Source organism: Capra hircus, chromosome 2 (assembly GCF_001704415.2).
Source record: "Capra hircus breed San Clemente chromosome 2, ASM170441v1, whole genome shotgun sequence".
NCBI lineage: Eukaryota > Metazoa > Chordata > Mammalia > Artiodactyla > Bovidae > Capra > Capra hircus.
In genome coordinates this window covers 39,035,665-39,107,753 of record NC_030809.1, presented here as the reverse complement: position 1 = coordinate 39,107,753, position 72,089 = coordinate 39,035,665, and positions in this window count along the sequence as shown.

Genomic DNA, 72,089 nt, shown 5'->3' with positions numbered 1-72,089 from the left:
GATCGGCTTTCACTTTGACTTTACTTTTCTTTTGGGAACAGATGCCATGACCCTTTTCATTTACCTCCTTTCTTTTTTTCCTTGAATTTCCTTATTTGCCTCAAAATTGCCAGTCTGTGCTTGTGAATGGCTTCCCTGGTGGCTCAGATGGTAAATAATCTGCCTGCAATGCGGGTAGAGCCAGGTTTAATCCCTGGGTTGGGAAGATCCCCTGGAGAAGGAAATGGCAACCCACTACACTATTCTTACTTGGAGAATTCCATGGACAGAGGAGCCTGGCAAGCTATAGTACATGGAGTTGCAAAGAGTCAGACATGACTGAGCGACTAACACAACCACAACAATACTTGTGAAATGTTTAGTGTGTTTCTAAGTCTTCTCTGTCATCTGAGATTCAATTGCTATCTCCTTAGCAACAGAAAAATTTCATTCTTCCTCATGAGAATCATTGCTTGTCAAATTCATCAAATGAGTTTGTCAAAGAAAAGTATAAGCAGTTGAATCAATGCTGTTATCACCAAAAAATAAACTTCTAACTCTACACTAATTTTAAAAAAGATTTTATCCCCTTATGTAAGAAGCAGAGGGACATTTTCAAGTATGTTAACTGATTTCCTGCTTTTGATAAAAAACACTCTGGACTGCTTATTTTTCCAGAGCAAATGTTTAAACTGCATTAAAAATTTCTGGATTACTAAAGATCAGATTAAAAAATATGTTCTTAGAAATTTGTCTGGACTTCTATGACTTCAGTGAACAATTTCTCATGATTGTATGGCAGTACATCCCCACGAGTAGTTTCTTATAACATGGGCACATAGTGTAGTCTAATTCTTTATGTTTACTTATTTTTATGTTTTTCTACTAGCACAGAAAAACGCTTTTGAAGATAAGGATGTAATTTAATTCAAACCCACTGACTAAATTCCATAGGATGTGGTTTTCCAGAAAAAGAATTTGGAAGAAGATGAATTTTGAATTTTGTATAGAAAGTGGAACCAACAGAAAGATCTCAGTAGAAAACTGCTGACTCCACCTCTACTGGGAGATGAAATTGAGAACCACTCTCACTCCCTCCCTCACTCTCACTCTTTATTTCTTTGGGCAGCAAGGTTATTTAAGGATTTGATATGTGTCATTGCATGAGCGAAAGTGGTTTAATTTCCTCATAAAGTTGTCTTCCATAGGATGAGAGGATAAATGGCAAAACTGATCTCAAAGGGCAATTAAAAACAACATGTGGACCATCTCAGAATTTCAAACTCTAAACTTACCATGGAGATGAAACATCCCAGAAACAATGCTCAGGGGAACTGAGTTCCAGATATTAGAACTAGGGGGCAGTAACACTGAAGGAAGTAGTACTGAAGCATTCTCCTTGGTGGGAGACAAGAGGTAACTCAGGACATCCATAGTTTGGTTGGTATAAGAGGTGCCTTCGCTCAACCATTAGACGTGCCATCTTTAGAGAAATACATGAAACTCAGTTCTGTCTGGTATAGAGGAATCAGTTAAACCTGGCAGAGTTCAGGAGATAATGAGTTTTGTTGCCTTGCACCTACAGTCAATTTTAAATATTTTCAGATGTACTTTAAAGCTGTTAATATTATGAAAAATATAAATCATATATATATTATCTCATGTACATATAATTTTGCTTTTGATGATTTTTGAATGACCCAAATTAACATTATTCAATAATGCCCCTAAATTACCTTTCTTTTTTTGCCCAAGGGACATTTCATCTTTCATGAACAAGCATTTCAAATTATAATACTGGTAGCACGTCTTCCAGGGAACAATTCAGTTGTGGCAGCATTGCCATATTGATAGAATACTGTCCAAGCAATTTTTTTGAATATTTTACCTCATTTTCCCCTTACTGTTTAGTGAATGATTAGAAAATGGAAAAATATGATTATTATTTTAAATAATTTGTTGCTTAGATCTCCTAATCAACATTCTTGAGGCAAAGATGGAGGGGGCATTAAAGATTTGAAATTTTAGGATGAGTAATTGTGCATTTAACTATGAAAAAAAGAATAAAAATTTAAAGCTCTGAGTCTGGATAATACTAAGAAGATAGGATTCTTACATTATATGGGTTACTATCTCATGTTATTGTTTCATCATAGGGCTTCCCTGGTGGCTCAGCTGGTAAAGAATGTGCTTGCAGTGCAGGAGACCTGGGTTCGATCCCTGAGTTGGGAAGATCCCCTGGAGAAGGGCACGGCTACCCACTCCAGTATTCTGGCCTGGAGAATTTCATAGACTGTTATAGTCCACAGGGTTGCAGAAAGTCAGACATTTCAGTTTCACCTCATATGTTACACTGGGATAAATTCAAAATTGATAAAATACTTTAAAAAATTAAAACATAAGAGAAGAAATTATGAGAAAAATTCTTCTATTACACCAGAGTGAGAAAGGTCTTTCTGACACAAAAGCCAGACACTTCAAAGAAAAGATTGATTATTATAGAAACTGCAATGCAAAATCAACCATAAACAAATGAAACAAATATTTTAATTCATATCAAAGCAAAAGAACTATGATATCTAATTAGTTTTATGTCCCTAATATGTGTAAAAAATCCAACAATTGACAAGAAAAAGATAAAAGTATCATAGAAAAATAGGCAAAGAATAAGAGGAATGCTCTCTACTACATTTTTTTAAAAAGATTTTTTTTGATGTGGATTATTCCTAAAGTCTTTATTGAATTTGTTACAATATTGCTTCTGTTTTAAGTTAGAGATTTTGGCCACGAGGTATGTGGGGTCTTAGCTCCCCAACCAGGGATGGAACATATAACCCCTGAACTGGAAGATGAAGTCTTAACCACTGGACCACCAGGGAAGTCCCTCCACTACTTAAGAGTGAGGAAATATTTTTCAGAAGCCTCCTGCAGACTTTCCTTCACTTTAGCCCTGATTGGATTATGTATCTATATTATCAGTAGAAACGGAAAAGTGTGTGTCATTATGGGTTTAATTAAATCATCTAATGGATTTTGGACAGTTAGCCATAGTGAGCCCTGCATTGGCTCACACTTAAAGTTAGAGATGTAAAACAAACAATAATGTATATTCTGCCTCCCCATTTGTTTGAAGAAAAAGAACCTATTTTGATAGAAAAGAACTTAAGATGGCTATGATTAAAAGCTCATTCTCAGTGTGGCTGGCCTTGAAGCTCAGGATCCTAAAACTCCTTCATCAAGAAGGGAAACTAAAATCCCTGCATCTCTTGATTAACAATCTAGGGATTCTTTAGTATTACCCTCAATCTTTTTCGAAGCAAAGTATATTTTGAAGAACTAAGATGCTGCTGCTTTTCACTAAAGTAAGTTATCAGTAATGAAAGTACCAAAAAGCTGGATCTTCTTAGCATTTCATTATTAGATGTCCTATGTTTTCAGTTTTCTCCAAGATTTTGAAATCAAAATATTTTTACCATTGCTGTCATTGACCTCTCTTGCTAATAAAGCACTTCACTATTTCAGATGTTGTGTGCATTAGATAGCATTGCAGTTATACACTGACATTAATTACTTGCTCTCTAGCTGCAATAATTTAAAAACCTGTTATTTTAATTTTGTGTTGATCATTATGTCAGCCCACTTGCAAATATGACATTGTAGAATGTTTTCCCTTGATTTTTGTTACTAATTACTTTCATGATATATAAAGTCCAAATTATATGAAATTGGAAAGATAAATTTTTCATTGGCTACATCCCCGAAAGAGATAGGAGAGGTATAGCCATTTCCTGGTGAATTTTAAGAGAATCTAAATAATTATATGTTTATATGATACCTTGAATAGTATTGAAACTTATATTTAACTATTTTGTATTTCTTAAATTGTTTTCTTGTATTAGCATAATATATTGAATAGTCAAAGCAGATTCATATGAAACTTGAAACTAGCCAACGTGAAACTTTACAAATGGTTAACTAGATGCAGGCAAGAATAGGGCACAGATGAAATTTATTTTCCCTAGAGGCATTTGAAACCATCATATTCAGTTCCCCAAAATATCCCTTTTCTCTACATTAATATGGATTTGTTTCAAAAATTTTGAGCAATGTATATAGAACCATTGTGTGTCAGAGGAGTCATTATAAAAGTCTCCATTTTAAACTTCATTAATCACACAGCTTATGTGACTACTGCATTTTCCAATCAGACATGCTCCCTGAATCCATAAATTCAAGGTTTATTTATGTGAAGAAATTTAGGAATATCTTGTTTAAAAGAAATTTTATAGGTAGAACCTTTCCCCTAGGAATATCATTAATGGTTTATAAAGGGTCCAGGTCATTCATTCACAATGGGGTATAGATAGGGAAGTTCAGTAATGGCTAGTTAATGAGCCAGTTTTGAAATAAAAGTAAGGCTATCATTCCCATCAATCTTTAGAAATGACTTTTCTGGTACATTTGCTTTCCTTTTTTAAAAAAAATTTACTAACAAAGCAGAGATGCTGCTATTACTTATCATTCTCTAGGAAGGGAAGCCAGGCTATACATCTCAAGACATCAATATCTGCTTTAACTCTTGAGAATTTTATACCCACAAGATCAGTGAGTTTTTATGTCAAAGAGATGATTTTTCACTAACTGATCCCACTTTCATTTGAAATTTGATTCAAAGTTCTCTATACTTTTTTTTCCTTCAGAGAAAAAAGAGAAGTGGGTCATTCAGAGTCTAGAGAAAGGAAATATTATATTTTACTATGTACAATACAATAGATTATTAAAGTCAAGAGTTTTAGAATCTTTGTGTTTTTGATTAACAGTCCAACAATAATTTATTGACTCAATATTTAGTTATGAGTATAGTCAAATATGAGTAGACAAAATCACTTTCTTAAATTATGTCATCAACATCTTTTCCATTACCTAGAGAATAAAGTCCCTCTTACATTCTTTTGGTCTTAAAAAGTCACAAGGGCAAACTAAATGCACATAGTGGGGAATACAGCCTAAAAGGAACTGCAAAATCATATGGCAAAAGGAGCAGATATAAATTGGGGCCATCTTTGTGATACATGAGTCCCTATGAATGTTTGTCCTTATTTGGTTGTTATCCTTTATAATGCTTTATCATTATAATACATAATTTATAATGAAAAATTCCTTCTCATCAGATTTAACTTACTTTTTTTCTGTTCACCTCCCATTATTCTGTCCCCTATTTATAAACTAATTTCGATCCTTCATTTAGGTAATGGAGTGCTTTCATATAAACTATCTCAATACAAGTATCCTTGCCATTTTGCAAATGAGAAGAGTCCAGTAAAGTTCTGGGAGCTGTCCGTGGTGACACAGTGAGTAAGTTGTAGACCTGAGAATGGGCTGGGCTCAGGTCATCTCACCATGCTGTCCGTCCAAAGGACCTGTAACATTTTAATTCAAGTATTTGGTGTCTAGGTTCCAGGAAAGAAGAGCTGCAGCATTTTAGGTCTCATGGTAGACAAACTTGACTTCTTGTTTCTGAAAGACGATGATTTTAGACCCCAGTTAGATTTCCTATGCTATTAGTTGGTTTTGCTTAGATCAAGTATTTTCTCTATTTGTGTCTAAATAGGGAATTAGAGTCTAGGCTAGCAGAGAGTTATATATCAGCATCTTTTCTTTCCTCTTTTCTTGTCATTATCATCCAGTATACTCTAATCACTAGCCTAATGCTGTTTCAAATATCTCAAAACAAGATTAATCAAAGTGAGTTGCAAGTGATGGCTTATTTTGTTTATAAGCATTTCTGAACCAAATGTTATGACAGTGTGGTGAGGTTAACATGTTAGAGGGAAAGTCTGAAAAATTCAAAAGGACATTTTCTCTATTGCACATAATTATAATACCAAACTAGTTTTTCTGGAGAGGTATTACAACTACCTGTTTTTTTCCCTACTCTAATAAATTATCTTCACAATGGGTAAAGTGGTTCAGGTTATGATTTTTTCCCCTTTCTTTTTCCAGTGAAAAATAATAGGATTCTTATTAACCATAATTGTGTAGTCTCATGTAATTGAACTGTATATATACTACTTTAGCATCTTGGAAGTTAATATGTTTTGTGGCATATTTCCTCTTCTCATGGTAGGGTTAAATCACTATGCCCCTTCCTAAGATTACTGTGTCCAGTGCAGCTCACCTTCTGCTCATCAAGGCGCTTCAAATCATGCAAGAAGAGGCTGTAGTGGTAGGAGCTTAGACTCATTCGACTCATCCTGAGCAAACTCTGCAGAAATTCTTCCTCTCCTGGCCATGTTGTCTTTTGCTTTGTTAAACAGTCATTTCTAATTCTCTATCCATTGACAATATGAGATGTAACTAAATACCCAGATGTGTAGTAATAAAATAACCCTAGTTTTCTGACAGCTGGATTGAGAAGTAGTCAGCCTTTGTCCAGCAGGCATGCCCCAGGTAAGTAACTGATGAGTGAATTGAGCTGAAAGCTGTATAAATCAAGCTGCCCTTCAGACACAGATTTGAGAAGGGATATGTTTAAGCCTGTAGTTTGATGACAGAGGGAATTGAATAGAGCAAGGTACTCAGCTTTTCTAGTCTCAGACGCTGACCCTGGATAGGGCTCTCCTCAGTCAAGAAAGTATGAATAGAATTATTTAGAAAATCTCTATCTTTGAGAGGACTTTCATATGATAAATAAAAGAATTTTAGAAAACGTTTTTAGGTCCTTACAAATGTACGGAATAGATGGCTTAAATGGGATAGGAGTGGGAACCTCAAGATATAAGATATGGAAAGTGACTTTCCACATATAGGAAAAGAATATAATGACTTCTTTTTATGGCAATGATGTCAATTAAATAAGCTATCAGGCATCCAGAAATGCTGGAAATTATAGTTAAGATCAGGGGCTTCCCAAGTGGCACAGTGGTAAAGAAACCACTTGTTAATGCAGGAGGCACAAGAGACACAGATTTGATCCTGGGGTTGGGAAGATCCCCTGGAGTAGGAAATGGCAACCTGTTCCAGTATTCCTGCCTGGAAAATTTCATGGGCAGAAGAACCTGGCAGGCTATAGTCCATGGGGTTGTGAAGAGTCAGACATGACTGACCAACTGAGCACACAGACACAACTAAGATCCTTAAACACTAAGCTGATTTATGAGAGAGTAAAGAAAATACCAGATGACAAATGCAGTTAATGAATTCATACTATGTCATCTGCTTTATTCTCCCCACTTAGCATTTGACACTATGACTTATTTTTAAGTTATAATTAATTTAGGATATAATTTAGGAAATGGAAGACTGACAAGAGAAGAACAAAAGAAATTGGAAACAATTTGTGGTTAATCACACTAATGTTTTAATTTTTAGTTGGTTTGTTGATTCTGCATTAAATAAAATTATATCTTTAAGCATTTTTCAAATTATTATATGCTGTCATAAATTAATAGTCTAATTGTCAGGATGACTGGATTTTCTTTATAAAATGTTTCTTGCTAGAAAATATATAGTCTTTTGTGCTTTCTAAAATCCGCTTTAGATCTGTTTCTTTAAAGTTCTTCAAGGAAATGTTTACTTTCAAGCTAATATAACAGTTAGCCCTGTTGTAGGATATTTCACTAGTGTGGTAGACTTTGTCAACTTTGGCCATTGAACAACTAATTTCAATAAAAAAGGAGAGGGTTGAATAGATAAAACATGGAATTTGTTAAGATGGTGAATTTATTCTGTATGGTATTCTTATAGGGTACATGACATTCAGTTCAGTTCAGTTCAGTTCAGTTCAGTCGCTCAGTCGTGTCCAACTCTTTGCAACCCTATGTGTCACAGCACGCCTCCCTGTCCATCACCATCTCCCGGAGTTCACTCAAACTCATGTCCATTGAGTCGGTGATGTCATCCAGCCATCTCATCCTCTGTCATCCCCTTCTCCTCCTGCCCTCAATCCCTCCCAGCATCAGGGTCTTTTCCAATGAGTCAACTCTTCGCATGAGGTGGCCAAAGTATTGGAGTTTCAGCTTTAGCATCAGTCCTTCCAATGAACACCCAGTACATGACATTATGAGTTTATTAGAACATATAGAATTTTATGGGCTTTTATGGTGGCTCAGGGGTAAAGAATCCATCTACAATGCAGGAGATGCTGGAGATGGTTTCAATCCCTAGATCAGGAAGATCCCCTAAAGGGGAAGTGACAACCCACTTCAGTAGCCTTGCCTGGAAAATCCCACGGACAGAGGAGCCTGATGGCTACAGTCTGTGGGCTCACAAAGAGTCGGACACAAGTGAGTAACTGAGCACACGCACATGCACAGAATATTATAACAGGAAGAATGACCTGCACATATACATTTTAAAGAGGTCTCTAGCTTTCAAGCGACAAGAAGCCAAATCAGAAATTACAGAGCTGAAAATATGGATCATTTCTTATGAAAAAGAACATGCAACTCAGAGTTCAGCGCCAAAAGCCCAGCAGGCCAAGCAAAAAGCCATGGCAACATTCTCTTAGGAAACAGAACTTAGGCTATATTCTAGGGACTGGTGATATGCCCATCTAGATTTCAGAACTGCTATGAAACAGTGATTGTTATATGTCTTCTGTTCCATATTTTGAAAAACAACTCTCCATTGACTCCTGTTAATTAAGCCCTGTATAACCCCCTCCCCTCAAATCTAAGTTAGTTCTATGATTCCCTTTTGACCAATAGAATACAAGAGCAGTTACAACCAGTGAATTCTTGTAGCTTCAACCTGTCCCGCAGCACAAGCTTCCCATCAGTTGACAGTGAATAGAGCTCTGATTAGCTCCATTCAATTGCTGTAAGGACTTTTGATGAAAGAGTATGTGTCACTCCTTTAGAGAATAATACTTTTCAGGTGAACCACTGATATTTAAATTGTTCCACTTATTTTTGTTTTTAACAGCATCATAAAATCATTTTCAAAATGTATATTTTACCGAGTCAAAAGAAATATTATCTATATCAAACTACAATTCAAGGTAATTTTTGATTGGGAGACATTTGGCAATAAGACAATTATTTCCTAAAATTGTCAGACTCTGGGTCTGAATTAAAGAAAGGACAGCTTGAGGGAAGTGAATGGCAATGAGTTTGTTTTAGAGATGTAATTCACTACTTTAATTTAATCTAACTTGGGGTGATGTTTATTTTTTGCTTCTGGCTTTTCTCACCCTTTTGTTAAAATAGAAGGACTAGTTTCTTCAGTAAATAAGGACATGACCTAGAATGTTAGGCCTGTGACTCCAGGATTTCAGCATGACAGTTTTGCAATAGAAATTCCATTATAAATGGCATCAGTGTTTGATTCTTACTTATGGTTCTTTTCAATCAGGCAGAGAATAAAAAGCAGCCTCATGAAATGCAGCAAAACTGCATGTTAAAGGTCAAGATGATAAAGAGGATTTCTATCCCCTCTCCATCCAAGAAAACTCATCAGAACAACAAAAATACCATAAACTTTCTAATGCTTAAGAAATGACCAAGGAACAAGAATTTAGAGCAGCCGGATACCTCTACTATGAAGTAAAGTCTCAGAGATTGTGTTGGCACCATTAATTATTATGGACCAAATACTATTTCCTAAGGCTGTCTGCAATATTTAAATAGCCTGCTAAACTATTCCTTTTCCTTCTGAGTGTTACTAAAGGTAGGGCTTCCCTGGTGGCTCAATGATAAAGAAACTGCCTGCCAATGGAGGACACATGGGTTCAATTTCCACGCTGGGAAGATCCTCTGAAGAAGGAAATGGCAACCCACCCCAATGTTCTTGCCTGGGAAATCCCATGGAGAGAGGAGCCTGGAGGCCTACTGTCCATGGGGTCACAAAATAGTCAGACACAACTTAACAGCTGAGTGCCCAGAATCATGCATCCTATTCATAATATAATTATTTTTAAATGTCATCCTGGGGTTCCAGAAAATAGAACCTGTTAGTATAGAACCCCAGCACAGGCTTACTACTGTGAAACTCTTAAATATGACTGTTGAGCAATCTTTTCGTCTTTCTGTGACAGTAGCCAGATTTTCCTTTGCAGACTCAGCTCTCTCATACTTAGTCCATGTGACCGCTTTGAATAATACCACCCAGCTTAAGGAATAGTCATACTAGCCTAGAACATCAGAATTATAGTAATTGGTTCAAGAATTGGCAGGTGCTCCAATTAGAACCAATGAAAATGATAACATCTGGACTTCTTGACACTATTTTGTAAGAGATGTTTCTTTCTCCTAGCAAGGTGCAGCTGGTAGAATGCAAGCTTGGAGCTGCTGGTGACCATATTTACTGTCACTTGTAGGGACTCTCCCTGGGAAAGAAGCCAACACAGAGGGTGCAGAGAGACAAATTGCTGTCAGTACCATTTAAATACTTGAATTCTGTCATTTCTGAAACTGTCTTGGTGTCTGTCCTATTCATTTTGTAAGTCAGAAAATTCTTTTAAGTGTTTGGGTTATCTTTTAGTTAGGTGTAAGCATAAGGATTTTGACTACAGTAGTCATCAAATCAAAAGTTGTATGTGTCGATTAAGTCAGTTATCCACTACTACATTACAAACAAACACAAAATCACAAAGAGTAGTTTTCTCCCATATCTGTAGCTTGACAAGGAATTTGACTGATCGAGGGTGAGAATGGCTGGCAGTTCTGCAAATCATGGCTGGGCTTTCTCACTTTTGGGGAAGTCAGTTGACCTAGGCTGGGCTTGGTTGGCTTAACTTGGCTCTGCTCCATGTGTCTTTCATCCTCCTTCTGAGACCAGCTGGCTAGGTCAGGCATAGTTTTCTTTTTTCATGGCAATGATAGAAGTGCTAGTGTGCAGGCCTGATCATACAGGTACTTTTCAAGGCTCTGCTAATGTCATGTCTAGTGACATTCTAATGGCCAAAGCAAGTCATATGGTTTAGCAGAAATCAAGGAGTGGGGAAGTATGCCCGGTCCACAATAGGAAGGCACTGTGTATGTGGGTGGCAAAGGTAGAGAAGAAGAGGAATTGAGACAATTGTCTGACATATCACATTGAGACTGAGAGATATAACTTTTTAACAACCCCCTGCCCCCAGATGATTCTATGCACACTAAAATTTGGGAACTACAGGCTCTGTGCTGTGATTCTCAGTACTAAATGAAATATCTGGGGGCTTAAAAATTCTGATGTTTAAACCCCAAACCCCAGGGATTTTAATTTTATGGGACCTGGGTATTGGTTTTTAGAGAAAAGTGATTTCTGCTTGAAAACTGCTTTCCTAGAAGAATTTGAGTTTCAGACAAAATCAGTTATGTTTATCTCAATAACTGAAACTTTCTATAGAGATGAAATCAGGGGAAAGTATGAATAGAAAACTAAATCATAGAAAAGCAGTTCTTAAAGACCAGCCCTTGGGCTTCACTAGTGGTTCAGATGGTAAAGAATCTGCCTGCAATGCAGGAGACATGGGTTTGATCCCTGGGTTGGGAAGATCCCCTAAAGGAAGGCATGGCAACCCACTCCAGTATTCTGGTCTGGAGAATCCCCATGGACAGAGAAGACTGATGAGCTACAGCCCATGGGGTTGCAGAGTCAGATGTGGCTGAGCAACTAACCACAGCAACACATATTCCATAAACAAGTCTTTCCTAAATATCCCTCTATGTTGGGTGCTTATCTGGGCCCTGGAGAAATCGTGGTAAATATAGAGGTATGGATTTACCTACATGAAGCTGAAAGAGTCCTTCGGAAGATGGATGATTGGTAAATATTTACAAAATATATATATATTTGAAATGGGCTTCCCTGGTGGCTCAGATAGTAAAGAATCTGCCTACAATGTGGGAGACCCAGGTTTCATCCCTAGGTTGGGAAGATCCCCTGGAGAAGGGAGTTAAACAATAGCAAGTATACCAAGTGCTGCAAAAGAAAAGCGCAGGCTGCTAGGAGGACAAATAACAGACCTGTTTTACTGTACAAATCCATCTACCACCAGTAGGAAGATAAGAAAGTGGCAAAGGTAAAAAAAGAAACTTTATATTAAAAAGTCAGTCATAGCTTTATTTTACAACTAACCTCTCCTCCCATTTTTTGGGGGTATATATGCCATTACTACTTAGTCAGCCTGCCTTAAATGGAATGGATTCAGTAAGAGTCATTCCTTAGAAATATTTTAAGAAATGCAAGAGCTGGACCATTAGTAATGCCTTCAATTAAGTCATGAGCTAGAATCTGTCAAATTTTAACTTCCTCATTGATAGTAATTGATTCCAAACTTCTAGAGAGTAAAGGCTTTTATAGAGTGTAAAGTTGGTCACATGACCTCCATTGTGCATTATTTATGTAATTCTAAACCTGACTCTGTTTAATGAGTGAGACTTGTTAAAAGTTATAATCTTTAAATTAGAGGTAGAATTATAATTCATTCAATCTGGCAAGCCTGCCATTTTGGGTTGAGTTTCCACTCAACCCAAATGATTATGACAGTCCTAACATAAATTCTGCCAAAAGAGAATTACTACTAGCAAATACAGCTGTTTTTTTTTTTTTTTTTCCGAGTCCTGAAATAATGCATCTCTTCTGCTGCCTGGTTTCACAGAGTTATAAGGCTTTGTGAAAAACTTTTATAAAACTTTTATTTAGTTACTAAATATTCAATGAAATCCATAGTATTTTTTAATTCTTTAGAAATGAGTTTATTGCTATATTAATTTATTAAAGGCAGTAAGTGTGATCTTCTAATTTTTTTTGATGTTTTTTTCCTGTCATGTTGTGAGCATTTAAAAAATTATTTAAACATTTTAAATCAAAAGATGCCAATGTTTTCCATTTTGCCTAATCAATGTTCAGAAAATATATAGACTTCCATAGAACAGCTGATCTAAATGTTAAATTGGTCTTGCCACAAATATTCATTTTTCATTCATGGAACCATGACCTTTTAAAGATTTCAACTCCATTTTTAGGCTGCTGCATTTATCAAATTTAACATTTAAATTTGACATATTAGCTGAGTAACAACTTACCACAAATTTAGGGCCTAAAACAATACACATCAGTTATATCAGAGTTTCAGTGGATCAGGGATTCAGTTATAGCTTCATTGGGCCCTCTGCTTCATCCCCTATCAGAAGACTACAGTCAATGTGTTGCCTGGGGCTTGGGTTCTTCCCTGGAGGCTAGGTCTTCTTCATATTCAGGTGAAAAATGTGTTTCTTGTAGTAGAAATCAGAGAGGTTTACTTCTTTTCCTGGCCAGCAGGGGGGCATCTTTCTGACACCTGACCTTTGAAAGTCTCCTCTAGTTGGATCAGAGCTACTGAGGAAGATCTATTTGCTGAACTGAAAGTCAACGGACTAGTAACCTAGTCAATGGAGTGAAATAACATTATCTTCACAAGTTCTGCACACACTTCAGAGGAGGTTATACAGGGGAAGATAAAGCTGGGTGGAAATTTGGGGGGCTTCAATGGTCTGAATGTGTCCCCCTAAACTCAGATGTTTAAATCCTAGCCCCCTAACATAGGATGATGTGCTTGGATGGCATTGCGGATACACTGGATGTGAGTTTGAGCAAACTCTAGGAGATAGTGAAGGACAGGGAAGCCTGGTGTGCTGCAGTCCATGAGGTCACAAAGAGTCAGACACAACTTAGCAACTGAACAGCAACAACGATGATAGGAGGTGGGACCCTTGAAAAGTACTTAGGTCATGAGGGTAGATCTTACATACATGGGATTGTGTATGCATTGGTTGCTCAGTTGTGTCTGACTTTTTGCAACTTCATGGACTCTTTGTGACCCCAGAGGAGCCCAGCAGGTTCCTCTGTCCATGGAATTCTCCATGGGATTAGCACTTTTATAAATGAAGGTCTCAGGAGACCCTTTGTCCCTTCTATCAAGTGAGAACACAGAGAGAAATCTTTGTAACCTAGAAGGGGGCCTTCATGCAACCACGCTTGCACCCTGATCTCAAACGTCTAGCCTCCAAACTCAGCAATAAATTCCTGTTCATGGTTTTAGTGATAGGATCCTGAATAGACTAAGACAGAGGTCATCTTCAAGTTCTGCCAAGGATGAGAAAAACTTCATCCTTGGATCCTTATAAGGAGACATCTTATATAATGAAGACAACTTCTTCATTCCAAAATATTTCAAAGTGACTACTATATGTCAGGCACTGTTTTAGATGTTGGGGATATGACAAAGAATAAAAAAAGGAAGTTACTACTCTCGAGTTTTCCATGCTATTGCAAGGCAGCAGATAATTAATACATTAAGAAAGTATATATCAAATGTGCCAAGTGCTATGAAGAATAAAACAAAGGCAGATAAATGGCAGACAGGAAGAGGGGTAGGTGAGGAAGGGGTGATCAGTGAAGGCTTCTATGATGATATAGCAGGTTTTGAATTCATTCTTGATATCATGCAGGATTGAACTAAGCCATCATTAGGATAAAACTTTTCAGACCTATGTGAGAGCAAGTACAAAGGATGTGAAGTAGAAGCTTGCTCTTGATGTGCTCTCTGAATAACAAAAAGTCTAGTGCAGGCAGGAAGCAAAGAGAGTGAGTTTATCTGAGTGATATGGGAAGCCATTTACAAGGTTTAGGTGAGTAAATAACATGATCTAGTTTATATTCTAAAATCATCACCTTGGCCGCTGTGTTGAGATTAGACTGCTGTGGGGCTGCTGCTGCTAAGTTGATTCAGTCATGTCCAACTCTGTGACCCTATGGACCTGCCAGGCTCCTCTGTCCATGGGGATTTTCCAGGCAAGAATACTGGAGTGGGTTGCCATGCCCTCCTCCAGGGAATCTTCCCAGTCCAGGCATTGAACCCGTATCTCTTATGTCTCCTGCATTAGCAGACTGGCTCTTTACCACTAGAGCCACTGGGGAAGGCTTTCCTATGGGGCTGCCTCTCCCCCAAATCCCTTCCTCTTCATTCTTCACTCAGCAGCACAGGTGTGACATTTTACACTTTTCTCCCCCACTTCTGTTCTCTGCTCTCCCCAGTCCTGACACTTATTTCCTTTTTTAATCTTTTTATATTCTGCATTATAAAACCCTATGACAGGGGAGAATGTAGGACTTTCCTGGCAGGGTAAGGCATGTAAGAAACAGTGACAAAATTCCTGTAATGTTGGACCCTTTGCAAAAATAATTGCCAGCATCTCTGTCAAGCTTAATGCAGAGCCTTACCCTGGAATAAGGATATCAGTATCAGAGATGAAACCACAAATTCAGAAGGTGGCTCTATGAAAACAAAAATCTGAGATGTCCTTTTCCCTGATATCTCACAAAGAGACTCCAGACCTTGAAGTACCGTTAGTCTGGTAGGAAGAGCTCTTGACACCTCCTAAATAAATAGGAATAAAGAGCACTGCCCAAATATGTCTTCAGGAAGAAAACACGGAAATGCATGTGGGTCTTGCTTACTAGGTTCTGAGCCTTTCTTTTTTCCTCTCTTGACAGTGCCCTGGTGTCTGCAAAATCTGTGGTATGTAGCAGAGAGCTCCAGACATGTAGACAACTGTCCTCAGGTACATTATGATTCACACTTTAATTGAATCCCACTTGCTAGTAAATGCTATAATCAAAAGTTAAATGGAATAAAAAACCTATTAACTCTTTTAAAAACAATTCTTACAATTTTAAATTGGAGGGTAATTACAATATTGTGTTGGTTTCTGCCATACATCAACATGGATTGGCCATATGTATATATGTTCCCTCCCTCGTGAGCCTCCCTTCTGCCTACCACCCCATACCACCCCTCCCAGATTGTCACAGAGCCCCAGTTTGAATTCCCTGAGTCATACAGCAAATTCCCACTGGCTATCTATTTTATATATGTTAGTGTATATGTTTCCATGCTGCTCTCTCCATTCGTCCCAATCCCACCCTTTCCTTCTTGCCCCCTCGCTGTGACCCTAAGTCTGTCTCTATGTCTGCATCTCCATTGCTGCCCTGAAAATAGATTCCATCAGTATCATCTTTCTAGATTCCATATGTATGAGTTAATATACAATATTTGAAAAAACCTATTAACTCTTGATGTTTTCTAACTCTTGTGTCAACTCCCATAACCTTGAGCCCAGGGAATTTTGTGTTTATCCCAAGGTACTAATTTTCACACTTATGATTTCAGATTGTAAATATCTGATTGAGTCACGACTTCTCCCATTTCCCATCAATTCTTTTCTTTTTAGCAACACAACTCTTTTCAGTAGTGATTACTAGCGACCCTGAAATATAAAACAGGTAAACGCAAGTGAATGTGACCTCATAGTTTAGTTAATCCTAATTTGGATAAAAATGTGTCACTGCTTAAAGGAACTTAGAAAAGAAGAATCACACCCAGAAACCTCTATTCTCCTCATATGCATGTATGTTGATAAGTATTTTCCTGATTTGAAATCTGTTTTCTACATCTTTTTGCACAGTTCTTAAATTTATGTAGCAAGTTATAAGAAAGGTATAAAAGGATCTTCATTTTTGGTTAAAGTAGATATATAGTCAAACCTGACATCCAAGTTCCAAGTCTGCCAGTTACTGCTTGTGTTGGTTGTGTTGTGTTGTGATCAGTTGTGTCTGACTCTTTGAGACCCCATAGACTATAGCTTCTAGGCTCCTCTTTCCATGGGATTTTTCCAGGCAAGAATACTGGAGTGGGTTCCCATTTCCTAATTCTAGGGGATATTCCTGACCCAGTGATCAAACCTGGGTCTCCTGCATTGCAGGCAGACTCTTTACCGCTGTGCCACCTTGTGTGACTTTGGCCAATCACTGAATGACTTTGAATCAGCTTTCTAGCTGGAGAAGACTTGGCTATAGTCTGCTGCTGTTCTTAATTTCTTGAATCAGCTTCTGTTGCCCTAGTTGCTGCTGCTTATTAGAGAAGTTAGTTTACCACCCCAGGGACAAAGGTAAGATTCTCAAGTTGGAGATAAAATGTGAGGAGAGAAACCTTTGAAAAGGGGATGAAGGATAGCAGAATATATGTTGCCCCCAATATTCCACTTTGATGTAAGGATTATTTTGAGAAACACAGACACTGGAGTAGCTCTGGATAAAAAGGAAAAGTTGTCCTTTTGAAAGGGAAATTTACATTTATAAAGGAAATCTCCATTTGTAAGAGTGTTTATCTATTTGTGCCAGGAAGAACAGGATGATCCTAAATCAGAAAAGCATGTCAGTGCAGAAGTTATCCACTTTAATTTGCATGAGAAAACTTACCCTTGTGAACTGGAGCTTTTCCTGGTCACTTCCCATAACTGGCCTCCCCTACACCCTTGTTTCTTCTATCTTGAGTTGAAGATGATATTCAAACTTGAGTTCTAAGCCATCTCTGAGAGTTACTCACTTTCCCCTGTGTACCTCCATGTGTACATGAGGTATACATGCTAATAAATTTGTTTGTTTTTCTATTTTTCAATCTGTATTTTATTATAGGTTGCCCAACTAGGAATTTAGAAGGGTAGAGGGAAAATATTTTCCCCTCCTTTACAGAGGTTTACAGGTGATCTGGTGACAGAATGTGAATAGTAAGAGGTTGAGTGGATGAGATACTCTGGAGCATCCATGGTGCCTTAAGGGAATGAGAAAGTAGAGGAAAGGATTTTTCTTCATAACATGTATCTTAGATCTCTATTATCTGCTGGAAAGTGAAGTCGCTCAGTCGTGTCCGACTCTTTGCGACCCTGTGGACTGTAGCCCACCAGGCTTCTCTGTCCATGGGATTCTCCAGGTAAGAATACTGGAGTGGGTTGCCATTTCCTTCTCCAGGGGAATCTTCCCAACCCAGGGATCAAACCCGGATCTCACGCATTGCAGGCAAACGCTTTAACCTCTGAGCTACCACGGAAGCCCGTCTCTTATCTGCTTTAAGAGACATAATTTGGAATTAGATTTTAATTACCTGTAGTTTTGGAAAGGTATTTCTTTATATGTAATAGTATCCAGGACTGGACTATAAGGAACCTGAGACTCAATTTGATTTATAGATGAATGAATGGGACTACTTTGTAAATTCTCATTTGATTCCATGTGTTGGCTATAAAAGACTTCCCTGTAGCTCAAACATAAATAACATTCTAGGCACACTGCTCCATTTAACCAAATTTCTGTGACTTCCTTTTTGACTTTTACTCTTGTCCCACTTCTTGACTTTTTTTCTTCTGGAGAAAAAGGAAAAGAGATAAAGGGAGAAAGGAAACTAGCAAATATCAATCAAAAGAGAAGGATCAAGTTACACTGTTTGAAAGGAAAAGGTGCAGCAGAAGTTCCCCTCTCATTTCCTTTATTTCAGGCAGCAGGTCTCAGAACCATTCTCTCATCACAGAATAAACTTCTTCAAAATACACTTGCTTTTTTAAGGTAAACACAACTCTAAAAAGGAAAAAAAATGGAATTTTCCCTGAATCACAAAGAGAAAGAGACTTCCCCTTCCCTTTTCTTAGAGTATTTTCTTTAGAAAACAGACTGGTTCCAAATAGGAAAAGGAGTACGTCAAGGCTGTATATTGTCACCCTGCTTATTTAACTTCTATGCAGAGTACATCATGAGAAACGCTGGGCTGGAAGAAACACAAGCTGGAATCAAGATTGCCGGGAGAAATATCAATAACCTCAGATATGCAGATGACACCACCCTTATGGCAGAAAGTGAACAGGAGCTAAAAAGCCTCTTGATGAAAGTGAAAGGAGAGTGAAAAAGTTGACTTAAAGCTCAACATTCAGAAAAAGAAGATCATGGCATCTGGTCCCATCACTTCATGGGAAATAGATGGGGAAACAGTAGAGACAGTGTCAGACTTTATTTTGGGGGGATCCAAAATCACTGCAGATGGTGACTGCAGCCATGAAATTGAAAGATGTTTACTCCTTGGAAGAAAAGTTATGAGCAACCTAGATAGTATATTCAAAAGCAGAGACATTACTTTGCTGACTAAGGTCTGTCTAGTCAAGGCTATGGTTTTTCCTGTGGTGATGTATGGATGTGAGAGTTGGACTGTGAAGAAAGCTGAGCGCTGAAGAATTGATGCTTCTGAACTGTGGTGGTGGAGAAGACTCTTGAGAGTCCCTTGGACTGCAAGGAGATCCAACCAGTCCATTCTGAAGGAGATCAACCCTGGGATTTCTTTGGAAGGAATGATGCTAAAGCTGAAGCTCCAGTACTTTGGCCACCTCATGAGAAGAGCTGACTCATTGGAAAAGACTCTGATGCTGGGAGGGATTGGGGGCAGGAGGAGAAGGGGATGACCAGCAAAGGAAAATACATCCCTGAGTTGTGAGGGCAGGCTGACCCAAAAGACGCGAAGAGAAGAGAGGCCCTCGGCTCAATTTTGGCTCCTCTTTTTATGTTTTTTTTTCTTCTCCCTCTCAGCATGCACTGTGTAAATTGGGCTAGTTTGTTTTACCTAAGGTTCTCACTCAACCTTCCTTTGTTCTATTTTCGTGGGCATTTCCCTTCTTTTTCTTTTAGCCACTGCCATTCTGGAATCCTTTTTCCTATTCTAACTACCTAACACTTTCTTTGTTCCTTTGAGATATATATATATATATATATATATATATATATATATGGCTAAAAAAGACATTTGCCAGTTTTACAAACAAGAAATGTCTTTCAAGGACTGGGACCATCACTTTGAAATGTAAATAATCAAGAAAGATAGAACCCTTACCTGCCCATCTACAGGGATGTTTAACTGAGAAAGCTGGTTTCAAATTGTAGTTACCTGCCTCTCAGAGGGAACTTTTCTTTTTCCTTTTGGTAAAGGCAAGTAGTGAATACAAATTGCCACTACAGTTAGCAAGTGAATTTAAGATGAGCTATGTGTAAACCAGTGGTGCTGCCAAGTCCTCCTACTGGAAGACTACCTGTTATTTATGTCATGGAAGGAAGACTCATATACACAGCCTTTTGACTCCCAGTAGGCCACATAAGAGTGGGTGTTGGGGCTGAAATACTTCCTTACCAAGAAACAAAGTGTCCTCACAGCCTGTTCGGGGCTTGTCACCTTGTGTGGGAATCTCTTTCCGTGTTTTAGGCTCATTGTGTGTTTCTCTGTTCTACTTAAGCATGTGTATTATACGGCACCCCCACTACTATATCCACCCCCTCTGGGAAGGGGGTGGGATCCTTCATTGTGCAACATAAGAGGGGATGTGTGCAGGCCAGTTCTTCTGCATCAGCAGCCAGGAGGGAGCCACTGGTTATAGGAATTTGATTCCTGTTACTGAGGCTGATCTTGCTCTGTCTGTTCTCTGTAAGCAAAATGTTATTCCAAGCAGAGTTCCTCTATGTTAAAGGACAAAATACAACTTAGTAAATTTTTAAATCTTATTGGCTTTATTCAGTGATTCATGAATTGAACATCTAATCTAGCAGATAGAAAGAAGTTCCAAACATCAGTACAAGGTGAGAGATTTCAATAGATTAGAATAAGCAAGAACGGCTGGTAGCTCAGACGGTGAAGAACCTGCCTGTAATGCAGGAGACTTGGGTTGGATCCCTTGATCGGGAAGATCCCATGGAGAAGGGAATGGCTATTAATGCCAGTATTCTTGCCTAGAGAGTTCCACGGACAGAGGGTCCGGCAGGCTACAATCCATGGGATCTTGAAGAGTCGGATACAACTGAGTGACTAACACTACTATTACTGAGCGAGAAAAAAGAGGTAATACTGGGCATTTGCTGATTGATTAAAACAAGTTTACTTTTATTCCGTGGACCAAGAGAAGACTTGGAGTCAGGTCAGGCAACTAGTGCTATGTGAGTAAGTGCTGACTGGTTGACGACTTCCTTTTCTGGAGAGCCAGCACAGAAACCCTAGTTCATGCGGGGCTTGTTATGAATGACTCCACCATGGACTTAATCTGGTTATGTTAATTGTTGTGTTGTATTAATATTTTCCTTGGTGGTTATGGTATCAGGACATAGAGGGCAGAAGTGTATAGACTTCTGTTGGTGATAAGTACCAAATATGTACTTGCTCCAGGCTGCAACTGGTAATAGTTTTTATGTAAGGGGGCAGTGAGGGGTGTGCCCCTCTGCCAGTTTCCTTGGTAACTAATAAGCCCACTTGATGCAAATCCCCCTGTAACTGGTAACTTCCCCTGACCCCCAGGATTGAAGACTGCCGCCATGTCCTGCCTGCCTACACTGCACAGAGCAGGGTGGACTCCAGAACCTTGATTCAGATGTGTAAGCTCCCCCATCCATTAAACTACTGATGTCTGTGTCTCTAACTCTGGGCTCTTTCTTCAGTCTTGAAGCTGGCAAGCATGAGGCCTACAGGCCTGCGGAGTACAGTCCAAGAAGTATTGAGTTTTTTAGTGCTCAGAGAATGTTCCTATGCTCCTCCACATTTCAGGGTGTGAATCATTCTCACCAATGGGATTGCAGTAATTTGAGAAATAAAAGAGCGTATAGGTCATCTTATGTTGAGACCGGCTTGACAAGCAGGGTTTCTGAAAGCATGATACAGGCAAGAGAATAAGAAACAAGACACAAGAATTCAGTGAAAAACAAGGGTCAGGAGACAAACACTGCTCCAAGGTGAAGGGTGCCGATACTGAATCCAAGCCAGCTTTATTATACTTTCAGCCGTGAAAGAAAGAATATGCAGGGAGCTAAACTATAATTCATGTGGCCTTCAAGGCCAAAGAACAAAATGATCATTAACCATTAAGTAACTAAGAAACAGTAATCAATAACAGATCAATAACTAAGACTAATATTCTTATCTATAGATTTTCCACCAGATACGAAAACACGTTACTCTGAAACGCCAGTTTAGAAACAGTCCAGGGTGGGTTTTCTGACCCCAGAATCATATCTTGTTTTCAAGACTATGAACTGTTCCCTCTGGACTTGTTCCAAGAGTCTCATGCCTTATAGCATCCAGTTTATCAGTAATTATAAATTTCTTTTGCGGCCCTTGCCGGGGCCTGCTTTTCTTTTATTCTTCCTTTCTCCTATAGTCTTGCTCTTTCTCTCTTGTCCAGATGGCTGGATTAGAAGTATTTTAAGACATAAAGTTGTAAGAAGGAAGCTACCTGGTGAATAAACACTGGGAATAAAATGACTATAGAGGACTAACTAACCAACATCAGGTTATGAGGCGGACGAGCACTATGACTTTTCATTGTATACTGATTATTTGTGGTTTAGTTGTTATTGCAGCATGCATAGTCTATTCTGACTAATAGAGGCAGGAATTTACGACATTTCACAAAAGCAGAATTAGAATGATTGGCTCAAGTGGTAAAGAGTCTGCCTGCCAATACAGGAGATGCAGGGAATACAAGTTCAATCCCTGGGTTGAGAAGATTCCCTGGAGAAAGAAATGTCAATACACTCCAGTATCTTACCTGGAAAATGCCATGGACAGAGGAGACTGGCAGGCTACAGTCCTGGGGTTGCAAAGAGTTGGACAGGATTGAGCATACATGCATTTATTACCTAAGATTTGATAAAGCAGAGTTATTAATATGCTACTGGACCAGAAACTCACATGAACTATCTAAGCTATGCAGACCCAATGTTAAAATAATCCAAATATCTGATTGTAGCTCAAATAGTTTGAATTAACTTAGAATATCTAAAAAGTATTTAAGACTTTGCCCTGTACACATGTAAGTTACTTCCATAAATGATTAAGTCTAAAGGCAAAGCTCTTGTATTTTTATAATTTTCTTTCCTATAGTAGACACTTTCTTCATTTCCTTTTTTCTAGAAACTTTTGTATTTTCTCTGCCCAGAGCAGGCACCTTTAGTTCTTTATCACACATCTCATGTTGATGCAAAAGAACCGAGATTACAACCCAGGCTCATCATCTTACATTTAGAGCAGTATTTCTAACCATGATTTGGTCTCTGTTTCACCTGTAAAATTGAGAAGCCACGCAAAGAAATAGAAATGCAAAGAAATTTGACAAATACTTAATGAATATAGAACTGTTCAATGTATGTATTTTTAGATGGCACAATGAATCAGTACTCCTTACTCTCTTTGCTAAGAAAAGATATGATCTTATTATCAACCTTGAAAGGAAAAAACCTCTAATATTCTGTGACAGTTGATTAATGTATGGGTCTCTGAGATCAACTGGATAATACACAAACAGTGATGTTTCAACTCTATTTTCCTTAATTGGCATGGCATATGTGTGTCCTCAGTTGCATCTGATTCTTTGTGACCCCATGGACTATAGACCACCAGGCTCCTCTGTCCATGGGAGTTTCCAGATAAGAATAGTGGAGTGGGTTGCCATTTCCTTCTCCAGAGGATCTTCCTGATTCAGGGATTGAACCTGAGTATCCTGTATCTCTTGAATTGGTAGGTGGAATCTTTACCACTGAGCCACCTGGGAAGTCAGTTGGCATGGCAGCCTTCCCCATGAACTACTCAATGCATGAAGCCACCCTTAAATTGTTTGTGTTCAAAAGTGTTGTGATGGCAGCAGCAGACCCTGGTTAACCTGGTCCATAGAAGAGACATTAGCATGGCACTCGCTCCTCCCAAGTTTCTCATTCTACTACCAATACTTGGAATTCCATTTTGAGAGTAATGGTGCCCAGACTAGAAGCATCAGCACCAACTAGAAACTTTTCAGAAATATGAAACTTTGGGCCCCACTTATGATCTGCTGGATCAGAAACTCTGTGCATGGGGTCCAGCAAGCTGTGTTTTAACAAGTCTTCCAGCTGATTCTGATGCTAAAGCTCAACATTTTCTTAAAGCACTGGTACTGATAGGATATATATTCACTAACAGAATATGGAAATTCAGACTAGGTTTAATGGGGGATGGAGGGAAGTAATGGAGGGATCTAGTCTTGAAGTGGGAGGAATTCTGATGAGGTGGCAAAGAGTAGTCTTTACAGGGAAGCAAATGCTCCAGTTTGGCTTACACACTTTCAGAGAGAGCAGTCAAGCCAAGAAATACTTGACTATTATAGTGAGTTCACAACGGAAAATGAGATGGGCAGGGATTATAGGTTTCCTCCCTCTATTTTCCTTAGTTGGCATGGCATGAATGTGTACTCAGTTGTCTGACTCTTTGGGACCCCATGGACTGTAGACCACCATGCTCCTCTGTCCATGGGATTTTCCAGATAAGAATAAAGGAGTGGGTTGCCGTTTCCTCCTCCAGGGGATCTTCCCAACTTAGGGACTGAACCTGAGTCTCCTGTATTTCTTGCATTGGCAGGCGGATTCTTTACCACTAAGCCACTTGGGAAGGAAAAATATTAGTGTACATGTATGCCTCCAGGCAAGGCAATGGCAACCCACTCTAGTACTCTTGCCTGGAAAATCCCATGGACGGAGGAGCCTGGTAGGCTGCAGTCCATGGAGTCGCTAGGAGTCGGACACGACTGAGCAAATTCACTTTCACTTTTCACTTTCATGCATTGGAGAAGGAAATGGCAACCCACTTCAATGTTCTTGCCTGGAGAATCCCCAGAACTGGGGAGCCTGGTGGGCTGCTGTCTCTGGGGTCGCACAGAGTCGGACACGACTGAAGTGACTTAGCAGCAGCAGCATCAGCATGCCTCCAGGCATCTAGCTTTGTGAGTTCCATCCTTTCTAAGGGAGGGAGATCTGTGAGTCACCCCATCCTTTCCAGATCCTCCAGACCCTGCCTAGTCAAACTGGCTCAAGGCTGCTCTTCCTCCCCAAGTAGTCTCTGCAAATGCCTGTGAAACCTTGGTGGTGTAGGAATCTATTCCTCAACTGCTGTAGGGCCAACACCAAGGCAAGATATTATATGAAGAGAGATAGTTGTAGTAGGATTTATGGATAATCCCCTTCTTTACCTGCCTTGAGTGATGCTGCCCCTTTTCCCTAATCCTGGGAAGCAAGAACAAAGCTGAATAGACCTTGAATAGCTTCAGATTTTAGCCTTTGAAGAAGCTAGTCTGTTGGGTGTACTCTTCTCATCTTTAGGGATCTTGATTCTATTGGGGAAAAAGTGCCATGTTATTAACAAGTATAATAGTAATAATTATAAGCACTGCTTCTCAGTCACTAATGTGCATGAGAATCACCTGGGGATTTAGTTACACATACAGAATCTGATTCAGCACATCTGCATGGGGACCCAAATTGATGCCAATAATGCTGAGTCCCTAGACCACATCATCAGTATCAAAGATATGAAGAAGGCAAACGGTGCCAAGTTTCTTTGCCAGCAGAAGAAAATAGAGGGCCAGTCTCATTAGTGCCTACAATTAGCTAGAGGAAGCTATTATCTCTGCTACTCACTGCTTCTCTGGCAAAAGAACTTTGCAGTAAGTATTACGGCTTCATTGAGACCACAAGAGCAGGATGTACAGTCTAATTTCTACAACAATTCTGCATGGCAACCAAATAATAAATGGACATGCTTTAGATTCAAAATCAGAAATCACTTGTGATTAATGGAAGAATAATTAGGCTTCTATCATAATTGTGGAAGATTAAGTTCTACGCCAGCTTTTATCTTGTAACTCTGCATAGCTCTTGCAGAAGCAATCTGCTCATCAGAGTGGTGGGACAGCAATTAAAGAGGCCATTACAGCCAGTGTATGCGAAACAGCAGCAAGATATGATCTTTTCCAAACGTCTGGAAATTGGATCAGTACTTTCAAATTGAACAGAGCTGCCAGACCAACGGTTGTGATTGCCAGCTAAGATCTAACATTGTTGTTTACTAGCTATGGATAATTAGCTGTAATGAGGTTGAAGGCAAATATAGTGTAATGAGTAGATGAAGAGCCTCAAAAAATTGAATTGCTAACCCTATTTGCACATGCTGATGGGATAGTATCCATTTGTCTTTTAGTGGCTATGACAGTCAAATCCAATTTTCTCCTTTGAATTGTACCAAAGATTTCATTTATGACACGAAACAGACGATTCTAGAGTTACATAAACCGGGTAAAGATCAATTAAAATAATTTCATTTTTACTGTTTCATATTTGACTCATGATCACAATATGCATATTTCAGTTCAGTTTAGTCTCTCAGTCGTGTCCAACTCTTTGCGACCCCATGGACTGCAGCATGCCACGCCTCCCTGTCCATCACTAACTCCCAGAGTTTACTCAGACTCATGTCCATCGAGTCGATGATGCCGTCCAACCATCTCATCCTTTATCGTCCCCTTCCCCTCATGCTTTCAATCTTTCCAAGCATCAGGGTCTTTTCAAATGAGTCAGTTCTTTGCATCAGGTGACCGAAGTATTGGAGTTTCAGCTTCACCATCAACCCTTCCAATGAATATTCAGGACTGATTTCCTTTAGGATGGACTGGTTGGATCTCCTTGCAGTCCAAGTGACCCTCAAGAGTCTCTTCCAATATCAGAGTTCAAAAGCATCAATTCTTTGGTACTCAGCTTTCTTTATAGTCCAACTCTTACATCCATACATGACTATTGGAAAAACCATAGCCTTGACTAGATGGACCTTTGTTGGCAAACTAATGTCTCTGCTTTTTAATATGCTGTCTAGGATGGTCATAACTTTTCTTCCAAGGAGCAAACGTCATTTAATTTCATGGCTGCAATCACCATCTGCAGTGATTTTGGAGCCTCCTAAAATTAAGTCTCTCACTGTATACATTATTTCCCCAATTTGCCATGAAGTGATGGGAATGGATGCCATGATCTTAGTGTATTGAATGTTGAGCTTTAAGCCAACCTTTTCACTCTTCTCTTTCACTTTCATCAGAGACTCTTTAGTTCTTCATCCCTTTCTGCCGTAAGGTGGTGTCATTTGCATATTTAAGGTTATTGATATATCTCCTTGCAATCTTGATTCCAGCTTGTGCTTCATCCAGCCTGGCATTTCATATGATGTACTCTGCATATAAGTTAAATAAGCAGGGTGGCAATATACAGCCTGGACATACTCCTTTTCCTATTTGGAACCAGTCTGTTGTTCCACGTTCATTTCTAACTGTTGCTTCCTCATCTGCATACAGATTTCTCAAGAGGCAGGTCAGGTGGTCTGCTATTCCCATTAAGAATTTTCCACAGTTTATTGTGATCCACACAGTGAAAGGCTTTGGCATGGTCAATAAAGCAGAAATAGATGTTTCCCTGGAACTCTGTTGCTTTTTCAATGATCCAATGGACGTTGGACAATTGATCTTTGGTTCCTCTGGCTTTTCTAAATCCAGCTTGGCCATCTGGAAGTTCATGGTTCACGTATTGCTGAAGCCTGGCTTGGAGAATTTTGAGCATTACTTTACTAGCATGTGAGATGAGTGCAATTGTGCAGTAGTTTGTGCATTCTTTGGCAGTGCCTGTCTTTGGACTGGAATGAAAACTGACCTTTTCCATTCCTGTGGCCATTGCTGCATTTTCCAAATTTGCTGGCATATTGAGTACAGCTCTTTCACAGCATCATCTTTTAGGATTTGAAATAGCTCAACTGGAATTCCATCACCTCCACTAGCTTTGTTCATAGTGATGCTTCCTAAGGCCACTTGACTTCACATTCCAGGATATCTGGCTCTAGGTGAGTGATTACACCATCATGATTATCTGGGCCATGAAGATCTTTTTTTGTATAATTTGTCTGTGTATTCTTGCCACCTCTTCTTAATATCTTCTGTTTCATTAGGTCCATGCTTCCCTGGTAGCTCAGAGGTTAAAGCATCCGCCTGCAATGCAGGAGACCTGGGTTTGATCCCAGGGTTGGGAAGATACCCTGGAGAGGGAAATAGCAACCCACTCCAGTATTCTTGCCTGCAGAATCCCATGGACGGAGGAGCCTGGTGGGCTACAGTTCATGGGGTCGCAAAGAGTCGGACATGACTGAGCAACTTCATTTTCACCTTTCTTCTGTATTCTTGCCACCTCTTCTTAACATCTTCTGCTTCTGTTAGGTCCATACCATTTCTGTCCTTTATTGAGCCCATCTTTGCATGAAATGTTCCCTTGGTATCCCTAATTTTCTTGAAGGGATCTCTAGTCTTTCCCATTCTGTTGTTTCCCCCTATTTCTTTGCAGTGATCACTGAGGAAGTCTTTTCTTATCTCTTCTTGCTATTCTTTGGAACTCTGCATTCAAATGGGTATATCTTTCCTTTTCTCCTTTGCTTTTCACTTCTCTTTTTTTCACAGCTATTTGTAAGGCCACCTCAGACAGCCATTTTACTTTTTTGCATTTCTTTTTCTTGGGGATGGTCTAGATCACTGTCTCCTGTACAATGTCATGAACCTCCATCCATAGTTCATCAGGCAGTCTATCAGATCTAGTCCCTTAAATCTATTAGTCACTTCCACTGTATAATTGTAAGTGATTTGATTTAGGTCATACCTGAATGGTTTTCCCTACTTTCTTCAATTTAAGTCTGAATTTGGCAATAAGGAGTTTATGATTTGAGTCACAGTCAGCTCCCAGTCTTGTTTTTGCTGACTGTGTAGAACTTCTCCATCTTTGGCTGCAAAGAATATAATCAATCTGATTTTGGTGTTGACCATCTGGTGATGTCCATGTGTAGAGTCTCTTCATGTGTTGTTGGAAGAGGGTATTTGCTATGACCAGTGCATTCCTTTGGCAAAACTCTATTAGCCTTTGCCCTGCTTCTTTCCATACTCCAAGGGCAAATTTGCCCATTACTCCGGTTGTTTCTTGACTTCCTACTTTTGCATTCCAGTCCCCTATAATGAAAAGAACATCTTTTTGGGGTGTTAGTTCTAGAAGGTCTTGTAGGTCTTTACAGAATCGTTCAGCTTCAGCTTCTTCAGCATTACTGGTCAGAGCATAGACTTGGATTACCATGATAGTCAATGGTTTGCCTTGGAAATGAACAGAGAACATTCTGTCTTTTTGAGATTGCATCCAACTACTGCATTTCAGACTCTTTTGTTGACTATGGTGGCTATGATTTCCTCTAAGGGATTCTTGCCCACAATATTAGATATAATGGTCATCTGAGTTAAAGTCACCATTCCAGTCCATTTTAGTTCCGTGATTCTTAAAATGTCGACATTTACTCTTGCCATCTCCTGTTTGACCACTTACAATTTGCCTTGATTCATGGACCTAACATTCCAGGTTCCTATGCAATATTGGTCTTTACAGCATTGGACCCTGCTTCCATCACCAGTCACATCCGCAACTGGGTGTTGTTTTTGCTTTGGCTCTGTCTCTTCATTCTTTCTGGACTAGTATCCTTCTTATGTGAATATGAAAAACATATCATGAAAGATAAGGAAAGACTGAGGAATTGCTCTGGATTAAAATAGAGAAATGAGATGTGGCACATAAAAGTGGACTGTGATTAGATCTTAGATCAGAAATAGCGCTCTAGTGGGACTGCTGGAAAATTTTTTTTTTTTTTGGAAAATTTTGAATGAAGTCTCTAGATCAGCTAACATTATTTTGATAATTATGATATTTTGATAATTATGCTATGATTATATAAGATGTTGATATTTGAGTAATCTTGATGGAGGGGATACAGAAATTCTTTGTATTATTTGTTTAACTTTTTGCATCTGAAGTTTTTCAAAGTGAAAGTTAAAAACATTCAGTTCAGTTCAGTCACTCAGTCGTGTCCGACTCTTTGCGACCCCATGAATCACAGCACGCCAGGCCTCCCTGTCCATCACCAACTCCTGGAGTTCACTCAGACTTAGGTCCATCAAGTCGGTGATGCCATCCAGCCATCTCATCCTCTGTCGTCCCCTTTTCCTCCTGCCCCCAATCCCTCCCAGCATCAGAGTCTTTTCCAATGAGTCAACTCTTCGCATGAGGCGGCCAAAGTACTGGAGTTTCAGCTTTAGCATCATTCCTTCCAAAGAAATCCCAGGGCTAATCTCCTTCAGAATGGACTGGTTGGATCTCCTTGCAGTCCAAGAGACTCTCAAGAGTCTTCTCCAACACCACAGTCAAAAGCATCAATTTTTCAGCGCTCAGCTTTCTTCACAGTCCAACTCTCACATCCGTACATGACCACTGGAAAAACCATAGCCTTGACTAGATGGACCTTTGTTGGCAAAGTAATGTCTCTGCTTTTGAATATACTTGTCTAGGTTGGTCATAACTTTCCTTCCAAAGAGTAAGCATCTTTTAATTTCATGGCTGCAGTCACCATCTGCAGTGATTTTGGAGCCCCCAAAAATAAAGTCTGACACTGTTTCCACTGTTTCCCCATCTATTTCCCATGAAGTGATGGGACCAGATGCCATGATCTTTGTTTTCTGAATGTTGAGCTTTAAGCCAACCTTTTCACTCTCCTCTTTCACTTTCATCAAGAGGCTTTTTAGCTTCTCTTCACTTTCTGCCATAAGGGTGGTGTCATCTGCATATCTGAGGTTATTGATATTTCTCCCAGCAATAACAAAACCGAAAGCAAAAATAAAGTCATGCTATAACTACACACTATAGAGACTTTTTTTTTTCTTATCAATTTGCAGATTAAAGCCCTTCAATTCTGGAAGGCAATGGATTAGAGGCAATTTTGAAAAGATGTGAATTATCCTCATGGCATTATGCAGTATTGTAACCAAGCTATCAGATTAATATGGTAGTAAGAGTCAAATATTAATTTCCCCTTTTTATGTAATTTAAAAATTCTTTCTCTGTGTATTTTTTTTCCTGATTTTTGATTATTTCAAATTCCTCATGATAAGAATGAACTCTTCTGATTATTCACAATTATGTTTAAACATAGTAGCACTGAAGGTGCATTTCAGAATCCTGGAAAGGATGTCATTACATCACATTCATAGGTCACAGAAACATTGACCTTTTAGATGCTGAGGCTACACTGGTGGTAGACAGAACAGAGAGCCTTCTGATGAAATCAAATGATTTCCCAACACAGGGTAGTCTCCTCAACCACAGCTTGATGAAGAGAAGCTAAATCTCTTTTCAGTGATCAATCAGACATTTGAATAGAAAGGTTCATTATGTACAGTGTGCTCACAAGGTAAGAATTTTCATCCTTTTAAAGGCACAACTTTCAGACCTCTACATAGGCTGGTCTTCTCAAACGTGAGGTTTTTTTTGGTGGGGTGGCTAATGGGGTTTGGACATATTCAAACTATAAATGAAGTCTGTCTAGCATAGAGAGAAATGGTTTCTCACAGTACAGCTGGTATTTGATATTGTCACAGCAATACAATAGCAGCTGGTAGGGAGCACATGCCATCTGGCGCAATTAAGCTTCTGAGTCATTGTATGCAACCAGAGCAAGAGAGAAGCTGTACACAGAGACATTCAGATGGGTAAAGTGTTATAAGAAACAAGACTTGGGTTGTGTTATCTGAAAGGGAAAAGGGTTTCCATACCTATGTGTCCATTCACTTTCCATGGGAGCACGAAGCACGTTTTTTTGGTTCTATCAGTTCTATCTCCTCTACTTGAATGTGGGTGGGTCCTCTGACTTGCTTTCTAACCAATAGAATATAGCAAAGGTGATGGGATGTCATTCCTTGGCTTGGCTTATATTACATAAGAGTTCCTCTTCAGTTCAATTGCTCAGTCATGTCCAACTCTTTGCAACCCCATGAACAACCGCAGCATGCCAGACCTCCCTGTCCATCACCAACTCCCAGAGTTCACACAAACCCATATCCATTGAGTCGGTGATGCCATCCAACCATCTCATCCTCTGTTATTCCCTTCTCCTCCTGTCCTCAATCTTTCCCAGCATCGGGTCTTTAGCAGACTGGATAAAGAGACTTCACTTGCTGGCTTGAATAAAGGAAGCTGCTGTGTACTCAGGTCCTGTGGAGAGAGTGGAGAGTGGCTTCTGGAAAACAGACAGCAGAAAACCTAAGGGCCTCAGTCTTATAGCTGCAAAGTGATGAACTGTGCTAACCATCTGTGCAAGCCTGGAGGTGGACCTTTTCCAGCAGTGCCCAGATGAGAATGCAGCCCTGATAACTCCTTAACTCTGGGCAGTGAGACACTGCAGCAGAGAGCCAGCTAAGGGGAAGACTCCTGACCCAAGGAAACTTATGAAATAATAAATATGTGCTGCTTTAAGCCATTAAACTTGCAAGGATTTGTTACATATTAATAGAAAACTGAACTGAACTGAATAGAAAACTAACCCTCCCTTTAAACAAATCCTTGTATTAGAATGAAATAATTGCAGCCATGAAATTAAAAGATGCTTACTTCTTGCAAGGAAAGTTATGACCAACCTAGATAGCATATTAAAAAGCAGAGACATTACTTTGCCAACAAAGGTCTGTCTAGTCAAGGCTATGTTTTTTCCAGTGGTCATGTATGGATGTGAGAGTTGGACTGTGAAGAAAGCTGAGTGCCAAAGAATTGATGCTTTTGAACTGTGATGTTGGAGGAGACTCTTGAGAATCCCTTGGACTGCAAGGAGATCCAACCAGTGCATTCTAAAAGAGATCAGCCCTGGGTGTTCATTGGAAGGACTGATGCTAAAGCTGAAACTCCAATACTTTGGCCACCTCATGCGAAGGGTTGACTCATTGGAAAAGACCCTGATGCTGGGAAGGAATGGGGGCAGAAGGAAAAGGGGATGATAGAGGATGAGATGGCTGGATGGCATCACCAACTCAATGGACATGAGTCTGAGTGAACTCCGGGAGTCCTGACATGCTGCAATTCATGGGGTTGCAAAGAGTTGGACATGACTGAGCGACTGAACTGAACTGAACTGACCTTGCTTTAGTAGACAGCCTCATGTTTGTTCTTCACTAGGCGATGGCACCCCACTCCAGCTCTCTTGCCTGGAAAATCCCATGGATGGAGGAGCCTAGTAGGCTGCAGTCCATGGGGTCATGGAGAGTTGGACACAGCTGAGCGACTTCACTTTCACTTTTCCCTTTCATGCCTTGGAGAAGGAAATGGCAACCCACTCCAGTGTTCTTGCCTGGAGAATCCCAGGGACGGGGGAGCCTGGTGGGCTGCCATCTATGGGGTCTCACAGAATCGGACAAGACTGAAGCGACTTAGCAGCAGCAGCAGCAGTCATGGAGTGCTTCCTGGTGTTACTTTATGTTTCCACATTAGATGCAAAGGGTAAGTGCTACATTATAAATTTAAACTTAATTTTATACAAACAATGGCATACCTTGAGCACTAAAGATCATATGTTCATTTATTGACATTAGAAAATGCCTGTGACAAAAATTAGTCTTGTTCACCAAATATCAGATGTGTTTTTCCAGATTTTTCACCTCCTCCCAGGGGCCATGTGACTATTCTGTGACATTTACATATTAGCAGGAATGATGTGTTCACTTCCAGACTGGGGTGGTGGGAAGCTTTTGAATGATGTCAATTCCTTTATTCCTTGTGATGACAACTGCTGTGACCACATGTTCCAGATGGCACAGCTAAGATGATGAAAGCTTCCTTCAACGCATGTCCTGGAGATACCTTTGAAGAAGAGCCTCTGCTGACAAGTGTGGTGGCTCTAGCATGATAGAGAAAAAAAGATTTATTGTTCTCAGTCACTAGGATTTGGAAATTGTTTCCACAGCACAGTCTAGCCTGTCTTTATTAGTTTAAATGCTATAATACTGAGTTTAATGCATGGGATAAAATATTGTTTTATGCAGAGAAAAGAACCAGAATAAAGAGACAGGATGGAGTATATACCAAAAGGTCAATTTTGGGTATTTCTGGTGGGTGACCTGGATGATGTGAGTACAAGCAATTGCTGATTTCTTTGTCGTGTGACAGAATTTTCCAAAATATCTATGATGAGGCTCAGGGCTGGTTGTGACAAAATGTGCCAAGGTGGCATATTGATCATTTTGAACTAACATTTCTTAAGGAATGGCCAGTGAAGGAAGGGCAATCTAGTCCTCCTTTGTCCCCCTGAAAGCAGAAAATAAATCTCCCATGTGGAGATTTCTACAGGAAAATAAGTCTTTCCTATGGCAGGAGGTAGAGAGATGTCTTTATTGCTAGAGATGGGGACTTCCAGGTTGAGAAGCTGTGTAAACTCCACTTATATCTTTCAGGTGAATGTTTCCTCGTCTTGTCAGTTCTTCACAAATTTATTGTTTCTTTACCTAAAAGATACAAAGTTTGCCTGATTTGGTTACATATCTGAGTTTCATGCTGGGATTCCCTGGTGGCTTAGGCCGTAAAGAGTCTGCCTGAAATGTGGGAGACATAAGTTCTATCCCTGGATCAGGAAGATCCCCTGGAGAAGGAAATGGCAATTGACTCCAGTATTCTTACCTGGAATATCACACGGATGGAGGAAACTGGCAGGCTGTAGCCCATAGGGTCACAAAGACTTGGACACAACTGAGCAACATCACCTGAGTTTCATATCTTTGGGGTCCCCATACATACAAAATTAAATTGGATTTTCTCCTTTTTCTCAGTTTCAAGTTCTAGATCAACCAGAAGAACTGGCAAGTTTGACAGAAAATTTTCCTGCTCCAACAGTGGTGAACACACACATTATTATCCTTAAAATAAATGTTATTGACTGGAAATGGAATTGCCAATGAGATACTTTATTTTTATTTTTTTTAATTTTTATTTTTACTTTATTTTACTTTACAACTGTATTGGTTTTGCCATACATTGACATGAATCCGCCACGGGTGTACATGAGTTCCCAATCCTGAACCCCCCTCCCACCTCCTACCCCATATCATCTCTCTGGATCATCCCCATGCACCAGCCCCAAACATCCTGTATCCTGTATCAAACATAGACTGGCGATTCGTTTCTTACATGATAGTATACATGTTTCAATGCCATTCTCCCAAATCATCCCACGCTCTCCCTCTCCCTCAGAGTCCAAAAGTCCGTTCTATACATCTGTGTCTCTTTTGCTGTCTTGCATACAGGGTTATCCTTACCCTCTTTCTAAATTCCATATATATGTGTCAGTATACTGTATTGGTGTTTTTCTTTCTGGCTTACTTCACTCTGTATAATCGGCTCCGTTTTCATCCATCTCATTAGAACTGATTCAAATGTATTCTTTTTAATGGCTGTGTAATACTCCATTGTGTATATGTACCACAGCTTTCTTATCCATTCATCTGCTGATGGACATCTAGGTTGTTTCCATGTCCTGGCTATTATAAACAGTGCTGCAATGAACATTGGGATACAAGTGTCTCTTTCAATTCTGGTTTCCTCAGTGTGTATGCCCAGCAGTGGGATTGCTGGGTCATAAGGCAGTTCTATTTGCAATTTTTAAAGGAATCTCCACACTGTTCTCCATAGTGGCTGTACTAGTTTGCACTTCCCACCAACAATGTAAGAGGGTTCCCTTTTCTCCACACCCTCTCCAGCATTTATTGCTTGCAGACTTGGATCGTAGCCATTCTGACTGGTGTGAAATGGTACCTCATTGTGGTCTTGATTTGCATTTCTCTGATAATGAGTGATGTTGAGCATCTTTTCATGTGTTTGTTAGCCATCTATATGTCTTCTTTGGAGAAATATCTATTTAGTTCTTTGGCCCATTTTTTGATTGGGTCGTTTATTTTTCTGGAATTGAGCTGCATAAGTTGCTTGTATATTTTTGAGATTAGTTGTTTGTCAGTTGCTTCATTTGCTATTGTTTTCTCCCATTCATAAGGCTGTCTTTTCACCTTGCTTATAGTTTCCTTTGTTATGCAGAAGCTTTTAATTTTAATTAGATCCCATTTGTTTATTTTTGCTTTTATTTCCAGTATTCTGGGAGGTGGATTATAGAGGATCCTGCTGTGATTTATGTCTGAGAGTGTTTTGCCTATGTTCTCCTCTAGGAGTTTTATAGTTTCTGGTCTTACATTTAGATCTTTAATCCATTTTGAGTTTATTTCTGTGTGCGGTGTTAGAAAGTGATCTAGTTTCATTCTTTTACAAGTGGTTGACCAGTTTTCCCAGCACCACTTGTTAAAGAGATTGTCTTTACTCCATCGTATATTCTTGCCTCCTTTGTCGAAGATAAGGTGTCCATAGGTGTGTGGATTTATCTCTGGGCTTTTTATTTTGTTCCATTGATCTACATTTCTGTCTTTGTGCCAGTACCATACTGTCTTGATGACTGTGGCTTTGTAATAGAGCCTGAAGTCAGGCAGGTTGATTCCTCCAGTTCCATTCTTCTTTCTCAAGATTGCTTTGGCTATTCGAGGTTTTTTTGTATTTCCATACAAATTGTGAAATTGTTTGTTTTAGTTCTGTGAAAAATACTGCTGGTAGCTTGATAGGGATTGCATTGAATCTGTAGATTGCTTTGGGTAGTATACTCATTTTCACTATATTAATTCTTCTGATTCATGAACATGGTATATTTCTCCATCTATTAGTGTCCTCTTTGATTTCTTTCATCAGTGTTTTATAGTTTACTGTATATAGGTCTTTTGTTTCTTTAGGTAGATATATTCCTAAGTATTTTATTCTTTTCTTTGCAATGGTGAATGGAATTGTTTCCTTAATTTCTCTTTCTGTTTTCTCATTGTTAGTGTATAGGAATGCAAGGGGTTTCTGTGTGTTGATTTTATATCCTGCAACTTTGCTGTATTAATTGATTAGCTCTAGTAATTTTCTGGTGGAGTCTTTAGGGTTTTCTATGTAGAGGATCATGTCTCTACAAACAGTGAGAGTTTTACTTCTTTTCCAATTTGGATTCCTTTTATTTCTTTTTCTGCTCTGATTGCTGTGGCCAAAACTTCCAGAACTATGTTGAATAGTAGCGGTGAAAGTGGGCACCCTTGTCTTGTTCCTGACTTTAGGGGAAATGCCTTCAACTTTTCACCATTGAGGATAATGTTTGCTGTGGGTTTGTCATATATAGCTTTTATTATGTTGAGGTATGTTCCTTGTATTCCTGCTTTCTGGAGAGTTTTTATCATAAATGGATGTTGAATTTTGTCAAAGGCCTTCTCTGCATCTATTGAGATAACCATATGGTTTTTATTCTTCAATTTGTTAATGTGGTGAATTACATTGATTGATTTGCAGATATTGAAGAATCCTTGCATCCCTGGGATAAAGCCCACTTGGTCATGGTGTATGATCTTTTTAATGTGCTGCTGGATTCTGATTGCTAGAATTTTGTTGAGGATTTTGCATGTATGTTCATCGGTGATATTGGCCTGTAGTTTCCTTATTTTGGGGCATCTTTGTCAGGTTTTGGTATTAGGGTGATGGTGGCCAAATAGAATGAGTTTGGAAGTTTACTTTCCTCTGCAATTTTCTGGAAGAGTTTGAGGAGGATAGGTGTTAGCTCTTCTTGAAATTTTTGGTAGAATTCAACTGTGAAGCCGTCTGGACTTGGGCTTTTGTTTGCTGGAAGATTTCTGATTACAGTTTCAATTTCCGTGCTTGTGATGGGTCTGTTAAGATTTTCTGTTTCTTCCTGGTTCAGTTTTGGAAAGTTGTACTTTTCTAAGAATTTGTCCATTTCTTCCACGTTGTCCATTTTATTGGCATATAATTGCTGATGGTAGTCTCTTTTGATCCTTTGTATTTCTGTGTTGTCTGTTGTGATCTCTCCATTTTCATTTCTAATCTTATTGATTTGATTTTTCTCTCTTTGTTTCTTGATGAGTCTGGCTAATGGTTTGTCAATTTTATTTATCCTTTCAAAGAACCAGCTTTTGGCTTTGTTGATTTTTGCTATGGTCTCGTTTGTTTCTTTTGCATTTATTTCTGCCCTAATTTTTAAGATTTCTTTCCTTCTACTAACTCTGGGGTTCTCCATTTCTTCCTTTTCTAGTTGCTTTAGGTGTAGAGTTAGGTTATTTATTTGACTTTTTTCTTGTTTCTTGAGGTATGCCTGTATTGCTATGAACTTTCCTCTTAGCACTGCTTTTATAGTGTCCCACAGGTTTTGGGTTGTTGTGTTTTCATTTTCATTAGTTTCTATGCATATTTTGATTTCTTTTTTGATTTCTTCTGTGATTTGTTGGTTATTCAGAAGCGTGTTGTTCAGCCTCCATATGTTGGAATTTTTAATAGTTTTTCTCCTGTAATTGAGATCTAATCTTAATGCATTATGGTCAGAAAAGATGCTTGGAATGATTTTGATTTTTTTGAATTTATCAAGGTTAGATTTATGGCCCAGGATGTGATCTATCCTGGAGAAGGTTCTGTGAGTACTTGAGAAAAAGGTGAAATTCATTGTTTTGGGGTGAAATGTCCTATAGATATCAATTAGGTCTAACTGGTCCATTGTATCATTTAAAGTTTGTGTTTCTTTGTTAATTTTCTGTTTAGTTGATCTGTCCATAGGTGTGGGTGGGGTATTAAAGTCTCCCACTATTATTGTGTTATTGTTGATTTCCCCTTTCATACTTGTTAGCATTTGTCTTACATATTGCAGTGCTCCTATGTTGGGTGCATATATATTTATAATTGTTATATCTTCTTCTTGGATTGATCCTTTGATCATTATGTAGTGGCCTTCTTTGTCTCTTTTCACAGCCTTTGTTTTAAAGTCTATTTTATCGGATATGAGTATTGCTACTCCTGCTTTCTTTTGGTCTCTATTTGCGTGAAATATCTTTTTCCAGCCCTTCACTTTCAGTCTGTATGTGTCCCTTGTTTTGAGGTGGGTCTCTTGTAGGCAGGATATATAGGGATCTTGTTTTTGTATCCATTCAGCCAGTCTTTGCGTTTTGGTTGGGGCATGCAACTCATTTATGTTTAAGGTAATTATTGATAAGTATGATCCCATTGCCATTTACTTTATTGTTTTGGATTCAGGTTTATACTCCCTTTTTGTGTTTCCTGTCTAGAGAATACCCTCTAGCATTTGTTGGAGAGCTGGTTTGCTGATGCTGAATTCTCTCAGCTTTTGCTTGTCTGTAAAGCTTTTTATTTCTCCTTCATATTTGAATGAGATCCTTGCTGGGTACAGTAATCTGGGCTGTAGGTTATTTTCTTTCATCACTTTAAGTGTGTTTTGCCATTCCCTCCTGGCCTGAAGAGTTTCTATTGAAAGATCTGCAGTTATCCTTATGGGAATCCCCTTGTGTGTTATTTGTTGTTTTTCCCTTGCTGCTTTTAATATTTGTTCTTTGTGTTTGATCTTTGTTAATTTGATTAATATGTGTCTTGGGGTGTTTTGCCTTGGGTTTATCCTATTTGGAACTCTCTGTGTTTCTTGGACTTGGGTGATTATTTCCTTCCCCATTTTGGGAAGTTTTCAACTATTATCTCCTCAAGGATTTTCTCATGGTCTTTCTTTTTGTCTTCTTCTTCTGGGACTCCTATAATTCGAATGTTGGAGTGTTTCATATTGTCCTGGAGGTCTCTAAGATTGTCCTCATTTCTTTTAATTCATTTTTCTTTTTTCATTTTTGATTCATTTATTTCTACCATTCTATCTTCTATTTCACTAATCCTATCTTCTGTCTCTGTTATTCTACTATTTGTTGCCTCCAGAGTGTTTTTGATCTCATTTATTGCATTATTCATTATATATTGACTCTTTTTTATTTCTTCTAGGTCCTTGCTAAACCTTTCTTGCATCTTCTCAATCCTTGTCTCCAGGCTATTTATCTGTGATTCCATTTTGATTTCAAGATTTTGGATCATTTTCACTATCAATATTGGGAATTCTTTCTCAGGTAGATTCCCTAAATCTTCCTCTTTTGTTTGGTTTGGTGGGCATTTCTCCTGTTCCTTTACCTGCTGAGTATTCCTCTGTCTCTTCATCTTGGTTATATTGCTGCGTTTGGGGTGGCCTTTCTATATTCTGGTAATTTGTGGAGTTCTCTTTATTATGGAGTTTCCTCACTGTGGGTAGGGTTATATCAGTGGCTTGTCAAGATTTCTTGGTTAGGGAGGCTTGTGTTGGAGTTCTGGTGGGTGGAGCTGGATTTCTTCTCTCTGGAGTGCAATGAAATGACCAGTAATGGGTTATGAGACATCAATGGTTTTGGAGTAACTTTGAGCTGCCTGTATATTGAAGCTCAGGGGTGTGTTCCTGTGTTGCTGGAGAATTTGCATGGTATGTCTTGCTCTGAAACTTGTTGGCCCTTGGGGGTGCTTGGTTTCAGTGTAGGTACAGAGGCATTTGAGGAGCTCCTATCAATTAATGTTCCCTGGATTCAGGAGTTCTCTGGTGTTCTCAGGATTTGGACTTAAGCCTCCTGCTTCTGGTTTTCAGTTTTATTTTTACAGTAGCCTCAAGACTTCTCCATCTATACAGCATTGATGATAAAATATCTAGGTTAAAGATGAAAAGTTTCTCCACATTGAGGGACACCCAGAGAGGTTCACTGAGTTACATGGAGAAGAGAAGAGGGAGGGGGTAGTTAGAGGTGACTGGAATGAGATGAGGTGGGATCAAAAGAGGAGAGAGCAAGCTAGCCAGTAATCACTTCTTTATGTGCACTCCACAGTCTGGACCGCTCAGAGGTGTTCATGGAGTTATACGGGGAAGAGGAGAGGGAGGAAGTAGACAGAGGTAGCCAGGAGGATAAAAGAGGGAAATGAAAAGAAGAGAGACAGATCCAGCCAGTAACCAGTTCCCTAAGTGTTCTCCACCATCTGGAACACACAGAGATTCACAGAATTGGGTAGAGAAGAGAAGGGGGAGGGAAGAGACAGAGGCCACCTGGTGGAGAAAAAGGAGAGTCCAAAGGAGGAGAGAGTGGTCAAGCCAGTAATCTCACTTTCAGGTAAAATTGGGTAGTGAAGATTGGGTTTTTAAATGTACAAAATTGACAACAAATACCAAAAAGCAAAGATTAAAAATCTAGAGTAGAGGTTGGATTTTCAAAAATACAATATTAAAGAAAAGAAGAAGACAAAAAAAAAGCCACAAGAATTATTAAAAAACAACAACAACCACAAAAAGACTATATATGGCATTTGCTTTAAATATAGGGTCTTTTTTTTTTTTTGAAAAGTAATAGTAGGTTACAAAAATAAAAATTAAAGGAGAAATAGAGGAGGACACTTTTCTTTTTTTTTTAGGCTCACTTGTTCAGTTGCGCTGTGGGGAGGGAGGGATGCTGCAAACGAATAACACTGGCGTGTGCTTGCAGTGTCTCAGCCCCGCTGGGCCTGCCCCTGCTCACGGCGCACACCGCTCAGGCTCTATGTTGCTCTGCCAGGAAACGTCTGAGTTGAGCCCTAGGTTGCATGCACCTCCCCGGTCTAAGCCGCTCAGGTTCGGCGCTCAGGTAGCCCTCAGAGGTGCAGATTCGTTTGGGCCTGCGTTTTGTGCCCTTCCCAGGACCGAGTAGCTCAGGTGTTTGGTGAGCGCGGACGCTGTGACTTATCGTCTTTCCTGTCTCTGCTTCTCAGTTTTATGGGTGTACCGCTGGCGTCCCTTCTCAGGTGGATGATGACTGTCCAGAACCCGCAGAAGTCTTAGTTAGCAAAGAAGCCTGCTTGCATTTTGGTAGGTAATGTCTCTCTTGGGCTGCGATTGCCCCCTTCCAGCCCTTATGGCTCTGGCTGCCTGTCACCGGAGGGGGATGGTCTGCAGCCGGCTATTTCTGTTCTGTCCTTTGTTCTATGCATGGTCCTGGCGGTGTCTTATGTTATCCCACAGTCTGGTTTGCTAGCTCAAGTTAGTTCGCTCTGGTTACGCACGGGGCGTTCCGGCCTGATTCTTAAAAAGCACTGCAGCCCGCACCTCCAGTGCCTCCCTGCCCAGCCCCCACTTGCTAGTGGTGGATGCAGGCATCTGCGCTGCTTCTCCACTGGGGGAGTTACTGTTGGGCTTGTAATCTGTTGGTTTTAATTATTTATTCATTTATCCTTCCTGTTATGTTGTCCTCTGTGCTTCCAAGGCTTGCCACAGACTCGGCAGCGAGAGTGTTTCCTGGTGTTTGGAAACCTCTCTTCTTAAGATTCCCTTCCCAGGACGGGACTCCCTACCTCCTTTGTCTCTTTTTTCATCTTTTATATTTTTTCCTACCTGTTTTTGAAGACAATGATCTGCTTTTTTGGGTGCCTGATGTCCTCTGCCAGCATTCAGAAGTTGTTTCGTGGAATTTACTCAGCATTGAAATGTTCTTTTGATGAATTTCTGAGGGGAAAGTGGTCTTCCTGTCCTATTCCTCCACCATCTTCAAGACTTTGTTTTCCAATGAGATACTTTAATGTTTATCTACTTGAAGTTTTCTTTACACACCTAAGTCTCCTTAAGTACTACGTTCTACCAACCTCCAAGATGACATGCCACCCCACACCAAAATAAAGTGAAACACTTTAACATTAATATTAATGTCAAATCAGTTCAGTTCAGTCGCTCAGTCATGTCCAACTTTGCGACCCCATGAATTGCAGCACGCCAGGCCTCCCTGTCCATCACCAACTCCCAGAGTTCACTCAGACTCATGTCCATCGAGTCGTGATGCCATCCAGCCATCTCATCCTCTGTCGTCCCCTTCTCCTCCTGCCCCCAATCCCTCCCAGCATCAGAGTCTTTTCCAATGAGTCAACTCTTCGCATGAGGTGGCCAAAGTACTGGAGTTTCAGCTTTAGCATCATTCCCTCCAAAGAAATCCCAGGGTTGATCTCCTTCAGAATGGACTGGTTGGATCTCCTTGCAGTCCAAGGGACTCTCAAGAGTCTTCTCCAACACCACAGTTCAAAAGCATCAATTCTTCAGGGCTCAGCTTTCTTCACAACTCTCACATCCATACTTGACCACTGGAAAATCCATAGCCTTGGCTAGATGGACCTTTGTTGGCAAAGAAATGTCTCTGCTTTTGAATATACTATCTAGGTTGGTCATAACTTTTCTTCCAAGGAGTAAGCGTCTTTTAATTTCATGGCTGCAGTCACCATCTGCAGTGATTTTGGAGCCTCCCAAACTAAAGTCTAACACTGTTTCCATTGTTTCCCCATCTATTTGCCATGAAGTGATGGGACCAGATGCCATGATCTTAGTTTTCTGAATGTTGAGTTTTAAGCCAACTTTTTCACTCTCCTCTTTCAATTTCATCAAGAGGCTTTTTAGTTCCTCTTCACTTTCTGCCATAATGGTGGTGTCATCTGCATATCTGAGGTTATTGATATATCTCCCAGCAATCTTGATTCCATCTTGTGCTTTATCCAGACCAGCATTTCTCATGATATACTCTGCATATAAGTTAAATAAGCAGGGTGACAATATACAGCCTTGACGTACTCCTTTTCCTATTTGAAACCAGTCTTTTGTTCCATGTCCAATTCTAACTATTGCTTCCTGACCTGCATATAGGTTTCTCAAGAGGCAGGTCAGGTGGTTTGGTATTCCCATCTCTTTCAGAATTTTCCACAGTTTCTTTTGATCCACAGAGTCAAAGGCTTTGGCACAGTCAGTAAAACAGAAATAGATGTTTTTCTGGAACTCTCTTGCTTTTTCCATGATTCAGCAGATGTTGGCAATTTGATCTCTGGTTCCTCTGCCTTTGCTAAAAGCAGCTTGAACATCAGGCAGTTCACGGTTCACGTATTGCTGAAGCCTGGCTTGGAGAATTTTGAGCATTACTTTACTAGTGTGAGATGAGTCTAATTTTGAACCTTTCTGAATAAAATGAAGGAAATAAAAATAATAAGAGAATAATACTACTAATAAGGAAGGGTATAATATAGCAGAACATCAATATGATAAAATTGTCTTACTTATGGAAACAAAGCTGTAAGGTCTTCTTTCTTTTTCCTGTGCAAGACTCAAACACCACAAGCAAATAAAATGTAAAAAAGATTGTAGCTACTAATTAGAGGTAAAGTTTCTGACAATTTAAAAAATTCTGAAATCTTCAGGTTTCATCACACGTGGATAAAATCTAAAAAAGTACCTTTCAAAGTATTTGAAAGAGCTAAATTTGGTTCATTGTAGATAAAGTTAATATTTCCTCTCCAAATTCTCTGCAATTGAAAGTTCCTGATCACAGAGAAAGGAGCCAAAGCAGAGGGAGTAATGAATATTGACGTTGGGCAGCATCTCATCTACCAAGCTGTCAGTTTTAATTAGTAGATACTTTTTGCCATTTCATGAAAACAGTTCTTGTCCGTACCTTATTACTGGATAAATCCTGGATAATACTTTATTTAAAATGTAAATTGTCTAGTAGAACACAATTTCCACACCAAGACAATGGGGAAGATAAGTATGAATGTTTTCTGAGACCTTCTCAAATGAATAAACCAAATGAGTTTTGTCTTGAACCTGTGCTTTGAGACCTCTCTTCCTTTTTGAAAACAATCACACACACACACACACACACACACACACACACACAGAGTCAGTCACTCACTTACTCACTCTTATATTACTGCATAAGAATATCTAGAACTTGAGAGAAGCAAAAGGTATCTTTGATTTTCACTTCTCTATAAGGAGTTAACAAAAAACTGGACTTACTTTTATAGCCAATTGTGCGGGATTGAACCATATATATAATGGATGATTCAGATTGTTTGGGGGTTTTGCTGGTGTTTTAGGATATTCTGTATTTCAGTGCTAGTTAACAGTCCAGTCCTAGGAAGAGGTTTCTACTTTTGACGGAACTAAATTCTGACTTATGAAACAATCCATCACACCTTCTTTGATTCCATTGAGACAAGTAATGTTCCAAGTTAGCAAGGAATAAGCTGCTGAGCTGGCATTACCTCATAACCCTCTCAGCCTAATAGATTTGGTTTAAGAAGAAAAAGTTATTTCTATGAGATTTCTTATGGAGTAAAGAAATCAAGCATTCATTATATTTTTCCATTGCTATGGCCCTTCAGTTCAGTTCAGTTCAGTTGCTCTATCATGTCCGACTCTTTGCGACCGCATGAATCGCAGCACGCCAGGTCTCCCTGTCCATCACCATCTCCCGGAGTTCACTCAGACTCACGTCCATCAAGTCCACGATGCCATCCAGCCATCTCATCCTCGGTCGTCCCCTTCTCCTCCTGCCCCCAATCCCTCCCAGCATCAAAGTCTTTTCCAATGAGTCAACTCTTCACATGAGGTGGCCACAGTACTGGAGTTTCAGCTTTAGCATCACTCCTTCCAAAGAAATCCCAGGGTTGATCTCCTTCAGAATGGACTGGTTGGATCTCCCCGCAGTCCAAGGGACTCTCAGTCTTACCCAAATAAATGTCACAAGTTACCCATACTCCTTTTCTCTCCAACCTAAAATTCTGACTTCATGATATATCCTTTTTGTGTTACTGATGAAAGAACCAAATTACTTTCCTAATTGTTCAATGTTTACTAGAAAATATTCAATCTTGAACAGAGGGTCATAGTCTAAATAAAAATGGAACTGTTCAGCAGAACTCAAAATACTTTTTTAACTTATATTCTATATCAACATTGTAGTTAACAAGACCTACTGGCAGCTGGAAAGACAATTGATGGGAATTCTTACACAATGGACTGCTGTCTTCAGTTCAATGTTCCAATAGTTAAAATGGAGGGAAGAATGCAGTATAAGCTACTCTTTCTTAATTGGTTACTGATTATTAATAATTTTGTTGTTAGAGGAACAATATAAAGACAATTCTATTCCATTAACATTAAAATAAACTGTATGAAACTGGATTCCAGCAGATGTAGTTCAATTCAGTTCAGTTCAGTCACTCAATCGTGTCTGACTCTTTGTGACCCCATGAACCGCAGCACGCCAGGCCTCCCTGTCCATTACCAACTCCCAGAGTCTACCCAAACTCGTGTCCATTGAGTCGGTGATGCCAACCAATCATCTCATTCTCTGTCATCCCCTTCTCCTCCTGCCCTCAATCTTTCCCAGCATCAGGGTCTTTTCCAGTGAGTCAGCTCTTCATAACAGGTGGCCAAAGTATTGGAGTTTCAGCTTCAACACCAGTCCTTCAAATGAACACCCAGGACTGATCTCCTTTAGGATGGACTGGCTGGACCTCCTTGCAGTCCAAGGGACTCTCAAGAGTCTTCTCCAGCACCACAGTTTAAAAGCATCAATTCTTTGGCGCTCAGGTTTCTTCACAGTCCAACTCTCACATCCATACATGACTACTGGAAAACCATAGCCTTGACTAGATGGACTTTTGTTGACAAAGTAATGTCTCTGCTTTTTTAATATGCTGTCTATTTTGATCATAACTTTTCTTCCAAGGAGTAAGCATCTTTTAATTTCATGGCTGCAATCACCATCTGCAGTGATTTTCGAGCCCCCCAAAATAAAGTCAGCCACTGTTCCCACTGTTTCCCCATATTTTCCATGAAGTGATGGGACCAGATACCATGATCTTCGTTTTCTGAATATTGAGCTTTAAGCCAACTTTTTTACTCTGCTCTTTCACTTTCATCAAGAGGCTCTTTAGTTCCTCTTCACTTCCTGCCATAAGGGTGGTATCATCTGCATATCTGAGGTTATTGATATTTCTCCTGGCAATCTTGATTCTAGCTTGTGCTTCCTCCAGACCAGCATTTCTCATGATGTACTCTGCATATAAGTTAAATAAGCATGGTGACAATATACAGCCTTGACATACTCCTTTTCCCATTTGGAACCAGTCTGTTGTTCCATGTCCAGTTCTAACGGTTGCTTCCTGACCTGCATACAGATTTTTCAAGAGGCAGGTCAGGTTGTCAGGTATTCCCATCTCTTTCAGAATTTTCCACAGTTTATCCACACAGCCAAAGGCTTTGACATAGTCAGTAAAGCAGAAATAGATGTTTTTCTGGAACTCTCTTGCTTTTTCAATGATCCAGTAGATGTTGGCAATTTGATCTCTGATCCCTCTGCCTTGTCTAAAACCAGCTTGAACATCTGGAAATTCACGGTTCACGTATTGCTGACAAACAGAATATTTAAAGAGATCACTAAATATTCTTCCTTTCAGGGTCAGAGCAAATAATTTAGGTATGTAATATTCTTCTGTGATAAATGAGCCTCATGAAACAATTGCTTTTCCTCAAAGACCCCATTCATTTTCTTTTTTATTTGCATTGAGTATACTTACATTGTTTGGGCTTCCCAGGTGGCTCATTGGTAAAGAATCTGCCTGCCAAGCAGGAGACAGGAGATGCAGATTTGATCTCTGGGTCAGGAAGAAGGAAATGGAAAAGGAAATGGCACCCCATTCCATTATTCTTGCTTAGAAACTCTCATGGATAGAGGAGCCTGGCAGGTAACAGTCCACGGGGTCGCAAAGAGTCACACACAACTGAGCACACACCCATTTACATTGCTTATCCACAAACAGAGCTATGGGCTCAGGAGATTCTGTCAATATCAAAGTTCTATAACCTGATGAGAGAGAGATCTGCCAGTGACACCTTAGAAATATAAAGGGATAGTTGATATTTCCTTAGAAATATCTGTGGATAGTTGACTCTACTGCATTCATGGTGTATTGACCGCACAAAATGTAGGATCACTAGTGTTAGGTTGCTGAGCATGAATTTGTTCTCAAATTGATGTATCCTGTCTAACAAATAGGCAACAAAATAGTGCTTTGTAAATGAGATACTTTATTCAGTGGGTGCCCTCCACTCAGGGACAGCTTCAAGGTTTATGAAATCTGAGGTCAATACATCCCTTTTATCAAAATCCTGTTGTACACAGGCCTTCTAACTCAGAGATTCTTCAAACCCAGACTCCCCTGGAACCCGTGCATGTTAATCTAGAACCTCAGGGCATATGCCAAACAGTGATATTTTTCCATGTGCTCTGGGTAATTCTAATGTCAGGAAGATTGAGAACACTTGCCCTGAATGACACCCATGGAAGGAGAACAACTAGGCAAAGAGCACTCCAAGCTCGGGGTCACATGGCCTGACTCCAGTGCTCAGCTGTGTCTGTGCAGAGGAGTGCTCCAGACACTGAGGGCGACAGGACCACCCAGCTTTCCAGGTTCCACAGCAAAGACAGGCAGCACCAGAAACAGTAGGCACCAGCCTAGGTTTAGAGATGTTGGAGGACAGCACCCTTGGCATGTCCATCTAGGTTCTGGACATAAATGAGTCCCAGGAGCAGTGACCATGGTGAGATGGCTCACATAGCAAACCAGATAGCAGGAGCTCCCCATCAGGGGAGGGAAAAAATGTCCTACCTGTGAATACATGTGAAACATGCCCTGGAGAAACCAGAAAATGACTCAAGGAGGAGCTGGAGGGCTCAAAATAATGAGCAGAAAGAAGAAACTAAAGTTTGTTTATCATGACTAATTATGGTTCTGTTTTCCCCAGGCTAAAAGGTTTTGTAAATATGTGGGTAATCTATCCAAATACAAGCTTTAAAATAATAAACAAACCTTGCCCAGTGCCTGATTAGGCAGACGATGAAAGTCTAATACCATACGGTTTTACTTGGGCAATACATTTGTGCTAACCCAATTTTTCCTTGTGGGGGAAAAAAGAGTTATGTAGATGTAGGAAGCAGCACATCATGTGGTTAAAAGTACATGGTCTGAAATTGAACTATCTAGTTCTAAACTGACTCTCGAGTAATTAGCTGTGTAACCTCAGTACTCAGGTGTTTTTTTTCATTGTGGAACTGTGGAAATTAACTGAGATAGTTCAGTTCAGTTCAGTCACTCAGTCGTGTCTGACTCTTTGTGACCCCATGAATCGCAGCACACCAGGCCTCCCTGTCCATCACCATCTCCCGGAGTTCACTCAGACTCACGTCCATCGAGTCGTGATGCCATCCAGCCATCTCATCCTCTATCGTCCCCTTCTACTCCTGCCCCCAATCCCTCCCAGCATCAAAGTCTTTTCCAATGAGTCGACTCTTCACATGAGGCGGGCAAAGTACTGGAGTTTCAGCTTTAGCATCATTCCTTCCAAAGAAATCCCAGGGCTGATCTCCTTCAGAATAGACTGGTTGGATCTCCTTGCAGTCCAAAGGACTCTCAAGAGTCTTCTACAACACCACAGTTTAAAAGCATCAGTTCTTCGGCGCTCAGCCTTCTTCACAGTCCAACTCTCACATCCATACATGATTACTGGAAAAACCATAGCCTTGACTAGACAGACCTTAGTTGGCAAAGTAATGTCTCTGCTTTTGAATATACTATCTAGGTTGGTCATAACTTTTCTTCCAAGGAGTAAGCATCTTTTAATTTCATGGCTGCAGTCACCATCTGCAGTGATTTTCGAGCCCCCCAAAATAGTCTGACCCTGTTTCCACTGTTGCCCCATCTATTTCCCATGAAGTGATGGGACCAGATGCCATGATCTTTGTTTTCTGAATGTTGAGCTTCAAGCCAACTTTTTCACTCTCCTCTTTCACTTTCATCAAGAGGCTTTTTAGTTCCTCTTCACTCTCTGCCATAAGGGTGGTGTCATCTGCATATCTGAGGTTATTGATATTTCTCCCCTCAATCTTGATTCCAGCTTGTGTTTCTTCCAGCCCAGCGTTTCTCATGATGTACTCTGCATAGAAGTTAAATAAGCAGGGTGACAATATACAGCCTTGATGTCCTCCTTTTCCTATTTGGAACCAGTCTGTTGTTCCATGTCCAGTTCTAACTGTTGCTTCCTGCCTGCATACAAGTTTCTCAAGAGGCAGGTCAGGTGATCTGGTATTCCCATCTCTTTCAGAATTTTCCACAGTTTCTCGTGATCCACACAGTCAAAGGCTTTGGCATAGTCAATAAAGCAGAAATACATATCTTTCTGGAACTCTCTTGCCTTTTCCATGATCCAGTGGATGTTGGCAATTTGATCTCTGGTTCCTCTGCCTTTTCTAAAACCAGCTTGAACATCAGGGAGTTCACGATTCACATATTGCTGAAGCCTGGCTTGGAGAATTTTGAGCATTTCTTTCCTAGCATGTGAGTTGAGTGCAATTGTGCGGTAGTTTGAGCATTCTTTGGCATTGCCTTTCTTTGGGATTGGAATGAAAACTGACCTTTTCCAGTCCTGTGGCCACTGCTGAGTTTGTTAGTACCTGATATATGGCAAATTTTCAATGAATGATTAGATTTTTTTTCCCATCCTTTGATATAATTCAGTGAACAAAGACTGATTTAGAATCTTAATTAATATTTTAATTTGCTGAGTTTGTCATATTTCTAAAGCATACGTTATGAAATATAGATTCTAAGCTTTGAGTTTTTTTATTGGTTATAATAATAAACTGTGCATCTTTAATTTATCAAGACATATTTTCAACTAATATTAAAGTGCTTTACAATGTCAGAACTTTATTTATTTTTATTTTTTTAGCTATGCTGCAGAGCATGTAGGATCATACTTTCCAGATCAGGGATGGAACTCATGCTCCTTTCAGTGGAAACATCATCTCAACCATTGGACCACCAGGGAACCCAGCATGTCTTCCTTTATACCAGCATGACTTCACTGCCCTTTCTTCCTGTCTTTTGTGTTCTTGTTGTCTTATATTTTACTTTCACATGTAATATACTTCACAATATATTATAATTACATATATTTTAACTTAAGAGTATTTTAAATGTATTTGTATATATATTCTGAATACATATATACTGAATATATATTAAAACTATAGATCTATAGATATTCTCTGCTTTGGTTTTACTGATTTTCTAGTATCCATCCGATAACATCTTTCATAAATCTTGGACAATTCTTGGCTATTATATCTTTAAACCTTTATTTTGTCCTTTTGTCGGTTTCTTTTCCTCTGTGCCTCCAATTGCCCATCTTTTATACTGCTTGATGTTGTCTCAAGGATCTTGACACTCCATGTTTATCATTCATGTTTTTCTTTGAAATTAGTTTGTGCAATTACTATTGACTTCTTTTCAAGTTCATTTGAATCTTTTTTCCAGTTATGCTATCCCTTTAAATCAGTTAAATTTTTGATTTGAAAATTGTACTTTTCAGTCTAGCAATTGATATTTTATAGTTTTCTTTCTCTGCTGGGATTCTTCATCTATTCTTTGCTGTAACATACAATGTGTAGAACATTTCTATCTCCCTAAACTCTCTTTTTGCCACTTTGTAGTTGATCCTGTCACTCAGTACTGGGCTGCAGGTAACTATTGCTCTGCTTTCTTTCACCACAGCTTGTCTCTGCTTTAATTTCACATAGATTTAGATTCATTCTGTAGTGTTTTATGTTTGACTTTTTTTCATTTATCATACTGTTTTTGAGATTCATTCATAGTGTCATCTGTGTTAATATTTCATCTCTTTATATTGCTGTGAGACATTCCACTGTGTGGATATATCATAATTTTTTATCCATTCACCAGTGGCTGGACATTTGGATTGCTTCCAGTTTGGGGCATTTATGACAATACTGCTATGAACACCTGTGTATACAGTTTTGTGTGGATATATTGTATACATTTAGGTTTTCATGTCTCATAGGTAAGTACGTAAAAACAGGGATTCTGGGTCTGTTTTTCTAAAGTAGCTTTCCAACAAGCAAAATATATCATTACCAGTTGTTGCTCACTACTCATATAATCTAGTAGGTCTTCATTATTATAGTGGATGGGTAGATATCAAATTGGTATCTTAACATGCGTTTTCCTAATGATTAATAATATTGAACACTTTTTCTTATGCTTATTAATCATTCATATATTTACTTTCATGACATATCTATTCAATTTTTTTGCCCATTTTTTATTGAGTTGTTTTTCTTCCTACAATTAAACTAAATTATAACAGTTCTTTATATACTCTGGACACAAGCCATTTGTCAGATGTATATTTTGCAAATATTTTCTTTCAGTGGCTTCAACTTTAATTTTCTTAACTGTGCTTTTCAAAGAGCTAAATTTTAAAATTTTGATCACATTTTTAAAGTTTCACATTACTGAGGTGAAATTACCTACAGACAGTAAAATACGCTTTTTAGGCATAAGTTCAATGAATTTTTACAAACATACATTTGTGTAGTTGTCACTACAATGAAGATGTAGCATATTCTTCAGACTGTCATTATCCAAGTCTTTGATAAAAACCAGTCCTTATGACATTAGTGAAGTGTGATGCCTGTCTGCCAAATTCAAGTACATTCAGTTCCATCTCAAATGGTATTATCATTTAGATAATATCTGGTCACGGAATATTTGATTCCTGAAATGAACTAAAAGCCTTACATAAATCTAGAATTAATTTCAAAAATAATGTTGTTGTTGTTCAGTTGTTCAGTTGTGTCTGACTCTTTGTGACCTCCATGGACTGCAGCACACCAGGCTTCCCTGTCCTTCACCATTTCCTGGAGCTTGCTCAAACTCATGTCCATTGAGTTGGTGATGCCAGCCAACCATCTCATCCTCTCTCATCCTCTACTCCTCCTGCTTTCAATCTTTCCCAGCATCAGGGTCTTTTCTAATGAGTTGGCTTTTTGCATCCAGTGGCCAAAGTATTGGAGCTTCAGCTTAAGCATCAGTCCTTCCAGTGAATATTCAGGAATGATTTCCTTTAGAGTTGACTGGTTTGATCTTGCAGTCCAAGGGACTCTCAAAAGTCTTTCCCAGCATCATAGTTAAAAAGCATCAATTCTTCGGTGCTCAGCTTTCTTTATAGTCCAACTCTCACATCCATACATGACTATTGGAAAAACTATAGCTTTGACTAGCTGAACTTTTGTCAGCAAAGTAATGTCTCTGCTTTTCAATATGCTGTCTAAGTTTGTCATAGCTTTTCTCCCAAGGAGCAAGCGTCTTTTAATTTCATGGCTGCAATCACCATCTGCAGTGATTTTGGAGCCCAAGAAAAAAGTTTGCCACTGTTTCCACTGTTTCCCCATCTCTTTGCCACAAAGTGATGGGACTGGATGTCATGATCTTCATTTTTTGAATGTCGAGTTTTAAGCTAGCTTTTTTCACTCTCTTCTTTCACCTTCATGAGAAGGCTCTTTAGTTCCTCTTCACTTTCTGCCATTAAGGTGGTATCATTTGCATATCTGAGGTTATTGATATTTCTCCCAGAAATCTTGATCCCAGCTTGTGCTTCATCCAGCCTGACATTTCACATGATGTACTCTGTATCTGTACTTCTGCATTTAGAAATTAAATAAGCAGGGTGACAATATACAGCATTGACATACTCCTTTCCCCATTTTGAACCAGTCAATTCCATGTCCAGTTCTAACTGTTGCTTCTTGACCTGCATACAGGTTTTGCAAGAGGCAGGTAAGGTGCTCTGGTATTCTCATCTCTTTAAGAATTTTCCACAGTTTGTTGTGACCCAAACAGTCAAAGGCTTTACTGTAGTCAATGAAGCAGATGTTTTTCTGGAATTCTTTTGCTTTTCCTATGATCCAACAGATGCTGGCAATTTGATCTCTGGTTCCTCTGCCTTTTCTAAATCCAGCTTGAACATCTGGAAGTTCATGTACTGTTGAAGCCTAGCTTGGAGAATTTTGAAATGCTCATTCTAGCTGAGCTATTTCAAATCTTAAAAGATGATCCTGTCAAAGTGCTGCAGTCAATATACTGGAAAATTGGAAAACTCAGCAGTGGCTACAGGACTGGAAAAAGTCAGTTTTCATTCCAATTCCAAAGAATGGCAATGCCAAAGAATGCTCAAACTACAACCTAGTTGCACTCTTTTCACATGCTAGCAAAGTAATACTCAAAATTCAAGAATAAAGTCAGCACCATTTTCAAAATATTATTGATATTTCCATTGTCATTGGGGAAATGTTCTTCAACAAGGAATGTCAGTTAAAATTTTAAATAGTAATACACTTTAAAGAGTGCATTTTCAAGTCATGCTATTGATTAAACCTTAGGTTGATATTTTATTATGAAGCTAACATTGAACTTACTGTAATTATAAACATTTCAATAACAAATGAAACAATAGGCATATTACTTCATTAATTATTGTAGTTCAGACTTTAAAATATGTTAGTCCTTTAACCATATCTGAATAAAATGCATCTTTCCAGAATATGGATTATTTATTCCATAGAAAGAGATATGGTGTTTTTATCCTTTCTGATACTATATTTGATAATTTCATCTTCAGTTGTCAACACCTATGTCAGTGTGATAAAGCATTTTGAGGGAAAATTACATATTTAATAACTTACCAAGTCAGAGAAATTCCAAAGGACATGATCTTATTTTCAAAAGTCAATGTTACCAAAAGACAAATATTTATGTGTTGTAAACTGCAGCTTTATTTGGTTTGTCTTTCAGCTAAAATGCAAGCAAGAATAAAGAAATGATTATCTCAATGATGCAAAGGGGAAATGTAAGGAACTAAGCTATAAAAATCATAAATATGGGTTGGAAAATTATGTCAAATTTTGACATCACACAAAGATACACATAATTACTGAGGTAGTCTGATTTATAGCTTTGCCGAATATATATGGTTATTGATAATAATTATTGAGGAAATATTTTCACTTTCTATACCTGAGTATTCTTTAAAAAGTCTGTAGACTTTCAATTATTGAAAGTTTTAGAGTTCAATCTAGTTAAGCTATGTCACTTACCAGATAAAATGAAATTGAAAGATTAAGCAACTTCCCCATGATTACATAATTGTTTAGAAACAGCTGGTCATAGACTTCTGATTCTAATTTCATGAAACTTGATTGTTTTACTTCTTTTTCTCAAGTGCATTTAATTTTGGTTTTTTTTTTCTAAGTATTCTCTTATTTATTTGATGCTTTTGGATTTCCCTCATTTGAGAAACAAATTATACCTTTCCAAGGGTCAAACCTTCTATTTCCTTAGGGATGTAGTGTCCAATATTTGTTAAAATATAAACTTTGCTGTGAAACTAACCTGAATTAGCATCAAGGCCCCATCAGAGACTATCATTATGATTTAGGGAAATTATTTAACCTTCATCAGTACAGTTCAGTCACTCAGTCATGTCCGACTCTTTGCGACCCCATGAAACACAGCACACCAGGCCTCCCTGTCTGTCACCAACTCCCGGAGTTCACTCAGACTCACGTCCATCGAGTCCGTGATGCCATCCAGCCATCTCATCCTCTGTCGTCCCCTTCTCCTCCTGCCCCCAATCCCTCCCAGCATCAGAGTCTTTTCCAGTGAGTCAACTCTTTGCATGAGGTGGCCAAAGTACTGGAGTTTCAGCTTTAGCATCATTCCTTCCAAAGAAATCCCAGGGTTGATCTCCTTCAGAATGGACTGGTTGGATCTCCTTGCAGTCCAAGGGACTCTCAAGAGTCTTCTCCAACACCACAGTTCAAAATCATCAATTCTTCAGCAGTCAGCTTTCTTCACAGTCCAACTCTCACATCCATTCATGACCACAAGAAAAACCATAGCCTTGACTAGACGGACCTTAGTCGGCAAAGTGATGTCTCTGCTTTTGAATATGCTATCTAGGTTGGTCATAACTTTTCTTCCAAGGAGTAAGTGTCTTTTAATTTCATGGCTGCAATCACCATCTACAGTGATTTTGGAGCCCCCCAAAATAAAGTCTGTCACTGTTTCCACTGTTTCCCCATCTATCTGCCATGAAGTGATGGGACCGGATGCCATGATCTTAAGCTTTAGCTTATCCAAAGATAATCTGTCAAACTATCAGTTTTATTTTTATGGTAAACTATAAAATTGTGAGAGCTACTATTTTATCACTAAATCAGTATGCATAATATAAACTCTTGATATTCATATTTATGAAGATGATTTTTAGATATTTTGCTGAAAAAGCCCCCAAAATCAAATAATTGGCTTTTAAATTATGTTATTCAATAGTGGTTTTTGAAAACATGTATGTTTGCTATGATAAAATTTAAAATCAAAGCAATAAATCTGCACCTTCCTTGGGGAGTTAATATTTATAGAAGAAGGTGGCTAAATGAAGATAGAAGATAGCAGTATGGTGCTGGATTCAGGAGTAGAAAATATGATTATTTGAGAAGTACTGATTTACAAAGGGTTCATGGAGAAGGCAGTGGCACCCCACTCCAGTACTTTTGCCTGGAAAATCCCATGGACAGAGGAGCCTGGTAGGCTGCAGTCCATGGGGTCACCAAGAGTTGGACACGACTGAGCGACTTCACTTTCACTTTTCACTTTCATACATTGGAGAAGGAAATGGCAGCCAATTCCAGTGTTCTTGCTTGGAGAATCCCAGGGACGGGGGAGCCTGGTGGGCTGCCGTCTATGGGTCGCACAGAGTCGGACACGACTGAAGTCACTTAGCAGCAGTAGCATGGAGGAGGGAAGTGAAAAAGCAAAATTACAGTTTGCCAACATAAAGGAAGAAGGACATTCTACATAGAAAGAATTGCAAGTGAACTAGCTCAGAACTTTCATTAGAAAGCCAGATATAGTTTCTGACTGTAGGATTTTTCACACAAAATCAGTTCTAAAATCATTTTTTCCTTATTTCCAAAAACTACTTAAAACAGTAAATGCTGAAAATGCATATATTATAAAGCAACATAAAAATAAGAATGCTGCTGCTGCTGCTGCTAAGTCGCTTCAGTCGTGTCCGACTCTGTGCGACCCCATAGATGGCAGCCCACTAGGCTCCCCCATCTAAAGTGACATAAAAGAGAGTCAAGAGGAGGGTCCCTTGACCATATTTACTACTAAGAGAAACATTTTTGATCAAATATTACTGTGATGAGAAAGTTTATTGTGGCCCCTGGAGAAACTTTAGAACTTTCTCCAGCCTGAGTTTTACATCCTTATTCTTCACTTCTTTCTCCCTTATTCTATTAAGTAAATGTCAAGTCAGTAATAATTTGTCATTCATATATTAACATGGTGCTGGAACTCAGAATACTGAGCAAATAGAAAACATGGTTGTCATCTTCATGACGATCAATGTCAAATTGCAGCTCAAGACTATTATATTGTTTATCTGGTAATTTACCTCAAAATACTTCATTTGAATCATGTGATAAGTGGGTAAGTTGTTGTTGTTTAATTGCCAAGTTGTGCCTGACTCTTTGCTACCCTGTGGATGGTGGCCCATCAGGTAAATCTGTCCATGGGATTTCCCAGGCAAGAATACCAGAGGGGGTTGCCATTTCCTTCTCTAGTGGATCTTCCTTACCCAGGCATCTCCTGCATTGGCGGGTTGAGTCTTTCCTGCTGAGCCACCAAGGAAGCTCAAGTGAGTAAGTATTTTAACTTTAATGCATAACCTTTTATCACTTGTAGTATATATTACCATAGCATTTGGAAGACCTTGATTAGAAATTCTTACTCTGATTGTCTTTGCATATGTTTTTTAAATAATATAGTAACCTACTCCAAAAGATTCACTATTTAGGATCATAATGTTAGAAATACTTTTCCATTGGTGAAATAAGTGAAGTTCAAGACACATTGGGCTCCCCTGGTGGCTCAGACGGTAAAGCGTCTGCCTATAATGTGGGAGGCCTGGGTTCGATCCCTGGGTTGGGAAGATCCCCTGGAGAAGGAAATGGCAACCCACTCCAGTACTCTTGCTTAGAAAATCCCATGGACAGAGGAGCCTGGTAGGCTATAGACCATGGGGTTGCAAAGAATTGGACACGACTGAGGAACTTTACTTTCTTTCTTTCTTTCACTTTCAAGATATGTGATCGCCTAAAACAGTGATAGAGGTGCCGTAACTTTTCGTGATCCATATATAAGAGTCCATTAAGCCTAGCTGTTTACCACTTATGGTGTGTAGTGTTGCAGATCTGAGAGATTTATTCAGTAGTGTGTACACTGTATTTTGTTTGTTGTCCCAAAAGAAGTCAGTTAATCTGGCAAGGTGTTATTGTATGTGCCTTGGAATGAGGACCTCCTGTGGTGTGCTTGTTGGATTCCATATGGATAGAGATTACTTAGCATCTGAGCATAGAATGATAGGTTATATGACTGTTTTGTGTCTTCTTGCTCGTAAATGTTCATAAGTTTGTCTGACTTTGTTCTGACACTTACTTTCATTGTAATACCACAGAAAGATAATTGGGGAAGGAGATGCATAGATTCCTCTTCTAATCACAAGAGGCCACTGATACTTACAATAAAGAACTTGATATTACTGCTTGCCAAATTGGTTGATAAAAACACATAGCAGAGATTTAAAAAAATCATCTTTGAAAAAAATACAAGATATATTCAGCATTTTTTTAAACCCTGAGTGTCTAGCCCCTCTGTTAATGAGCTGAATTTTTATGCCTTCTGCCATAAATACATGCGATGTCAACTACAAAAAACTTTATCATATACTTAGTTTTAGCATATTTTAATTAAACCAAAGCTATGGAGCTGAAATATAATTTTATATTTAAAAAATATAGATGTACTAACATCTCTTAAGAGAAATGAAGATCAAGATTCTGACTTGGAAAATTCTGAGATTTTCTTGGCTAGTGGGATGAGAGTCAGAAAAGACAGAAAGAAGCCATGACACAATAAAACAAAGATCATCATCTTGACAAATAGAATATTTTCAAGTCCCCACTGTATAGAGAACACTGACAAAGAAGGAAAAGATTTAAAATAAAAGTTTGTGCCTTTAAGGGATGATAAGTCACGAGTAAAGTAATGCTCAAAATTCTCCAAGCCAGGCTTCAGCAATACATGAACCGTGAACTTCCAGATGTTCAAGCTGGTTTTAGAAAAAGCAGAGGAACCAGAAGTCAAATTGCCAACATCTGCTGGATCATAGAAAAAACAAGAGAGTTCCAGAAAAACATCTATTTCTGTTTTATTGACTATGCCAAAGCCTTTGACTCTGTGGATCACAATAAGCTGTGGAAAATTCTGAAAGAGATGGGAATACCAGACCACCTGACTTGCCTCTTGAGAAATCTGTATGCAGGTCAGGAGGCAACAGTTAGAAGTGGACATGGAACAGCAGACTGGTTCCAAATAGGAAAAGGAGTACATCAGGGCTGTATATTGTCACCCTACTTATTTAACTTATATGCAGAGTACATCATGAGAAACTCTGGGCTGTATGAAGCACAAGCTGGAATCAAGATTGCTGGGAGAAATATCAATAACATCAGATATACAGATGACACCACCCTTATGGCAGAAAGTGGAGAAGAACTAAAAAGCCTCTTGATGAAAGTGAAAGAGGAGAGTGAAAAGGTTGGCTTAAAACTCAACATTCAGAAAATGAAGTTCATGGCATCCGGTCCCATCACTTCAGGCAAATCGATGGGAAAACAGTGGAAACAGTGTCAGACTTTATTTTTCTGGGCTCCAAAATCACTGCAGATGGTGATTGCAACCATGAAATTAAAAGATGCTTACTCCTTGCAAGGAAAGTTAGGACCAACATAGACAGCATATTAAAACGCAGAGATATTACTTTGTTCATCTAGTCAAGGCTATGGTTTTTCCAGTAGTCATGTGTGGAAGTGAGAGTTGGGCTATAAAGAAAGCTGAGTGCAGAAGAATTGATGCTTTTGAACTGTGGTGCTGGAAAAGACTGTTGAGAGTCCATTGGATTGCAAGGAGATCCAACCAGTCAATCCTAAAGGAGTTCAGTTCTGGGTGTTCATTGGAAGGACTGATGCTGAAGTTGAAACTCCAATACTTTGGCCACCTCATGCAAAGAGCTGACTCATTGGAAAAGACCCTGATGCTGGGAAAGATGGAGGGCAGGAAGAGAAGGGGATGACAGACAATGAGATGATTGGATGCATCATCGACTCTATGGACATGAGTTTGAGTAAACTCTGGGAGTTGGTGATGGGCAGGGAGGCCTGGGGTGCTGCAGTTCATGGGGTTGCAAAGAGTCAGACATGACTGAGCAACTGAACTGAACTGAACTGAACTGAACAGAAATGTAAGCAGAAGACATGAGGAAGTCTAAGATGAGAAACCAGTGTGTTGTGACTCAAGATGAAGACTAAACAGAGCATTTTCCTTCCTTTTCTTTGTTTAACTGAAGAAAGTTTCATCTGCTCTGCAGGAAAGAAATAACATTAAAAAACTAATTTGGAATTGAGGTACAATGACTGTTTGAAATGACTATGAATGGGACAAGGATCTCTCCAGAAAGATCCCCTTCTCCTTTGAGTTCCTATTGTCTGTTTTGAGAACATAATGGTTTTTTGTACTTTTATATATGAACAGTATTTCTTGGACCCCAAAGTGCACTCAATACCCAAATATAATCTTCATACCAACGAGTGAAAGCCAGAGAGAAACTGGCTGTCACCCAACTGCTTTATCTATTTCCAAGAAGTCATCCTTTGAAGAAAGAGCAAACAAGACATTTTTAAATTAAAAACTGGGATGAAAAGTTGTTCTTTTCACTTTTGGTTGAATGAGCTGTGACCTTTATATTGTGTTATCTAAAGATATAGGGTCATAATTCACATACTGTATTCTTAATAACACATCCCCTTGACTGTATTTCCTACCTTTTTAATGAAGACTGAAAATGCCTTTTCATCTTCCCCTTGTTCTATTTACAAAGACACAATATTTTAGTTGTTGGAAACCTGAAATCTTATAATATCTATCTTTCCCAGTGTAAGCTTTATGTAATGCAATTAGAAGCCTAAAAACTAGTACATCAAATGAGATACAAGTATGGCAATAAGCTAAAAGAGAGAGGATCTGTAATGTTACTTCTCGATTAGTCCACTATCATGGGACAAATTTAAAATACCTTTTTATATCTCTGGTACTTTTCATGCATAAGTCATCAATATATAAATAATGCTGCTAAGTCACTTCAGTCATGTCCGACCCCATAGATGGCAGCCCACCAGGCTCCCCCGTCCCTGGGATTCTCCAGGCAAGAACACTGGAGTGGGTTGCCATTTCATTCTCCAATGCATGAAAGTGAAAAGTCAAAGTGAAGTCACTCAGCCGTGCACAACTCTTAGCGACCCCATGGACTGCAGCCTAACAGGCTCCTCCGTCCATGGGATTTTCCAGGCAAGAGTACTGGAGTGGGGTGCCATTGCCTTCTCCAAAATAAATAATAGTTGAATATTAATTATGTGCTTATTTCTCTTCTATATAATTTAATAATGGGAAACAAAGAATAAGAAATAGTCTGTGCATCCTTCTCAGGCGTTTCTGACCTATAGGAATTTACTCCTTTTTATTACTAGTTCTCTTTTTAGAGCACTTGTTTATGTAGTCCAACAGTTCCCAAGTCTTCCAGGATTCTGGTGTCTCCCTATCTCTCCATGTCCAAATGACATAACTCACACTTCATGCCATATAAAATGGAAAGCACCAAGATTTTGTGTATTTTTTCCCCCAAGATTCTAAAGATGGCACCTACCTTTTTGGGGTGGTTTTCCATCACTTCTTGTCTTGAATTTCTCTTCCTAACTCAGTTATTAATTCCTGTCATGATAGCTACCTCCCTACATTGCTGTCCCACTTTGTTTTGAGAGCCAGTTCCTAAGCAGGTTGATAAGAAGTCCAGGGTCCCCAAAGAGGAGAAAGGTATCTGGGGGCTCTTGGAGGAGATAAGCATCTGAAGTTCTCAAGGAGGAGAAAAGGACAAACGTTTTTTTCTTTAAGCTGACGATTACACAACAAAACAACTCAGGGTAAACTCTGTACTAAGGGTTCTATAACAACAGTGTATCCTGCTTGAGGACATATTCTCCTTGAAAAACCTTCTGACTAATCCTGTTATTTTAAAATGTATATTGCGGGAGTGGGTCTGGTAAGACTTTTTTACAACCTGGAGGCATTCTTTTGATTTATTGTTAATAACCAGTTGAAAAGTATATAGCTCACTTGCTAAGACTAGCAATGGGGCCACTGTCCATCCCCCTTCTGATGTCTACATCAGAAGCTTTCTCTGTCCCTTTTCCATTTTAATAAAATTCTGCTACACAAAAGCTCTTCAGTGATTAAGCCTGGTCCCTGGTCCCAAGGCTAAATCTTCTTCGGAGATCACAAATCTGACATTGTTCACCGTAAGCTATCACTTTGTTCTTCAAGTGGCCTCTTTACCTTCATGACTTAGAATACCACTGACACAGGATTATTGTGTTAGAATCTTTGGCTGAAAGTTTGTAGATAATACAAAGACTTAAGCAAAAATTAAAAAAAAGTGAAAACAGTATTAAATATCCTGAATTTTGCTATTCAGTTCCTCTCCAGAAAATCAGTTTTCTCTTTTAAGGCCTGGCTGCTATCCTATTACTGAACTTCTTTTTTCATCCCAGTGTCTTTTCTCACTCTCGACTTTACTCACACATTTTGTTTTTCAAATCCCAAAGCAACAAAAATTTCCTTCCTGAGCTCCCGTAATTCAAATTACAAGTATGTTTCATTTTCACCAAATAAATAATTTAACTCTTTTTTTCCCCCAGTTTGTTCTCTAATGAATGAATTTGTTCCAGGATTTCACTCTCAAACAGAATGTCCTTAAGAAGGCCTTTCCAAACTAAAAGCATTATTTATTGAAATGAGAAAATAGAGTAGGTTCTATTTTTTTTAATGATGCCATTTAAAAAATCCCCTACCATAGTCACATAATTATAAATTGAAAACTGTTTATATATATATCATTTACTAAGTTCTTACAAGAGCACCATAGACAAGATAATTATAACACTTCTGCTGGAAAATGTAGAGAGGCTGTCCACATTTATCCCTAGTCTCTTCTAGTGTCTATGGTGTAAAGAGTAAAGTCCGATAACTACGTTTTCTTAACAGAAAGATTGTGCCAGCTGGAAAGTAGATGATTTGGAAAGTAGAAGGGAGGTAGCAGTCATTTTTCTTCCAACGCTGGTGGGTTTTGGCAGACATGGATTTTATGCAGCAATGAAACTCCCCTTTCCCCTGGTTTTGGGCACTGTGGAGAAGTGGTTTCCTAAAGTTCTTTGATATCTGGATATTTGTATCAGTTTCCTAGTCTTTGAATTGCATCTTCTCTGAGTATTTCTTAAAAGTTTAGCAACTTCCTAGTTCTCAACAAAAATTTGTATGCATTTAATTTCTATATTCAGACCTATACCATTTAACTATTTCTTCACGAATGCTGCTTAATATAGTCATCCCAAAATCCAGGACTTAAAACAACAATCACCTATTCTCATGCATCTGCCATTTTTCAGGGTTGGCTGACCTAATCTGCGTGTGACTAAGTGGCATGGGTCTGCTTCAAGCTGTCTGTCCAGCTGGACTAGGTAGGCTTGGGCAGCTCCATACCACGAAAGTTAAATCTTGGTTCTAGGTGGAATAGCCAGCAGCTACCCAACTAGACAGCAAGTCTTCTTATGGCAGTAACAGAAGTAAAGGGGGCAAACAGAAATATGAAGGGGCTCTTAAATCCTTGGCTCAGAACAGGTACCTTGTTACTTTTGTCTGTAAACCACTGGCCAATGGAACTTACATGGCTAAGCTCAAAGCCCAAAGTGGTAGAGCACACTTGTAGAGAGCTGGACCATAAAGAAGGCTGAGAGCCAAAGAATTGATGCTTTCAAATTGTGGTGCTGGAGAAGACTCTTGAGAGTCCCTTGGACAGCAAGGAGATCAAACCAGTCAATCGTAAAGGAAATCAACCCTGAATATTCATTGGAAGGACTGATGCTGAAGCTGAATCTCCAACACTTTGGCCACCTGATGTGAAAAGCTGACTCATTGGAAACAATCCTGATGCTGGGAAAGACTGATGACAGAAAAAGAGGATGACAGAGGATGAAATGGTTGGATGGCATCACTGATTCAATGAACATGAGTTTCAGCAAACTCTGGGAGATGGTGAGGGATAGGGAAGCCTGGCGTACTGCAGCCCATGGGGTCACAAGGAGCCAAATACAACTTGAAGACTGAACAACAACTTGTGGAGAAATTATACCAATGGTATTAATCACAAGCATTAAAATACTTTTAAAAAAAACTTATATGAGTCTCTGCAGAATACATGCAGGGCTTTGATAATGTGAAGGATATGGTGAAGCAGGAGAAAGAATACACAGGAGAGATGGTCAAATTGGCAAGCATAAGCTTGGTTTTTGGATTATAAACCACCAAGAGTTGTGTGAGATACTTTTATTTTAAAGAAACCAGTCTTATCTGAGCAAGAAAGGTCTTTTACATGTTACTGGTCATATATTAATAGCCAAAACCAGGCTGTATGATCAAACTCAATACGAGAAACTCAGTTAACATAACCAAAACCAGGTGCAAACCACCAGTAGGTGTATTATCTATAAAAAAGACTGACAAGTTCATTCAGGCTTCCCTCTGGTATATTTTGAACTCTGGCTCAGGACAGCACTAATCGCTTGTTTGCATGTTCTATTCAGGTTTCGTTAAGAGTCCGTACTATGGCTCCTGGAATCCCTGAAGAAAAGCACTGGTTTGCAATGCACACACTCTGCTGCTGCTGAGATCGTGCCAAAGGTGTAGGGAGCTGAGGCTTGTCGTTCCATCTTCTACAAGCCTAGTTATACTTGGAAACATAGAGGTGAACCCTGATGAACACAGACCCAATATTTAAATGAAGACTTTGAAGAGACAGCTAACCTAGTTAGTAAGCTACACAATTGGAATTTGGCATTCTGACTGTAAAAACAGGGCCCCTTTCACTCTACCAAATATTTGAATCAGTGTGTGACTAAGATGTGGTTATGATCAAGAATCAGTGCAAATTGCTAAGTAAATCTATGAACTGGGTGGTTTGGCATTGGTATCAACATCTCGTGGAGTTTCCTTCCGGTAGCTTGGTAACCACATGTCTGTCTCTCTCTCTCTCTCTCTCTTTCTCTCTCTCTCTCTCTCTCTCTCTCTCTCTCTCTCTCTCTCTCTCTCTCTCTCTCTCTCTCACACACACACACACACACACACACACACGAGTCTTGGAGCCCTTTGGTATATTGTGGCTACTAGCATGTCTAGTCAGCTATCCTATAAAATCTGTGCTTTTCAAACTTTGCTGTAAGTATGAATCCCTTGGTTATCAGATTAAAATGTAGGTTTTGATTCACAGGGTCTGGGGTGGGCCTGAGCTTCTGCATTTCTAGTATACTTCCATGTACTGTGATGCTTCTACACTGATGGACTAATCTTTAAGGATCAATATACTAGAATAAGATTTTCCTACACCCCTTATCTCTTTCCCCTACTTTAAAACTTTGTGTCTCACTTTCCTTCCTGGTTCTTTTTGAGTAGTGACAATAGAACATGTTTCAAAGGTTTCTCTTATGATAAATGAAAAAAACATTTTCTTGTAGATCTTACTTTATTTATAGCCCTTAAATCTTCTCCAGACATGCCAAGGAAGACTATATTTAGGGCTAGAGAGGACTCTGAGTGTCCTTCAGTTGTCACATCTCTGTCAGCTCAAGATGTGAATAAGACTTACTTGGATTAGACTGTCTGACTCTCTGCTCTTTATCTATAGGCAACTGAAAAAATCTCTTCCTCTGAACATCTAGTCTAGTAACAGGAGTAATTTCTTCGTTTGAGCCTGAGTTCTTGCCCCATTCTGACAAACTGGAATCTTTCTGCATGTGTTCCCAGGTAGGAGTCTTGACTTTGAAGCTTAGTCCAAGAGTTAGGCAGAGCCAAGTAATCAGTCTTACCTCCAAGGTGGCCTGGGCACCTGCCTGTTTCCTGGGCTCTGACTCCTGGAATCATCGTCTGTTTGCCAGGTAGTCCCTCTTTTCTCTTGCCAGAATTTACAAACATCAGTGGCTTGATCAGCCTATGATTGTGCATTCAGGCTATGTTCTGACGTAAGCACCCAGTTCAGAATTCCTCATTGGCTCCCTATGGGCTTCCCAGGTGCCTCAGTGATAAAGAACCCACCTGCCAATACAGGAGACACAGGAGAGGCAGGTTCGATTTCTGGGTTGGGAAGATGCCCTGGAGGAGGAAATGGCAACCCACTCCACTATTCTTGCCTGGAAAAGCCCATAGACAGAGGACCTATGGTTCATGGGGTTGCAAAGAGTTGGACACAACTGAGTACAGCACCACATTCTAAGAACAAAGTCTAAGCTCCTCACCACTATGTACTAAAACCTCCATGGCTTGCCTTCTACATATCTAACCAGCTTCCCTCCTCACTGTGACCTCCTCATTCTACTGTCCTGATATAGTATACCCCTGCTGTGATTGCCTCAGCTGTATCTTGCTTGCACACATTTATTCATGCTGTGTTCTCTTCCTGGAATGCCTGTTTCCCTTTCCTTTACCTGTTCAGCCTCTTCTTACAATTTATCATCATTTCTCAGACTTTTTAGATGTCCCCAAAGTATCCTTTTCTTAGTTCTTGCATAGAAACTATCATACCTTGTAATAATGTTCTTCTTGTCAATATGTGTACTTGGAGACTGAATTATTAAATGGCAATGAGATGCCCTTTTATATCCTAATTTCCAGTACCTAGGAATTGTTGTTTATTTTTTCAACGAGTATTTATTGAGCAAATACAATGTGCCTGTAGCTGGGTTAGGTCCACGAAATACACAATGAACAAGATGCTCAAGGAACATCGTCCAACAGATGAGATAGACCGTAAACAGATAATTAGGGTATCAGTTGAGAAGTAAAGGAGAGCTGCTATTGAATTATAGAAGCAAAGGTATGAATTGCCTCCTAGGTTCTGACGGGTGTCAGGAGTAGTCTGGCAGGCATATAGGGGGAGCTTAAGAAAATAATATACTTGTGGGTTGAATGAAGCACTGAATGAATTATTACATGAATGAATGGATGAAGATACACTTTTACCTTTTGTAATGAGGTTTCTTCTGAAGCTAGGCTTCAGAAAATAAGAAATTCAATTCATGGGATTCTGAAAGTAATTTTCTTTAGTGGCTTTCCAACAGAGGTAATTTTAGCTCATAATGAAAAGATTGAAGAGCTTGCCTCTTACCAGCTAATTTGAATTACCATGACTTAACAAGGGTATCAGGCTTCCCTGGTAGCTCAGCTGGTAAAGAACCCACCTGCAATGCAGGAGACCCTGGGTCTCCATGGTTCGATCCCTGGGTCAGGTGGATCCCCTGAAGAAGGGCTGGGCTACCCACTCCAATATTGTTAGGCTTCCCTGGTTGCTCATCAGTAAAGAATCTGCCTGCAATGAGGGAGACCTGGGTTCGATCCCTGGGTTGGGAAGATCCCTTAGAGAAGAGCATAGTAACCCATGCCAATATTCTTGCCTGGAGAATCCCCATGGACAGAGGAACCCGGAAGGCTGCAGTCCATGGGGTTACAAAGAGTCACAGCAGCTAAGCACAGCACAGCAATAAGGATATCTGGGTATTGCTTTGAATCAGTGGAGGCTCCTATGAAACAAGTAGGAATCAGAACCAAAGAAAAGAATTTTAAGACTACAAAATACATTATTGAACACTTGTGTGGAAGACGTTACAGAATGTTAGCAATGTGGTTCAAGACTTTCCTAGAGATAAACGTTCCACATACATATTAACATTTTTGTCAAATTTTAAAATGCAATGCTTGGTAAGGCACAAATTCTCCAGATCTGTATAGTTTGAGCTTTCTTCTAATTAGCTGGCTTTCCTCTCTAAATTTCAAGTTCTCCATTAATTATTTGTGTTACATCACAAAAGAATGTGTCTTTTTTTTTTTTTTTTGGTTCTAAAATTCAGTGAGTCTGATAGAGTGGATATATTAATTTTCTACTGCTACATGAAAAACTGATGCAATGCAGGAGAGCTGGGTTGGATCCCTTGGTTGGGAAGATCCCCTGGAGGAAGGCATGGCAACCCACTCCAGTATTCTTGCCTGGAGAATCCCCATGGATAGAGGAGCCTGGCGGGCAACAGTCCATAGGGTCACAAAGAGTCTGACATGACTGAGCGACTAAGCACAATGCAGCAGTGGCTTAAAACAGTATATTTTTGTTAACATTGTACAAAATGTTAAAGTATCTTAAGTTCTGTAGGTCAGCAATTGGGTGGGCTTGGCTGGTTCTCTGCTTATGGTTATGTAAAAGTGAAATCAAAATGTTGGCCAAGCTACATTCTTATCTAGAGAACTGGAAGGGGGATTAACTTCTGAGCTTATTTGAGTTGTTGGCAGAAAGTAGTTTCTTGCACCTTTAACTGAGATTCCTGCTTGTTTGTTTGCTCTCTTCATGAACTATTGGCCAGGGTTTGCTTTTAGCTCTTATACAACAATCTTAAGTCCCTTTGAGGTAGCCCCCTCCATCTTTAAAACCAGGAGAGTTGTGCCACGTCCTTCTTGTCCTTCAAATATTTCTGATTTCTTCTGCCACCAGCCAGAGAAAATGCTCTGCTTTTAAAGGGCTCATGTGATTCAGTTAGGCCCACTGAGATAATCTCCCCTATCTTAAAATAAACTGTGCCACATAATACAGTTCCATAATCTGCCTACACTCAAGGAGAAAAAGTCATTCAAGGAGAAGTATCATTTGGGGGTCACTTTAGAATTTTGCCTATCACCGAAGGGAGGGAGGAAAGTCATTTGTAAAACTTGTTTCCATCTTGAGGAATGTCACAACTGATCTTTGTCCTCTGAATTTCTTTCTCATCTTAGAAAGGGAAAAACCCAATCTTTCCCTCCTATGGCCGGGAAAGACCTCAGTTTAGTCAACCTCCTATGTGTTCCTTTCCTGAGAGTCTTCTTTACTTTTATACAGAAAAATTTCATTTCTGACACTTCTGGTCACCAAATGTATGGAGGCTTTTCCCCACATCAATAAGAAATTCCAGGATACCCTGCTGGCATCTGAGAAGTCAACTCAATTCTGACACTGTCTAATGGAGATAGTATCAGATTATACAGATTAGGAGCTTAGTCTCTCAAGACTGTCTATCCCCCACATCTCACACAATTCAGATTTCTGGTGCAAACCCTAGTTGTCACCTGGGCTTCTGATCAATCAACCATTGGTTCTGATGACTCCTCTTCAGGTTTGATTTATTTACTAGAAAGGCTCATAGATGCTAAGCTTCCATGCTGTCTCCAGGCTTGCACTCTCACATCATCTCCATATGTTCACCAGTCTCAAATTTCTCCAAACCGTGTCTTTTTGGATTTTTATAGAGGTGTCATTACATGGTCATGATTGATTAAATCATTGGCCTTTGGCAACTGATCCAACCTACAGTCTCTCTCCCCACTCTGAGGTCTGGGTGGGGCTGAAAGTTCCAACACTCTAATCACAGGGTTGGCTTCCCGGCAACTAGCCCCTATACTTAGATTCAAAATTTATCTAATTAATATAACAAAGGACAGTTTTTATTGCTCACATCATTTAAGAAATTCCAAGGGTTTTCAGGCTTCCCAGGTAGCACTAGTGGTAAAGTACCTGTCTGCCAAGGCAGGAGACATAAAAGACTCAGGTTTGATCTGTCTGGGTTGAGAAAATCCCTGGGAGAAGGGAATGGTTACCCACCTCAGTGTTCTTGCCTGGAGAATCCCATGTACAGAGGAGCTTGGTGGGCTACAGTCCATAGGGTTGCAAAGAGTTGGACATGACAGAAGCAACTTAGCATGCACACACAGCAAAAGGTTTTTCAGAGCTCTGTGCCAGGAAGTGGGGGGGCCAAAGCCAATTTACATTTCCTATTACCTCACAAGTCTGAAAAAGCCATCTAGTGAATTCCCCAACTGAGAAATGTTAATTTCATAGAGAGGTAGAGGTAATTCCCTCTGTAAAGGTAATTCCAGATATAGGGCTTGATTTTTGGCAAAAACATCCAAAAGGAGCATATTGTCAGACATCAAATTCTAAGATAGAAATCAGAAAATCTGCATTCTGTTCTCACATCTATTACAAATCAAATAAGACCCTGTGTAAGCCACATTCTGTCTGCTAATCATTTAGATAGTAGACCTTGGCATTACGAAGAGGTTAAAGGATTAAATGTAAGAATTAAACTGACCTGAAAGAAAATAGATCACCAGCTATTTCTCTGGCAAAAATAAGTTTACTCAGGATCAGCAAAGAATTGCAGTTCACGGTCTACAATAGTAGTGAGCCATGAGCATGTCCCCACCCAGCAAAGGAAAGGAGAAAAGGAATTTAGGATGATGAAAGTAAACAAAGAGTCTAGGGCTGGCTCTTTTTTTAAAACATAAATTTATTTATTTTAATTGGAGGCTAATTACTTTACAATATTATAGTGGCTCTGCCATACATTGACATGGATATGCCATGGGTGTACATGTGTTCCCCATCCTGAGCCCCCCTCCCACCTCCCTCCCCATCCCATCCCTCTGGGTCATCCCAGTGCATCAGCCCCGAGCACCCTGTCTCATGCATCAAACCTGGACTGGTGATCCATTTCACATATGATAATATACATGTTTCAATGCCATTCTCCCAAATCATCCCACCCTCGCCCTCTCCTGCAGAGTCCAAGACTGTTCTATACATCTGTGTCTCTTTTGGTGTCTCACATACAGGGTATCATTACCATCTTTCTAGATTCCATATATATGCATTAGTGTACTGTATTGGTGGCTTACTTCACTCTGTAAAATAGGCTCCAGTTTCATTCACTTCATTAGAACTGATTCAAATGTATTCTTTAATGGCTGAGTAATATTCCATTGTGTATATGTACCACAGCTTACTTATCCATTCATCTGCTGATGGACATCTAGGTTGCTTCCATGTCCTGGCTATTATAAATAGTGCTGCGATGACCATTGGAGTATACGTGTCTCTTTCAATTCTGGTTTCCTCGGTGTGTATGCCCAGCAGTGGGATTGCTGGGTCATAAGGCAGTTCTATTTCCAGTTTTTAAGGAATCTCCACACTGTTCCCCATAGTGGCTGTACTAGTTTGCATTCCTACCAACAGTGTAAGAGGGTTCCCTTTTCTCCACACCCTCTCCAGCATTTATTACTTGTAGATTTTTGGATAGCAGCCATTCTGACTGGCATGAAATTGTACTTCATTGTGGTTTTGATTTGTATTTCTCTGATAATGAGTGATGTTGAGCATCTTTTCATGTGTTTGTTAGCCATCTGTATGTCTTCTTTGGAGAAATGTCTGTTTAGTTCTTTTGCCCATTTTTTGGTTGGGTGGGTTCATTTTTCTGGAATTGAGCTGCATAAGTTGCTTGTATATTTTTGAGATTAGTTGTTTGTCAGTTGCTTCATTTGCTATTGTTTTCTCCCATTCTGAAGGCTGTCTTTTCACCTTGCTTATAGTTTCCTTTGTTGTGCAGAAGCTTTTAATTTTAATTAGGTCCCATTTGTTTATTTTTGCTTTTCTGGGAGGTGGATCATAGAGGATCCTGCTGTGATTTATGTCGGAGAGTGTTTTGCCTACATTTTCCTCTAGGAGTTTTATAGTTTCTGGTCTTATGTTTAGATCTTTAATCCATTTTGAGTTTATTTTTGTGTGTGGTGTTAGAAAGTGTTCTAGTTTCATTCTTTTACAAGTGGTTGACCAGTTTTCCCAGCACCACTTGTTAAAGAGTGTCTTTTTCCATTGTATATTCTTGCCTCCTTTGTTGAAGATAAGGTGTCCCTAGGTGCGTGAATTTATCTCTGGGCTTTCTATTTTGTTCCATTGATCTATATTTCTGTCTTTGTGCCAGTACCATACTGTCTTGATGACTGTGGCTTTGTAGTAGAGCCTAAAGTCAGGCAGGTTGATTCCTCCAGTTCCATTCTTCTTTCTCAAGATTGCTTTGACTCTTCGAGGTTTTATATATTTCCATACAAATTGTGAAATTATTTGTTTTAGTTCTGTGAAAAATACTGCTGGTAGCTTGATAGGGATTGCATTGAATCTATAGATTGCTTTGGGTAGTATACTCAATTTCACTGTATTGATTCTTCCAATCCATGAACATGATATATTTCTCCATCTATTAGTGTCCTCTTTGATTTCTTTCATCAGTGTTTTATAGTTTACTGTATATAGGTCTTTTGTTTCTTTAGGTAGATATATTCCTAAGTATTTTATTCTTTTCTTTGTAATGTTGAATGGAATTGTTTCCTTAATTTCTCTTTCTGTTTTCTCATTGTTAGTGTATAAGAATGCAAGGGATTTCTGTGTGTTGATTTTATATCCTGCAACTTTACTATATTAATTGATTAGCTCTAGTAATTTTCTGGTGGAGTCTTTAGGGTTTTCTATGTAGAGGACCATGGCGTCTGCAAACAGTGAGAGTTTTACGTCTTCTTTTCCAATCTGGACTCCTATTATTTCTTTTTCTGCTCTGATTGCTATGACCAAAACTTCCAAAACTATGCTGAATAGTAGTGGTGAGAGTGGGTATCCTTGTCTTGTTCCTGACTTTAGGGGAAATGCTTTCAATTTTTCACCACTGAGGATATTGTTTCCTGTGGGTTTGTCATATATAGCTTTTATTATTTTGAGGTATGTTCCTTCTATTCCTGCTTTCTGGAGGGTTTTTTATCATAAATGGATGTTGGCTCGAAGAGCCAAAGTCAATCTTCATTGACTGAGTTCCTTC